This window comes from Cavia porcellus, unplaced genomic scaffold (assembly GCF_034190915.1).
Source record: "Cavia porcellus strain 051 isolate PalLab524CR breed Dunkin Hartley unplaced genomic scaffold, mCavPor4.1 scaffold_20, whole genome shotgun sequence".
Taxonomy (NCBI): Eukaryota; Metazoa; Chordata; class Mammalia; order Rodentia; family Caviidae; genus Cavia; species Cavia porcellus.
This window is the reverse complement of record NW_026947503.1, coordinates 55,293,204-55,365,292: the sequence shown is the minus strand read 5'-3', so window position 1 is coordinate 55,365,292 and position 72,089 is coordinate 55,293,204.

Below are 72,089 nucleotides of genomic sequence, written 5' to 3'. Positions count from 1 at the left end.
ATATTTTTCTTGAGTGTACTGCTATAAAACAAGTGTAGCCTATCTCTCTTAAAAAGTGCTCAAATAATTCATTGGGAGGCAGGTCAGAGAAGACCTGAGTTTCTACCCAGAAGTACCAAAACCCTACGCAGTGTAAACAGCCATATTCCAATCAGAAAAATGGCCAATCAGAAGCCACGAACAAACCTCTAATGGGATTTCCCACAGGTATAAATTTTTGCCTTGCCTCCAACTGACACTGTCAAAGCCTTTCTTTTGCCCATTGCAAACAGTCCTGAACTGCTTCAATTCTAGAACTACCTGACTTGGGAATCATGGCTTGAGCAAACTAAATTTTTAATATGCCTTAGTTTGTCTTTTAAATGGAAAAAAAGGAAGAAAGTTCAGAGGTGTACGTTACTGCTCTATTATTCTGGGTTCCTATAAAGGAAAACTTCAGTTCAAAGAGCAGAGGGTGGCTTTGTGCTAGATTCAGTGTGTGGAGTCTACGGCACAGAACAGAACACGTACCATGGTCATGATAATTAACATCAATTCTGCAAGCGCTTAAATCACAGAGGGGGGTGAGCTTTTCACTCAACAGCCTGAATTATTCATGATAGGATAAGCAATTTGTTTCTACTGTGCTGGATATTAATTAAATTGATTCCAACTCTTTGAAGTTTGATACCATTGATGAGCTACTGTATTGTCTTCTAATATTAGCTTCTTTGTACATATTTGATTTCTGTATAGGTATAAAGATGTTCATTTCCTGATCTTTCTTCATGATAATGAACAATTTTACAATGAAATATGCCTTCAGGGAGTGGAAAACAGCAAGGACAAAAATAATGGAAGAGTAGTTGTTTTTCTTGGAGCACTACTCTGCCATAAAGAAGGATAAGCTTTAGTCATTCGTAGGAGAATGGATGCACTTTAAGGTCACAATGTTAAATGAAATAAATCAGACACAAGAGTTTAAATATTGCATGATTTCTCTTAGGTCAGAAATCCAAAACATACTTAAAGAGCTAATAGGAAGTAGGGAAGTAGAACTTGAGTTTTTCTTATGGGATTAAGAGAAGGAAAGGGAGGAGGGGACAGACAGGAATGAAATGAGTATTGAGACGTGTTATGTAAATGTACCAACACCTCACAAGCAACGTAATCAGTAAGTAATTCAAAAATGGGTAATAAACCATAAAAACTGACAAAAGAAGATCTAATAATGACCTGTGATCTGCACCATCCCATCTGAGAAGCACAGCTAGAAAGAATAAAAGTGTAGTGTAACTATAGTCATTCTGTGCTAAACACCACAATATCACCTCTAAACAGGAGCAGTGTGTTCCCTGAGACCATCCTTCTGAGTCAGCACATGACATACAGACAGACACAGGGTCACCTCGGCTAATGTCCCTTGCATTAGAATGTGGCTCATGCTTCTGCAACCTGTGGCAACTGTTTAAACTACTTGGTGCTAGAAGAGGAAGCAGGGAATCATGGAATCTAGTTCCACTTCTGACACTGTTTGTTAACCCGATATATTGCATCCTGTCTCTTAATCCTGGGATTCCCCACCTGTGAGGTGCTAAGACTCCTGCCTATCCTCCCCATCTCTTGGGGACCATTGTAAGGATTAAAAGAGATCACAGAGGGAAGCACACATTAGATTCCTATTCCAAACATCTGATGTCTTCACAGTGAATATTAGTCAGCAAATAGCGATGTCAGGAGGAAATTAGAAATCATCTACAGCAGGGTGCTGATTTGACCAGCGGATCCTCAGAGAGCCCAAATCCAAGGTCAAATGTAAGTCAGTTACCAAGAATCTAGGAGAACTTCAGGGCTCCTGATTCCCCAGGCTGCTCTTAGCATTCTGCCATTTATTAGTTAAGTCTTGGTTATCCTGCATTGTCATTATAACACAATTAACCTATAATATGTGGTCAGTAGCATTTCAGCATCAATACTACATAAGAATTAGAGTAAATTAGACCCATTATGTTGCTAATACTTCTTGCAATGAATAGGTGCTGTGTTTTATGTTAAAATACCAAAACTGTGGGTGCTCAGTGTGCGAGGCATCCTCAGTGAAATTCCCACTGGCAACCTTGCAGGTGCTTGCTGTGGCTTTTCCACAGTCTCTCCGCTGTCGCCCACTGAAGTCTATCCTGCTTCCCTTTGTAGTGTGGAGGCTGATCCTGGGGAGCTCGGCTTCTCCGCCTCCTTTACCAAGAGCTTTTTGGTGGTAGAAGCCCAGAGCAGATGCCAAGACCCTGGGGCCGCATCCCAAGGAGGACCTGGGTGTTTCCCTTTTTAGGGCTCACTTCTCACAGCGCTGCTTCCCCCTGGCCCCAGCCCTTGCTCCCTACCCTTCCCTGCCAGGTCTCAGTCCCCTGCCGCTGGCTCTGGGAGCCCCATCTTCTCTGGGTTACTAACAAAGCGGGAGCAGCTTCCTGGTGGTGCAGATACCTTGGAGCTTCACTTTCTTATAGTTGTTTTCAGTCGACTTTTTTTTTTTTTTTTTTTTTTTTTTTTTTTTTTTTGTCTTTTTCGTTTTTATCGGTACCAGGGATCGAACTCACGACTGCCTGCTTACAAGGCAGGTACTTATGCCGCTGAGCTAAATCCCCAGCCCCTTTCAGTCGACTTTTACAATCGCTAATTTTGGAACCACACTTCTGAGTGATATATGCTGTACTGTAGTTTACCCCTCTGCTATGCGAGTCCTGGTGATCACAGTTGCCTGGGTTACTTTGCAGGGAGTTAGGAATTCCAGGCTGCTTTTGTTGAAACCACCAACTCCTCACTGGGGCTGGAGCAGGGGTCCTGTGGGTGACCCCTTTGGTGACTGGAGGCTGCAAACTCCACCATCAGATTGTGCAAAACCTGCCATTTCCTGAACACGATTTCTAGGAAGAGCCTGAAGTTTGGTCCCACACTCACACACCACTCATGCCGTCACCTCCGATCACCTTTCCCCACGTCTCAGATCATACTACTTCCATATTCCATAAGTGTCCCCAAGCCCTGTCCTACATTTGTGTGTGGCTGTCTTGTAAACGGATCCTTTCTCTTTCGCAAAACTCATCTAAATGAGCAGCACATTCTTTCCCACTGAACTTTGTACCTCCTCAAACACCTCTGCGCTTAGCTCCTCAAGTTAAATTCCTTCCATTGAGCTACCTGGTGCTTTCCAAACAGGATACCAGCTGGTACAGGAGAGCAAGAGAGTGACTTGAAGAGCACACAGACTGTCTGACCGCCACGACTCTGCCTTCGTCTTTCAAAGCTACTGTTTCCTGCAGAGCCATAGACTAAGACTGGTCTCCACACATCCTGTTAATTTTTGTGGTTGTGTAGCCTTAGGGAAAAAAACTGATATGTAGGGACCTCAGACACGTGTATAGTTACTATAAATTACATGAAGTAGTGTTACTACTTGATGTGTTAAATACCAGTAAAACAATCATTTTTTATTTTATATTAAAAAAGAATTAGTGATACGTTTCTGTCTGCTAAAGGAAGTTCTAAACACCGAAGGAGGACGGTACACTTCAGTGTGGAGTATAATAGAAATACGTCTTTTATTCTTTATTGCTATCACATAACTTTGGCCACTTTTATCTGAAGTGTTGAGTTCTTCTTCCAGAATCAGGCCACATCTTCTCTTCCTTCAGAGAAAATAAGGCAGTGAGCGCTGGGAGAGGATGAGAAGAAAAGTGAACATGGACGCCACCCAAGTATCTTTCCTGCTAGAAACAGTAAATCATTTTAAGAATCGTTTTTTATGACAGTCTTACTGAGATATATTGCACACCATAAAATTTATTTCTTAAACTGAGTAATTTAATGCTTTTTTTAGTGTATTCACAGAGCTATGAAACCATCCCTACTAACTAATGTTAGGACATTTTTATCACCTGAAAAAAAAGCCTAAACCCAATAGTACCTGCTCTCTTTTTCCCTTGCCCAACCTTGGATGACTGTTAACTGACTCTCTATTCTCTGGATTTCACTATCCCAAATAATTCTATATAGTATGTGGTCTTTTGTGATTGCAATTTTCATTCCGCATGATGTTTTCAAAATTTACCCATAGTGCAGTTGTACAGATTAAAGCTCCACTACTTTTTATGGCCAAGTAATACTCCATTGTTTTGAGTATACCATGCTCAGTTTATCCATTCACCAGCTGATGAGCATTCGGGTTGTTTCTGCCTTTTGGCTCATAATGCTGCTGTGAACATGATGTAGTTAGTTATACATCTACACTGTCTTGTGGATCACAGTGCCTAGGGTTAGATTCACAGGACAAAAGCTAACTATGTGTTTAACATTTTGAAGAAATGCCAACCAGTTTTCTACAGTGGCTGCCACCTTTTACAGTGCCACTACCAGAGTGTCTGAGGTTCCAGTCTCATTGTAGCTTTTCCAGGGCTGTTATCTTTTGGGTTGTTGCCATCCTAATAGAGGTGAAGTTGTATCTTATTGAAGGTTTGATTTGTATTTCTACAATCAGGCAGCATCTTTCAAAAAGCTAAATTAGCCATTTGATTAACATTAATAAAATAACTTATTAATACAAATTAAACAGTTTATTTTCAGCACATGAAAGGTGGCTAATTTTATACATACTCTAAAGGATATGGTAGTATTCTGATAAAATGTAGAAAAATCACAGTGTGAAAGCTAAGCCACAGTTCCACTTTCAATGTAACCATAATTTTAGGAAACAAATTTAAAATGCAGCATCACTGATGTACTCATCCATGCTGGCCGCTGGTTTCTAACTTTAAAGGTTCTGTAGATCATTTGGTCTCCTAAAACAGGTCTACTTTTGGAACCACCAGTACTAATTTAATTAATTAAGGCAGACATTGAATTAGCATTTCCAGATCATCACTGACCTTTCCCTCAATGGACTATACTTTTGAATACAGTATTTTCTCTCTATTTTTGTCACTCATTCACTTTTTTGTTGAAATTCAACCTTATTATTGTTCATTATTGATCAGTATCAACACTTATTTTGCTCACACAACTTGTTCTTAAATAAAAAATCATTCCTAAAAGCCTCAGGAAGTGATAGGAACAGTAGGTAATAAAATCCTCATTATGTGGCTAATGGAAGCATTTATCCCCGAGCAGGGCACAGGTGACGTTTTTAGGGTCTTTGTACTGCTCTGGGTCAGAAAGAGCTGCAAATTTTTGACTAACAGATGTTTTGCTCCAAACTGAAATAGTACCAAAGCAAAGACTATTCTATTTATTAAAATATTCATTGCACAAATAAATACCAAGTATGTATCATGTGCAGGGCACAATTAAAGGACCGAAGATACAGCAATGACCCTGACCTTCGAAGCTCTGCCCTCAAGAAGCACACATTCTAATGAGGAACCTTTCACCTGCTTTTTGATGCTGTCATGTGGGGATGCAATGCCTGGTTCTGTGGCAGCCATTTTGCCTCCCTGGGGACAAAAGCCAACACACTGTGGATGACAGAGATTCAAAACAAAAAGAAACCTGTTTAAATGAGTGTGAGCGACTCAAGGCCCCAAAGCAATTCACTTTCACAGGCTAGGGCTTTTCTACCTTTAATTCTCAGAGCTTACTTTCAGAGAGCTAATATCCACAGCGGAAAGAAGAAACACCAAAAAATAAAAATAAAACTCATTCGGACTGGCCAGATCATGGCCCCAATTGCTGCCTGACACTCTTGTGAGGAGTGCAAGTGTGTAGAAGATGTATTTCTCTTAACTGGCATTTTTCTCCTGCACCTGCTTTCCAACTGGAAATACCCAGCTTCCAGAACAATATCTGGTCCCTTGGGGTCAATTCCTCTAACTGCCGATCTCCGTTCTCTTGCACAGTTCCCAGACAGCTAGCCCACGGTAGTTCTGATATAGCTAAACCTCAAACTGCTCAGAAACTCTATAAAAGCTTCCATTCCCTGGACAGTTCTTGCTCGAGTCTCTAAGTGTACCGGTGCTCTGAGGGCATCAATTGAGCAAGACCTTGGGGATCTCTAATCTGATACCTTCTTTGATGGCTCAGGGGGAAAAGATACTGAAAAACAGAATTTAAAGGGCCCACCACAGGCACAAGAATCCTAAAGACTCCCAGATTCTACTGGGTTTCCCTGTTAAATGCTCTCATAGTGCCCGGCCCTTTTCTACATGGTGTTCATTAGTGATTATTATTCAATCCTCGTTAGTGTTTATATTTGATCTTAAAGGTAAGAACCAGGATTGTTTGGCTCACCATCGTCTTCTCAGTGGAACAGCATCCATTCATTTATCGGACCATATGAATCCTAAATAAACAGCTGACCTTTTAGCCTACAGCGTGCCCTTGACCTGCAGAAGGGCAATTGTGACATTATTAAACAAGTCAATTACCTATCCACTATTTCACAACTGGGGTCCTCATGGGCACCACCTTCAGGGGCCACACACACTGGAATCTCTTTTCCAAAATGCCCACCTGTCAGCTAGTTGTGGGCTCCCTCCCTTGCCTACACCAACTTTTTCTCATGGCCCTTCAGAGCCAGTAATCCATTTCCAGCCCCCATACAGAAGATCCTTGAGATCAGATATGCCACAGTCAATAGGCCCCAACCTTATTTTGCATTTGCTCAGTTTCCAAAACTGCCTAAAAGGCAATTGACAGTGTCCACGATGTTTGGAATGGAGTATGCAAAGTACAGTGCATTCACAAGATGTGGGCTTTTCCTTCTACTTATTATGAAAAAATATTGTAAAGTATAAAGTTTGTTCCTCTATTGGATTTGCATTGGGAACTCTTGTATCACTAATGATACTGATATTCTGAGTTACAATGAACTCTTCAGCAAACAGAGAGAAGCCTTTCTCTATGACTTGGGTCAAGCAGTATTTTGTATCATTCTAAGCTCCAGAAGCACACAACTTATCACCTTCCTATTACTTCTCTAAGAAAATTTCCCTATAATAAAGATACCAAAAACTTAAAGCTGTAGTTACATCTATATAGTCAGCCACCTGCATCCAGAGTCCCACCTCTATAGCTCCAACCCACAATGGATAGAAAATACTAGGAGTAAGAAAAAAAATCACATCGCTACTGTAAATGTACAGACATCTTTCTTGTCAATAGTCCCTGAACAGTACATGGTAACAACTATTTACATAGCTCTTCCCATTATATTAGGTATTATAAAGAATCTAGAGATGACTTAATTATCCTGGAGGACGTGAGTAGGTCGTGTGTAAATATTATATCATTTGATATAAGGGGCTTGAGTATCGTATTCTTGTATGGGGCAGGGCTGGAACTAAGCTCCCTCAGATACCAAGGGACAAGGGACAAATGTACTAAAACAAAGAGGGGATCTTGCAGCCAGGGACGGTAAGACAGAAGTGCTTTATCATGACAGAATGATGATTAGCTTCAGTGCTTGTCATATGCAGCTGCTTCCAAGGCCTAGGGATGGTCCTAGGCCAGATGCTGACCCAATCACGTAAGTTTTCATGATTGTTGTAAAGGAGGGCTACCTATGTATTTTTTGTATATAAAGCTCCTCTCAATTGTATGAGCAAACAAAACTATAACTGCAGCCAAAGATGAAGTCAGAAAATTAATATTGCTCTATTTTTCATTAGTGGTCAACTGATGATGTATTTGGGTTTGATTTGGTAAATCCACCTGGATTACTTCCCCAGACACATTTTCATGAATAACCAAATCTTCCATACCTGTTCCTTACGAAGCAAAGGAGACGGCTGGGTCACACTTACGGTTCTCTCCTGAGTTTCAGTTTATTCTCTCTGGACCTGCAGCTTGTGTAGAGGATAACAATCTGCATGGATTCTCTTTTATCAGTTCAACCCAAATACATTTTTGAGTGCAAAGAGTCCATTTTCAAATAACCAAAAAAAATCATAATAATTTTTATTTGAGAACTTGTGGCTTCATAAAGAGTTGTGCTGAAATAAAATGATTGTCTCTTCTTTATAAATATTTGCAGAAATAATGGTCTCAGTTGCAAGACTGTTCAGATGCACTCTAACAGAAACATAAAACACACTCACACGCATATGTGCTCACATGCACAGATATATGAAATCTTTAGAAAAGAATATGTTTTGACTATAGGGATGGATTTTGTATGAATACAACCCTGAGGCATCTAAGAGTTTAAATAATGGTTTTTATTCTAGGGAAGAAAAAATATTTTTCCTTGATAGCACATTTTTATATTCACAGCATTGGAATTACTTTTTCTAAATTCTGCCAGTGGAGACTTATCATATGTGGGTGCATTGCTGTAACATAAAGATAAGGATTGAAATCAATTCCACTCATACACTCATGAGCTCGTAAATTGAAACTATCCTTCATAACACAAAGCATTTTACCAACCCAAGAATTTTTCTTCAAGGCGAGACCTGAAATTTCTTCTACAGAATTCTCTGTTCTTTGACTGCTCAAACCTTTTCCACAGCTTGCATTCTGTTTGTTCACAGACTATTCAAGGAAAGATACACCACACTTCCATAGCTTATTGGTTATAAAAATGTAGAAAATACCCTCTGGTTAAAAAGATTGTTTTATAAATTCTAGATTCAGATAGATATCAAAGCATTTCCCTAAAATTCACCATATTCTTCTATAGAATGAAGGGAATCATTAAAATCTACAGAAAACTCAATAAATAAGATAACTGCACATGAGGCTTTGAAGTGGGCATAACTGTGTTCAGAATTGCTTGCAGGTGGTCAGAATGTTTGCCTGGGTCCTGAAAGGCTGCCCCTTGCTCCGAATTTTTTAAGCCTTAGTCTAAATATAGGATATCACTTCTCCTTATGTATCTCTCTCTTCAGATGAGGCTGGCCTGCCCATTAGATGCTGCATAATGCCCCACACTGACCCTTCACCATGTACAACGATCGAGCGGTCTGGGTGGCTCTTAGCTGTGTGTTCCTGTGCTCAAATAAACCATGCGCTCCACAAAAGCAGGTGCATGTGTATCCCGCCCATCACGGTGCTCCTACTTCAGACCACATCCTTGAGAGTCCGTGAGTCCTTGTCTGGTGAGTGCATAAATGAATAGGCGATGGAAATGTTACATATTCTCTTCTCCAGTCTGTTGCTGTGAGATAGGGAAACGGATCAATCGAATGACATTCTTGCTGCTATTTGCTGTGAATTCCTATAGATTATGAAGTTTCAAGTGGCTTATAACGGCCTTCCACTCACCGACTTGTACCTGATGCCTTCCACTTCCTTGTTATCTTCTGGGGAGTCAGGTGGGTCAGTCTAATAGAGCCGTGAACACAAGCCGTGAACACAAACTGCGATCACTGCATTACACTAAGAGAGGGAAGGCAGGCTGGAAGGTGATGTTTAACCCTTTCTCACTGTCACCACAGACTACTCACACAGATACTCAGCACTGCAAATACCCGTCTCCCAGAAGCTCTCACCAGCTATTTAAAGAGGAAATGCAGCATTTTTTAAGACCTCTACAGAGTCTGTGGTTCACATCTAGTAATTTCCCTCACCAGCACAGACCTCTGCAACAACTTGCAAATTCAGCCACGAGCCACCGCTGCTCAGAAGGAACACGTAGCATCCACCAGCTAGTAGGATTTCACCTAGTATTCTGATTCTTGAATAATTTGGTGTTGTTTTCCTGTTTGTATCAGAATTTCCACTCTGCTTTATTGTTGTTGAGGAAGGGGCTCAATATTTCTTCCATAAAGATAATTGTTTCCATGGGATTTGGGGCTTTTCTCCCCTCCCGTGTTTTAGAGTGCCTAGGTGGCTGGAAACAGATAAAATGGAGACGCACCTCTTCATTAAAAAACTTTAACCTCTCGCTAATGATGATATTAATACCCAGCGTGCGATAAACACCTGAGACGTACTTTGTCCTAAACAACACAGCCTTAGAGAACCTTGTAGTCAATAAAATAAAATACCCCTTTCTCTTTAATTAACATATGAAATGAACACAATCTGTGACACCTAGTGTGCAGCAGCAATTAAGAGGCATTGCTTAGTTAAACCTCCTAATACCTCATTTAAATATGCAATTAAGGGATAATTGCCTTCAATCAATAAAAAATTGAAATATTTCGCAGGGGCTTCAATTATTTTTTGCTAGGCTTTCTACTTTACACTTGGCCAGTGCTAAGCCTCTGAGCTTTACTTCTTTGGTTAAAGTGACATTACCCCCTTTCTTGGTTCTGGCTTTTAAGCATGCTATTAACATTGCAAGAAGTCATAACAATGCTAAGCCTTAGAAATCATCTCTTTTGGCCTCAGCTAGAATTTCTATGCCTAGAATTTCTATGGCTCTTAAATTGCCTCTTTATGACTGGCTTAGGTGAAGTTCTTTGTTTTTACTCCAGTTCCATCTCTGTGCAAAAGAATCCCTGGGAAGGAGTATCAAGGCCTGCTCCTCTACAGTATGGGACAGTGAAATATACTTTTTGTTAGTGCATTTACTGTGGGGGACTAGCTTTGATCCCTTAGCCTCTCTTTCCCCAAAGTATACATTAAGAATATGTATATTTTCAAAATGCTATGCACATAGAAGTGGATTTGTAAGTGGAATCTTGGGGGAAACCCTGGGAAGTTCATCAAGCGAACCACGATGTGTAAGATGGGATGTGATCAATGTATATTGTGAGCATGTAGATTTAAAAACTTATTGCAGTGAAAATACATTGCCATTAATTCTCCTAAATATACTCACTTTAAACACATGCCATTGTTCTTGTCACTTTCTGAAGTAGTTCTGGAAATCTCTTTCATGATCTTTACAAGGTATAAGTGTGATCAAAAATACAGTAAATTCTGCTGCTGAGTGCCACCCATCAGAAAGGCAGGCTCATAAAATTGTCACAGTGCATCGCAATCCACCTTATTCCCCAGATCTGGTATCATACGACTTCTGGCCTTCTCCATAGTCAAGAGAAAAGGTAAATATTTTGGATCAATTCAGAACATGGAAGCAGCCAGAATAATATAACCAAAGACATGAAAGAGGATTTTGAAGAGTGCTTCAGAAAGTGGCAAGAACGACGGGAGGCAAGGAGGAGCCTTCGGAATATATCTTTTATTATAATAAATTTTTAAATTTGAACATTTGCATATTCTTCAATCACATCTCATGTGACAGCCAACACCAGCGAGGATGAAGGCTGGGTGCGTGAGCAACAAAACACAACCAACTATGTATCCATCCTGGAAATGTACAAATGGAATCACTACATTGGGAGGACAAGGCATGGTTCGAAGTAAGGAAGCTGACTAGCAAATGCAAATGTTAAACATAGAAAGTAGTAAATGTGAGAATATAAGCAATCCGCAAGGAAGGAGTGAGTGTCTCACAGACAAAGCCAAGTGAAATACTCAGTGACATCCAATGAGCTTATCTTAGCCCCTCTGCCACCTAGGAAGTAAGGAAATGCTGCAGCCTGAACTCTAAATTGGTGGTCCAGGCCATGTCTCAATTTATATTGAGTAGGTTTGACTTAAAAATACCAGTGACCTTTTGTTCTGAACATGAACATGAAAAATCACATATACTGTGACTCTAATATATGAGAAATTTGTGTTTTTTTCTTTCCAATACCAAGATTGAACCCTCATCCTTCTAACTCTGTGCCCTACCACAAGTTCTTTTCTTCTTTTTACTTTGAGACAGGATTTTCCTACATTTTCCAGACTGGCTTCAAATTTGAAATCCTCCTGACTCAGCATCTCAGATAGCTGGGATTTTAAGTGATTAACACTGTACACAATTTAAAAAAAAAAAAAAAGTATGTGGTATTCAATTTGGAAACCAAGGTAAAACTCTGTATTAGCAGGTTCAAACAACCATAGATTGAAAATATTTGGAAAAGAATTCCAGAAAGTTCCTAAAAGCAAAACTTGATTTTTCTATGCTCTGAATACTATACTGAATCCACCAGAATAAAGTCATGTGTAGATATTATATTAACTACTACAAATAAACTAGAGATGACAAGGTAAACCAGAAGATGTGGTTAAATTATATGCAAATATTATGATATTATATGGTATGCCCTTTTATATAAGAGACTTAGGCATTTTGTTACCCAAGTACGGTTCTAAAATCAATCCACTTTGGATATCAAGCGTTGAGTATACCATTCCTGACAGCCCAGAGGAAGCCCCACCTAGCTACATTTCCTGACCACTCTAAATTGTCCCTTTAAGATGTGAAGATGTAATGGGAATCTCCATTTGAGAAGACTTCATGCCGTCATCAGTTTCATCTGATTGAGATACATCTTGTTCTCAGACAACCAAGCTGCTTCAAAATTCATTCACACATTAGACAAAGCCTACTGTTACTTACTCTCTGAGTGATTCAAAACTGTGGCCATTAGCCTATGGGGCTTTCACTGGACTGGAGTAACCATCATTTCTCCCTCATCTCATGTATTCTTCATCAACAATAAGGCTGCATTTATAATCCTAAACACTGTTTTAACTGCATTACATACTCTAATTCATGTCACTATACAAATTATGGCACCAAAGGATTCTATCACTAGAAGTACCTGAAATTTAACATTTCAGATGATTTACGTGTTTAGCTGCTGTGTTTGACTGAGTCTCTAGCATCTCAGTTTCCAGAAATGTGACACACATTTCATGGAGCCATTCAGTGAATTAGATAGACTATAAACTATATCCTTTCTAGTTTCATTTTCATGGCTTCCATGACTCTCAAGGGAAATGAAATCTTGCCACAATATCGCTGCATTCTAGGAAACAATTCTCTACATTTACAAATAATCACCTATTTTCATTCATTGGTTCTTTTTCTATTCATCCAATGACATCAGTGAGTCACTACACTAATCACTGAGTATCACTATGCTAACCAAGGAAATAATGATATCACTGAATAATTTCACCCTCCTCTTCCTTATTTTTCTTCTACACTGCATTAGAGAAATGTATTGGGCTAGAAGATACGAAATTGCTATTGTTCAACTCTTTCTAATCTATAAAAAAAACAGCAATTTTTTACAGTTCAACCAAATAAACAAACAAACGTGTACAGGGCTAACTTGAGTCTTCTGAGAATGTCAGAATGTGATCCTTTCTTACCTGCTCCAGTTCATCTCACACTATGCTCTCTGCCTCCCGACTCTTCTGCTTCTTCTGGTAGAGCCATGCTCACACGGCCCTACAAACTATTTTCCTTGGAGCCAGGTGTCCAACAGATTCTTGTGCTGCTACACATCTTGCAAGATCTATGGGGCAATTTCATAGGCTTGTGTTTGGAGAGAACAACTTTCAGAGACTAAGTTATTGTCCTCTGGGCCAGCAGTCTTGCTTCTTACTTGTTATGAAACAGCAGTTTTCCCGAATTCAGCGCTGCTAAACTGCAGTGTTTACCTGTCAGGGCCCATGATATTGACCCAGTGAACTTGGGTGACCAGGGAAGCTGGTGCTGTGTTGATGTTTGTTTTGTGTACTCTGCAGTGCTTAATGAAACCCTTTGTTTCTATCCAGAAGTTTCATTTCTTCTACCAGCTTCTATGAAACAGTGTTAGGTCAATTTATCAGAGTATAAGTAGGATAAAATCAAGTCCTAGAACTAATAGTCTTAAGATTCAGGGAAAGCATTTATCATGTGAAACTCTGATTTTGTCAAGTGGTATTCACCACAGTGCTTGGTGGGCTCCCTCGTTTAATTGTAGTTAATAACATTAGTATTGATTAGAGGAGCACACAGCTACTGAGCAGTGCGCTCCATGTCAGTGGGGACCCAGCTTTTCTGTTTCCTTTGTTTTGTCACATTAGATTCGCAGCATGGTTTCTGAGAAGTAATGACCATTCACAAAACTGTTGGAACAAATTGTTGAAGAACTAGTCCCGTATTCCTGCTTTTTTTAGTAGCTCGCAAACTAAATTTGTTTTGTCGCTTCTGCTAACTTTTGGCTCATTTTTATGAAATCGGTTTTGAGGGGATAAATTGAGATTTTTTAAAATGCAAAATTATATGAATTAAAAGTAAAAGTTCCTGTTTTTCTTTGTTAGTATTGTACTTCAGAAATAGTTGCTGGTATGGTTCATGACCTTCCAGATATATTCTATGCTTTTTCAAACACTCATGCTATCCTTTTTATTTATATAAGTTAAAGCATACTATAAATGCACTAATCTATATTAACTACATATTGAGGATATATTTTTCAATACATATCTCAATTTCTTAATGGCTACATGGTATTTGTTTACTAGCTTAAAGTTACAGGCTGTATAATTTACCTGACTAAGCCTCCAAAGATGAACTTTTGACTGTTCCCAAATTTTCATATTATCAGTTATTTTGCAGTGAGTGTTTTTATATACTTTTCTGTGCTTGGTTATCAGCATACCTATCAAGGAAAACCAACAAGTAGAATTGTCTGCTCAAGTGTATATGAATTTATCTGTCTATCTTTGTAGCAATTGCCAAATTGTTCTCTCAAAATATGTAGTAATTTACATGCTGACCAAAATGTATTTTTTCCTTATCTTCTTGAATATTAATGCATTGTTATAGTTTATGTATTTTTCCAAGGAACATCTGAATCTCTAATTTCTATTTATTTGGGTATGTTTTATATATATATGTTACTACTTATATTTTCTATGAAAGTCTATTAGTTTTCTTTCTGTCATATGCTACTTGATTTTCAATAATAAAATTTACTCTTTATCATATTATTGCAAAAATTATTCCCAATATTTAATCTCTGTTTCTTGCTTATGGTACTCTTTCTATATACAAACTTTCAACTTTTTATTTAATCAAATATATCTTTCCTTTTCAACTTCTATGTTTATATAGATGTTTATTATCACTATCATTTAATTTAATTTTTATTGCATCTAGAATTTATTTTGAGATATTATATGAGTTAGGAGTCCATCTTTTTCTTGTTTTCATAACTGTACTCAATACACTTAGAAAACTACATTTCTCCTCAAACATGAACACTCATAACACTTGTGTGTTTCCTGCCCTTGCCTCATTATGAAGACAGTATTAAAGTGAGTTTTTATGGAAATATTTAGAGTTGCAATTACTTTTATGTAAGCAGCACAACAAGGAGGATTAATATTTACTGGAGAAAGTAGTATAAATCACTGCTTTCCTCACAAGCACTTTAGATGGTTTAGGTTTCCCTTACAAAACAATACTTAAAATGAGAAAGCCATTGTTCAAATTTTGGTCCTCAGTTTTTTATGCAGAAAACTCCTCACAGCTATTCAGTACTTCTAAAGTCATACAAAGTGACAGCAGGGCTCAGGAATACCAGCTGAGATTCTGAGTCTCGACTCTGGCCTTGCATTGAGCACACAGTGACTTCATGGTCCCAGATATGACCACTCAAAGAGAGAGCAAGGATGGCTGGGTGACTGGGAAAAAACAAAGATACTAGGTAGGATTATAAGAAGGGAGATTAATTCCACAGAGATGGAAGTTGGAGAAATAGCACCTGATACATGAAGGATCCTGAGAGCTGGACACCCTGGTGCTCCAACACCTTCCCTCCCTGACCTGCACTAGTAGCTACAGACTTTGTCCCAGACTCCCCATGGACCTCCCTGGACCCTTCCACTTCCAGCATCTATCACTCTTCACATAGTGCATTCATGTATTGATTGCTTATTATTAGATACCACCCTAGACTTGGTTCCTACTATTTTAGAACTTCTGTTCTGACCGGAAAGATAGATACTAAAACCATTTATTTTACCATTTATTTTTCATTGTAACAAAAAGAGAAACCACAGTGTAATGAAAGTAATCAGGGAACTGGACCCAGGCCGAGGCCAGAGAAAGCTGGATTTGAAAATATACACAGGGATTAACCAGCAGGGGTAGAAATGGGGTGCTCAGCTCACAGGGGCAGGACTGCTGCAAAGCAAACGCCAAAGACAGGAAGGAGTGTAAAGGGTATTTTTGAGAAAGGAAGAGAAGGTACGTGGATGGGAGGCCGAGAAGGAGGCAAAGGGCTGGGTGGGAGCAGAAATCCAATACTCCGCCTTAGGCTACAGAGCCTCCATTGAAAGCAGCCCCAGGAAGGAGGCTCAGCGTGACCCTGCGCACACTGCCCTGCCCGAGAGCTCCACCGAGTAGCAGAGGAAGGAGCTGCCCACTGGGCTTCCAGAACCAAAGAAGCCTGGAACACAGCAATCAGGCCTGGATTTCTACATGAAATCTCTGGATTTTGGATGTCACCGGAATTGAAAACAGAAACAAACTCTGTATCAATAAAATATAAATGTCTGCCGGCACCCAGGCTGCCACCATAGATTAGAGAAGCTACAAGGTGTTTTCTCACCTCTTAACTTCACAATTTATGTTTTATCAGTACTGTAGATAATAACCTCCCCATTGTAAGAGAAAAGCATACACCACTCTCTTCTCCTAGAATTTGTTTCAACAAATACCATTTCTGGGCAAATAGCTCAGCTCATTTCTGATAGTGTGAATTTGCATTGGTTTTTATCAAGCCTCTTTAGCTTATTAAATTGTAAAGGTCTCTCAAAAGTCAGTGAAGCATATTAGAATTCACAGGACTAAAAGTTTTAATAACTGGGAGCTAAGTAAGGACATATTTTCAAACAATGGTTGAAATACGGAGTTGCAGACACATTTATATTAGGAACACTTTTCAGGATTCATTATCTTAAGTATTTCACACAGACCTGCATATAGGTTTCATTTAATGTGTCACTCTCATCTTCTTGGGCAATTAGGTTTCTTAGAGATTTTTTTTTTTTTACTGTTATAAGAATTCTATGAAGAACATTTTTAGCAAATTTTTGGAAAATAACTTATAGACTAATACCCAAATTATTATAACAAAGTGAAAATACAGTAGAAAATACTGGGCTGGCTCATTTTGTTGTTATCATTAAATGAAGCAAGTATATAAAATATAATACGTTTGGAAAATAAAAAAGAACACAAAAATTTCTCAAATTCCAAAGTCATGTTTTATAAGAAGATAAAGCTATAGTCCTGTTTCTTTTCCTTCTAACATCATCTAACCTAAATAAATAAATATGCTGTGTTTTGGATTTCATCAAATAATAGAATGACAAACACAGTGATTTACACTAGGAAGTAGAGTTTTCTGGCTGTTTACACAGTAGTTGTTCAGAAATCATAAAACATTGAAAGTTATGAGAGTTGATGAGACTTCAGTTAACGCTGATGATGCAGTCACTTACCTGGTAACTCACTGTCTTGGAGACCAATCCGGATGGACTCCCAAGCTCACAGCACTTTCCAGTTCAGCATCCTGACCTTTCCTGATTTCCTGTCACCAGAGACGAGGCCAGCTCCAGCCCCTCCAAAAGGGCCTCCCGATTCAAGTGTTTCATATCTCTTACATTATCCACCAAGTCTTCCTTGTTGTTTGTAATGTGATTCACCGAGCTCCTAAGCAAAACAGATAGGAAACAAAACATATTTTTGATAACTACCCACTTTCCATCCTCCAATACCACATCTTATCTTCTGTAGCATCTTTTGAAATTCATGTGAAATTTGGCAGGAACAGTTAACACTGCATAAGTTTTAAACAGATATTTTTATAAACTCTAAAAGAACAAGTGCTCTGTTTTTTCAACAGGTAACTGTGCTCAAAAGAGTTTGTCATTCAAGTGAATGCTGTGTTCTCTTCAAGAAAGCAATATTGGTTGAGCCCATCAGTAGGATGTAGCGTGTCCTGCTTATACACAAAAGGCAACATTTTCTCAGTGTCTACCATGTATCTCACACCAGGCTACATACTATGTCCAAGCACGAGATGATCCTATGTAAAGAGAGTCTCTCTTTTTCTCAATGAGATATTTTCCCTTAAAATTTTGAATATATTTATAATATATTTTAGGGATGTAGATAAAGCATACATATATCTGCTAGTAGTATTTACTGTCATTGACATCCATTCATACTTACACTTGCCTGCAATCTAATACAAAGTAATGTTAATTTAGAAATGTTGTTTTTCCCGAAGTTGACGTAAATTGTACCTTTCAAATGAATGTGTGACATTAGCCACATTTCATAACTGGAACCACTTTTTGAGGCTGCTAACAGTTCTTAGCACACATCAGATTTGAGACCTTCTCAGATGCATGATTCCTAGTCCAAGGTAAAGAATTAGGTTAATCATTTTCCTCATCTCTTACACATTACATTACCCACACTGGCTTCCAGGTAAATGGTAGCTGCTCACTGTGGCAATTCCTTCCCCCACTCTTCAAGTGATGACTCACAAGCTACCTCTGTCTCCTTGCTCTAGCCATTAAGATTTTAATGAATTTCCCTTCACAGTACCTGCTTCTTAGAGAGCAGAACTATACCCAGTTTCCAGATGTTTACACCACACCAGCAGTACAATGGGTTCCCATCTCCTCACTGTCTTGGATTGGCCAAACTTTCAGCTTTGCCTTTAGGTATAAATGGAGAAATACGATCCTGCTTATATTTGTGGACGATCCTATTACTGAAACTTTATCCTACACCTCAATCTCCAATGACTAGCAATGCCACTGCTACTGTCTATTGAGTAGGTATAAATCCCTTCTGGACTGCTTATTTTGTTCCACTGGACACAATGGTTTCTGGGATATTTAGTTTTATCCATTGAATAATTTATCTTGCTCTCCCCCTACTTCAGTATTGTTTTAATTAATTAGCTTTGTAATAAGAGTCAATCAGTATCCTGTAGGATAAATCCATCAAGCCTTTTCTTTAGAACAATCTTGCTGGTTTGGACCATCATGCTTCCATATAAATATAAGAAACTCTGCTGTCATTCTCAATTTGGGAAAAAGCAACATCATTATATTTGTATGCTTTCTCCATATAAGTCTTTTGATAGATTTATTCTACTAAATATTTGAGAGATATCTATTAATAATTTTTACTAATATACTTTTTTACAAATGATGCCTTCATCTTCCAACTATAACTTTTAGGTGAACATGCAACTGATTTGTGAAAAAGTTGATTTTTAAACCATTCAAATTTTCATTTTATTTAGTCATGTTTGCAGTACATAATGATCGCATTCTTCATGTGCATAGCTCAGCTTGATTCTTTTTACTCCCCTTCTCATCCTCTCCTCTCGTCCTCCCTGCATCTCTTCTTGATCACCTTCCTATTTGTAAAGATCTATTTCCTCATTTCTTATATTTATCTTTTATTTGGCTCTTTATTTACACTTTGAGTTTCTAATGTAAGGGAAACCGTGTAACGTGTAAGATTGTGTCTGATGTATTTCACTTAAAATTACTGTCTCAAGCTGCAACCATTTTCCTAAAAATGACTCAAACAAATCCTTCGTTATGATAGAGAAATACTCCATTGTGTACACACACCACATTTCCTTTATTCTTTCAACAACTAGATGGACATACAAGCTCCTCCAAGAATTAACTTTTATGAGTTGTAATTTTTTACTCATAATTTATATAATAGTCATCCAAAAATATTCTTGAATTTCTATAACCTCTATAACAAAAGAGACTCAATGGACATTGTTAAAGTTAAGAATCTCAAGATGGGGTGATTATCCAGGATTAGATGCAGAGGCCCAATCCATCACCATCCTTTAAAACAAAGAGCCTTTTCAATGACTGTCAGAGAAACATGTCAGTATACAAGAAGGTTTTGTAGATAGAGGAAGAAGACCACTGATCAGTAAGTGTGGGCGTCTTCTAACAGCTGGAAACCAGATCCCCTTCTAGACCATCCAGAAAGGATCACAACTCTTCCAACATATTGGCCTCTTGTATTCTAACCTATGTAATTGCAAAATAATTTTTGTAATAATTTCTCAATGCCTTAAACCATCAAGTTTGTGCAAATTTGTTGCAGTGGCAATGTAAAGCTAAAAGTATTCTTACCTACTGGCTACATTTTCACTTGCTAAAGTCTCATAATATTCTTAAGTTGTAATTATGCTATTGTGGTGATTATTTCTCTTCTCACTTTGCCTTTACTCATTTTACTGTACTAACTAGGCTCTTCAAAGTTGAGTCAAGAATTCTATGGATTATTTTCAATTTTAAGGAAATTTCTCCAAAATTTGTATTAAAAACTAGGTCATTGGCCCAGAGTTTTGACTTTGTTTTTTTTTTTATTTAAAGAGAAAGAAACAAAAAAAAATGGAGAAAAAAGGGTAGAAATAATACAGAATTACAGAAAAATAAACAGTAAGAAATCACTAGTTGATAAGTTACATATTGTCATCTTAGAAATAGTTTGTTAAGGTTACAAAATTAAAGTATGTAAAGTGACTTCAAATAGTGACACTGCCAACAGTTCTGCTCAATGATCCAACAAAAACTTAGTAATATGTTTATCAGTCCTACACACTTATTTTTTATCTTAAAGAGGGTAAGATCAAACATCAAAACAGAAAAAAACAGTTAAAAAAGAAACAATTTTAAGAAACACAGATTTCAAAGCAAGTCCACTGGAAATCTTCACTGTCTATCTTATTGTCTCTAGTTTTCTTCCAAATAGTTGTCCTCTTCTTCCCACACATTGAATATATCCTGCATATTATAGAACTAATCAAATCATTACAGGATGTTGAAGGCTTTTTAGGTCTTCAAGATCTGACTTTGGGGAAGACACTAATGACTACCATAGTGTCTCTCATTCTCTTCGTAGTAGCTGTCCTTATCTTTACATATGCTGAAACTGAACTTAAGAGACTAGACTAATATCACTCTGAACAGTGAATAATAGTATTGCTAGATTTTATATGATAATGCTACAGAATTAGCATTGGGTTTCTTAGTGTCTCTTCTTCTTCAGAGTATCTGTTCATTACATCTTGCATTATATAATCTGTTACCATAAATAGTTTAAAAAATTCTTCCCATGTGTGAATTTCTACATGTATTTCTATCCTCTCTGTATTATAGGGAAAAACAGATCATAACAAGACAGCAAAACAAATTCCTAGAAAAAACATGCAATTAAAAAGACATGTAAGACCACAATATTAGGTGATCTACCATAGTTACTATGCTTTCTCTTGTTATTTTTAATAGACTTGTCCACATCATCAGGCTTACTATAGTTAAGCATAGTATTACATAGCTACTTATATAAAAATACAACTTTGAAAACATTGTATGACTTGAAAGTGGTTAATAATCAAAACTGGTATGGATATGTTTTACATCTTGTCATCTTCAGAGTAGTTGCCTCTACTTTTAGACTTGATCCTATCAAGCATACCAAATTCGAATAAAATCAGCCAAGGCAAAACCACGGTCTAACAAACCAGATTCAAATAAGATCAGTCATGGTAAGACAATATAAGTAACACAGGGTTTCAGTTTAAGTTAATAGGAAATTAAGGATAGTTACCATGGTATAACCTGTTATTTTTGGGTTAGATGTATGTGCTCTCAAATCTGATATGAGTGGACAGACCGAAACAAAATAAATTCAAACTAAACAGAGCGATAAGACTACTGTGACTTTTAAATCCTGATACACTATTAACAATGACCTCTGCCTTCCCTTTTTAGGCTATTTTTCACCTTTCCCCTTCTCAGGATGCTTTGTATGTTTTCGGTCTTACTAGCCCCTTTAGTTTTTAGATTAGGGGCCCAGCCCATTGTCTGTCTGAGTGTTGCTGAACCTTTCTAGCCCTGAGCTTGACCTTGAGCTGTACTCCTTCACTCACTAAAGTCACAGGGTTCTCCTTCCTTCCAGCTGTGTAGTTCTACACTTCCCAAAAGTCATAGCTTTCCAATCTATCTGCAGCTGCTGGATGAATTATTCCTATTTCTCTCTGGTTTCCTGTCATATACAGCTTCGCTCTCTCATCTTTGACTTTCAGTTTATTAACCCTCCTTTGTGTTGAGTGTATTTCCCATTCAGAGCATCTCGATGGAACCTGTCTCCTAATCTACTCTGCCTGCTTAATGTTAGTGTGTCAAGGCTATCTATATTAAAGATTATAGCTTACCATCTCTACCTCATGTCTGCTACTCCACTTTGCCTCTATAATTTGTCCACTTTACTCCCTCATTCCACTGTCTGCCCCATTCATTGAGGCCTCTCTGCCACTTTTGCTGGAATCCTGGTATCTCTTCCTCTCTCTCTCTGGAATGTCCTTCAGCACTCTCTGTAAGGTTGGGTTGGTGCCCATGAACTTCCATAGTTCCTCCTTGTCTTGGAAACATCTTATTTCTCCATTAAATTTGAGAGAGAGTTTTTCTGGATACATCAGTCTTGTTGCAAATTCTTTTCTTTCAGGGCTTGTATAATTTCTCCCCAGCTCTTCTCAATTTGAGAGTTTGTGTTGATAAGTCTGTTGTTACTTTGATAATTTTCCCATTGTAGATAATCTGCTTCTTTTCCCTGGCTGCTTTTAATATTCTGTTCTTTTGGTGGATTTCTGGAATCTTGATTTTTATATGTCTGGGTATAGATCTGTTTTAGTTGTAGGTGGCTGGAGTTCTGTATGCCTCATTTATCTGGATATCATTTCTTTTTCCTATGCTTGGGAAGTTTTCCTTTAATATATCTGTGAATATTCTTTGTAGTTCATTTTTGGTTACTCCTGCTTCCTTGCTCACATGGTTTATTTTTAAGTTATGTATCCTTTTGTCATCTTCTAGCCTTTGAATTGTTTCTTTCTGGTTCCTCGTTATTTTTTAAGAGGTCTTTTCTTTCATGATCATATATCATAAATCTCTCTCCAAGTATCAAAAGGCTAACTTTAGTGTCTGTCAAGGTATTTTGCCAGTTTTCAATGGAGATTTTAGTTTCCTGGTAATCTCTTTGGACCTGTTTCATGTATTCTAGGTTATGTTTAAATTCTTTATCAGAGGTTTCTCTTTCTTTTCTGAGTTCCTCTGTTCTTCCATCTGTGTTCTCTTGGGAGGGGCTTATCATTTCTTTAATTAATCTCTTTATATCTTGCTTCACTTGGGTCAGAAGTACAGTTTTAAATTCCTCTATGAGGTCATAAAGGTATTTCTTTATTTCGGCTGATGCTGTGTCTAGCATTGCATGGTTACTGTGCTGGTTCTCTTTTGTATTTACTTTTTCTGGGCTTATTTTCCCAGGTTTGGCAGCTGGAGATTTTTTTTTTTTTAATTTCTATCTCTTGTCATGTTTCTGGTTCCTTTCAGATTGGAGTGTCCTGGGGGTCCCTGGCCCTCTCCATATTGCTTAGGGTCTTTCCAAAGTGTGCTGACTGGAGTTTTTGCTGCCCTCCCCAGTTTGCTGTTATCTGAGGTACAGGCAGGGATGCAGGGATGGAGCAGGCTAGCCTCCAGCCTCTGTGACAGTCAATCCACAAGTTAGGCTGTACCTTGTGGACATCACAGAGTCGTGACAATTTTGTATCTGCTTATTGGGTCCCAACTGGAGGCGTAGTTCAGCCTCAACAGACCCTGCCAGTTCTTTCTGTGCCAGGGGAAGCTGACTGATGTCACCATGGTGCAGGGCTCTGCCCAAATCCAAGCTGTCCTCCACCAGACCTCCCTGCACCAGAGGCAACTATTTGATGTCACCACGGCACCGGGTTCTGCCCAACTCCAAGATGTCTTCCACCAGTCCTCTCTGTGTCATTGATGCCATCGCAGTACCGGGCTCTGCTCAATTCCAAGATGTCCTCCACAAGACGTTTCTGCACCAGGGGCAACTATCTGATGTCACCGTGGCGCTGGGCTCTGCCCAACTCCAAGATGTCCTCCACCAGTCCTCTCTGTGTCACTGATGCTGCCATGGCACCGGGCTCTGCCCAATTCCAAGATGCCCTCCAGCCAGTGACAGCAGCCGCAGGACCCAGTCTCACAGGGACTCAGTGCAGATCTTCCTCTTGGGTTCACTGCACAGTGCACCACATGTCTTCACTGCATTTCCAGCACCAGTGTGCATAGATCAGAAAACTGTGTGGTGTCCAGCTTTGGAGCCCAGGAGCTTCATGCAGTCTCCTCCAGCATGGCCAGGTGGCTTTGGTTGCTTCGCGGGGCCCCAGGTCTCAATTTCCAGCAGTTGCCAAGAGCCAATATAGCTTTTCTCCTTATATCCACTGCTCACTGTGCTGTGTCCTCCCATTAAGGGTCCGGAATTTGCCAATTCCCCTTATTGGCAGCCAGGGTCTCAGCATGACCTTGGATGTCTGGGCACACCTAGTACAGTACAGAGCGGGGCTCAGTGAGCACATCAAGCTTCAGCTCTCCACCCACACTTTTCCTTCCTCTTCCTAGTTGTATTTTTCCCTTTGGTTACCACCTTGGTTAATAAGAATTATGATCCATTCATCTGGCCCTCTCCACTTTGTCATATTCTAGCATCTGATCTGATTTCTCTGCAGAGACTCTGCACCCAGCCCCCTAGCAAGCTGCCATTTTTTTCTCCCAAAGTTTTGACTTTGTAGTAGAACTCTGGCCCCGTACACACAAGTTCCTGGGTCCATTTCAGCACTAGCTACATGAGTGTGTGTTAATATTCACTCTTTATGTAGTTAACAAGGCTCCTTTATTATCTTAGATTTCTAAAGTACAAACTGCTTCATTTTAATTTTAAGTGATTATTGAATTTTATTACCTTTTCAGATGACCATATGAGCCTTTCCTTTTATTCAGTTAAATAATAAATTCTGTGTATGAATTTTCTCATGCTAAACCATGCTCATTCCCAGGATAAACAGAGTTTAGTCATGTGATCTTTCTATCACTTTCTTGATTTAATTTGCTATTAGATGTAATTTGTTATTCGAATTTCCACATCCTCATTCACTAATGAAAACAGCCTACCATGTTCTTTTCTGGCATCATGCTTGGTGTGAGCCTCAAGGATTAGTTAAAGTGTATTCACTCTTTTTCCATGTGATATTTTCCACAATATTTAAATAGTCCTTTCCATTGAGACCATGGTAGAACCATGCTCTAAATTATGTGGAACTGGTACTTACCTTCAATGAAAACTTCTATCTAATGCTTTATTGATTTAATAGTAATAAAATTTCTATTTATTCTTAAGTATTTTTTTGCAGAATTTGTCCATTTTATATAAATTTTACATTTTTATTGGCATAATATTCTTAATATGTATTCTAATCTTATTGGAACTTATAGAAATTTTTTCTGAAGTTATAGAATTTATTTCTATACCATTAATTTATTTAATGACTTTTTAAATCTTATTACAGATTTTTTGATTTTCCTAATTTTTCAAGAAGCATCATGTTAATTCCAAATATTGTTTTCCAAGTATTGATTGCTTTTTTCATTTTTTAATTTTAAAGACAAAACAAAAAATATAAAAATGATACAAAATTTCAAGACAAAATAATAGGAAATTGACACTAGTTAATAGATTGCATACTATTATCTTCAAAGTACTTGTTCAGATTATAAAATTTAGGCATGAAAAAATGATCAAAAAATCAGTGAAAACACAAACTGTTTTTTTGATGGAGTAATAGAAATTAGCAGTATAGTTAACTATCTTGTATATATATAATACACATATATACATATAATCCTTTCACTTCTTTGCTTTTTCTTTTTTCCTATCCCAGTTGTTCTTTTCTTTTGAGCACTTTTCCTTTCATTTTAACAATATCTATTGTATATTTTGGATCTTCTTTACTCTAACAACATTTTCCCCACCAGGGAGACAATACAATACTTACACATTGGAGTCTGATTTATTTCAGTTGAGTATAGTCTCAAGTTGCATCCATGTACTTATAAAAACCTCAAGTTTATCCTTCTTTGTAGCTGAGTAATACTCCATTGTATTAAAATATCACATCTTTTTTAACTATTCTGTGGTTAATGGGTATTTTGGTTGTTTCCAAGATTTAGCCACTACAAACTATGCTGCCATAAAGATGGTTGCACATGTATATCATGACATGATTCTCTCAATTTTTCTGGGAAAATATCTAGAGTAATAATAACTGGAATGAATGAACCTCAATCTTAGTCTTTTAAGGAATCTATACACTGACTTCCATGGTGGTTGTATGTACCAGTGTACATTCCCACCAGCAGTGGAAAAGTGTTCCTTTTTCCCCACAACCTCCCTAGCACTTATTATTGGTTGATTTTTTGATGAGAGTCATTCTTCCTGGAGTGAGATGGAATTTCAACATTGTTTTAATTTGCATTTTTCAAACGACCAGTGCTGTTGAACATGTCTTCATGTATTTATTTATCATTGTATTTCTTCATCTAAGAAGTGTGTATTCATCTCAGATTTTTGGAATGGGCCTTTTAATCTGATAGGCCTGATGTTTTTCAATTCTTTATATGTTTTAGATATATGTCCTTTGTCTGAGGAACAGTTGGCTAAATTTTTTTTCTCATTCTGTGGATTTTCTTTCCACTCTGTTGGTGATTTCTTTTGATGTCCAAAAACTTTTTAATAAGATTCCAGTTGCTGATTCTTTGAAGTACTTCTTATGTGGTTTGCATTTTGTTCATTAATCTTTGCCTATTCCTGTGTCTTCCAGTAGGATTAGTATTTGTTTTGATATTTAAACTTTGATCCACTTTTTACTTTAGTTTAGTGTGCAGTGATAGACTTGGGTCTAGTTTTAGTCTTCAGCATGTAGAAAGCCAATTTTTCCAGCACCATTTATTTAAGAATCTATCTTTCTTCCAGTGAATATTTTAGCCCCTTTGTCAAAGATAAGGTGACTGTGTCTTTGTAGTTGTGTCACATCTTCCGATCTATTTCATTGATCCTCGAGTGTGTGGATTTTTTTTTTTTTTGCCAGTATCATGCGATTTTATCACAATAGCTTTGTAGTATAATTTCAAGTGAGGGATTGTGATGCTGCCTGTTTTGCCTTTGTTGCCCAGGATTGCCTTCATTTCCAGATGAACTTTAGAAATGTTTTCTCTAGATCTTTGAGGTATGCTAATAGTATTTTGATTGAGAATTGCATTAAATCTGTATAACAGTTTGGAAGGATGGCCATTTTCACAAAGTTGGTTCTTCCTATCCATAAACAAGGAATATCTTTCCATTTTCTGATATATTCTTTAATATCTTTTTTCAGAGTATTATAATTTTCAATGCATAGCTCTTTTACATCCTTTGTTAGATTAATTCCTAAGTATTTCATTTTTTTTGGATGCTATAGTGAAAGGTGTTATTTCCATAATTTCTCTCTCAGTGAGTCTGTTGTTTGTGTAAAAGAATGCTATTGGTTTTTGAGTGCTGACTTTGTATCCAGTTACACTGTTATATTTGCTTATTAACTCTAGTAGTCTTTTGGGGTCTTCTAGGAAGAGTATCATGTCATCTGCAAATAGTGATAATTTAACTTCTTCTTGTCCCATCCTTATTCTGTTTATTTCTCTCTCATCTAATTGCTCTGGCTAAAGTTTCCAGAACTATATTGAATAGAAATGGTGACAGTGGACAACCTTGTCTTGTTCCTGATTCCAGAGTGAAAGCTTTCAGTTTTTTTCCACTTTGTATGATGTCTGTTGTTGGTTTGTCATAGATGACTTTTATCAGATTGAGGTAGAAACCATTTATTCCAATTTTCTGTAGAATTTTTATCATGAACAAGTGTTGGACTTTATTAAAAGCTTCTTCTGTATCTATTAAAATGATCATATAATATTGTTTTAGCTTTGTTGATGTGGTGTATTACATTTATTGATTTGTGTATGTTGAACCATCCCTGAATTCCTGGGATGAGTCCCACTTGGTCATGGTGCATAATCTTCTTGATGATTTGATGCATTCTGTTTGATGCATTCTGTATTTTACTGAGAATTTTTACATCTATGTTCATTCAGAAGATTGGCCTGTAATTTTTTTTGGTTGGGTCTCACTCTGGTTTCGGTATCACAGTAATACTTGCCTCCAAGAATGAGTCAGGAAGAATCACTTCCCTTTCAATTTCATTAAAAAGTTTAAGGAGTACTGGTGTTAAATATTCTCTAAATTTTTTGTAGATTTCAGTTTTGAATCCCTCAGAACCTGAGCTTTTCTTTTTTGGTAAGTTTTTAATTACACTTTCAATTTCAGTAGCTAATATTGAGTTATTCAAGATTTTTATATCTTCTTGATTCAGGTTTGATAATTCATACATTTCTTCAGTGTATTCTAGCCTATGCAAGTAAATATTTTTAAAGTAGGTATTGATGACCTTCTAAATTTCCACAGAATGTATACTAGTTTCACCCTTTTCATTCCTCATTACATGAATTTGTGTTTTTATGTTCCTTTTCTTGATAAGATTTGCTAGGGGTTTATCAGTTTTGTTTATTCTTTCAAAGAACCAAGTCTTCAATTCATTAATTCTGTGTAAAAGTTGCAAAAGTTTCTGCTCCAATCTTTATAATTTCCTTGCTTCTATGAGCTTTGATCTTGACTGATTCTTCTTTTACTAAAAGAAGGTGTACCATTAGGGTGTTTGTTTTTACTTCCTTTTTCCTGATGTAGGAATTCATTGCTATATTTTTCCCTCTTAGGACCACATTCATTGCATCCCATTGGTTCCAGTATGTTTTATCTGCATTTTCATTGAACTGTAGATATCATTTATTCTTTAATTTCACCTGTGATTCATTTGTTGTTCAGGAGGGTGTTAATTCCCATGTATTTATGTCATTTTTGCAGTTTCTTTTGCCATTAATTTCCAATTTCAGTGCACTATTGTCAGACAATATGCATGAGATAATTTCAATTCCTTTGCATTTAATTAAGCATGTTCTATGGGTTAATATGCGGTCTATTTTAGAGAAGATACTATGTACAGCAGAGAACAATGTGTATTCTGATGTTGCTGGGTGGAACACTCTGTAAACATTTAGTAAGTCCATTTATTCACACTCTTGATTCAGCTCTGTCATTTATTTGCTGACTTTTTGTCTGGTTGACCAATCTCTTTGTGACAATAGGGTGTCAAGGCCCCCTATTGTAATTGTGTTACTGTATACTTGATTTTTCATGTCTCTTACTAATTTTCTCCTTACAAGTATATAGTGACTGTCTTTATCTCCTTTGATCATTTTTTGGTTTTCAGTTCACATTGTCTGAAAATATAATAGTTACCCCTGTTTATTTCTGGTTCTGTCACATAGAATACTGTTTTCCATCCTTTAAGTCTATGAGTTTCTTTTTGAGTTAGATGTATTTCTTGTACACAGAATATTATTAGATATTGTTTCTTGACCCATTCTGCCAATCTGTTTCTTTTAATTGGTGAATTAAGGCCATTTGCCTTGATGGTTACAGCTGATACATATTCATTTATCTTTTTCATGTTTTTCCGTGTTGTTAGTTCCCTGCTTTTTCTCTCTGTTTAATTTCTTGTCCTGACTGGTGATTTGTTTCTGTTGGTGTTCTTGGAATTGTGATCATTTTTATCTCCATCTAGGATACCTTTCAGTACTCTTTCTAAGGTTGGTTTGGTGGACATGAATTTCTTCAGTTGTTCTTTGTCATCAAGTATCTCATTTCTCCATGTATTTTGAGAGTTTTTCAAGGTACATCAATCTGGGTTAAAAGTTGTTTCTTTCAGGGGTTGAAATACTTTACTCCAGATATTGTGTTGAGAAGTCAGCCATCATTCTAATGGGCTTTCCTTGATAGATGATCTGTTTCTTTTCTCTAACAGCTTTTAGTATTCTGTTTCTATGCTGAATTTCTAGAATCTTGGTGGTTATAAATTTGGATGTAGATTTACTTTGGTTATGGCTGTTTAGAGTTCTATATGCCTCACTTAACTGTATTTCAGATTCTTTTCCCATGCATGGAAAATTTTCTATTATTACTTCTGCAAATAGGTGTGTGTTTTTGCCATTTATGCTGATTCTTTTGTTTTCATTGACACCTATCAATATTATATTGTTTTTCTTTGCATTTTCTTGAAGCTGTTAGTGGTCCCTTGTTATTTTTAAGAGTTCTTTCCTTTCATGATTGCTAGCTGTGATCCTGTCTTCAAGGTCTGAAAGTCCACCTTCCATTTCATTCAAGCTGTTTTGTCAGCCTTCAATGGAATTTTAATTTCCTGGATATCTCTATGAATTTGTTTCATGCATTCTATTTCTTTCCTATATTGTTCATTTAAGGTTTCTATTATTTTTCCATGCTCCTGTGCTTTTTTTAATCTATGTCTCCTCTTGCAACTCCTCTAACTGAGCAACTCCTTCATTAGGATTGTCATTTCTTTCTTCGCCTGACAGATTATTTATGATCTGATTTTCTCTATAGATTCATGCATTTGTTTCTTTATTTTACTTGCTACCTTTTCAGAAATTTCAGGCAGGTGTGTAACTTCCAATATCATTTATTTCAAAGTCTCCTGTACTTGTTCCAGATGGGCTGAGGGTTTGAGATTGCATTTTGCTTTTTTGTTTTGGTATTTTCATCTCTTGTTTAATATTTTGGTCTTTTCAATTCTGCTAGTCTCAACCATCTGTCATGTGTGTCTTAGGGTCCTACTGTGTGGCTGACTTCACCCAGTTGCTAGGCCCTATAGTGTGGGGGACAGGCCAGTTACCTGAATTTCTCCTGCAGGGCCAGTTGGGTGACTTCTATATTCTTTCTAGGCTGACTAGCCTAGAGTATTAATGTGAACCAACCCTTAGCTTGCATTGTTCCTGTAACTTTAGACTGTTTCAGGCTGCCAGACCTACCTGTCTGTGGTGTGAAACCCAGATGGGACCTAAGTGTGTCACTGGGGGTCTTTTCAGGCCAAGCTTGGTTCCTCCAAGTTCCTCCAAGAGGCCTTACTGGTGCTCTCAGCAGCCTACCCAGGGGCTGTATGGAAAAAGGGCTCACCTGCACTCTTCCAGTCCACCAAGGCTCTCTAGGTGCAGGGAGGAGTTGCTGAGGTTCTTGCCAATCCACTGAGGTCCTCTGGCAGGGGGAGGAGTCACTAAGGCCCCTGCCAGCCAACCAGATACTGTAGGTGGGGGAAAGAGTACTGATGTTTCTCTTGGCTGCTGAAGTCCTCTGGGTGTGGGGGAAGGACCTTGACTGCTTTTTACTCTAATCTTTTCTTGTCTTGGACCCACTATCAACTTTTATTAGGTTGCTTTCTTGCATTCTAATTTAATAAGTATATATACCTCATCAGTTTTTCTTGTTAGGTGTTTCTACCAAAGTCCTACTTTCACTGCATCCTACAAATTGTGATGTACTGTGTTTTCGTTATTGTACAAATCTAAGCATTATTCTTAATTCCATGATGATTTATTCTTGTACTGTTGAGTTGTCCAGTAGCGTGATTTTTAATTTCTGAACTGTAAGAATGTTTACTCATGGAGTTTACTTTTAATATAATTGCATTTTCAACAATTTATCAAGAGATAATTTAAATATTATTACATTTATCTTTTATTAGCATATAATTTGAGGAATTTTTATTATTCAATTATTTTTAAGAAATGTGTAAAACTGCTAGCCAGCATGTTTAAATGTCCACTTTTAGAGTATTTCCACCATGTTAATAAGTATCCTTCATACCTGGTTCTAATCAAACTATAATGGCATTTTGTTTAAAGAATTTCTTCTATATGATACTGATTCTTTGAAACTTATTGACAGTTGCTTTATGGTCTAAATATGAACTGCCTAACATTTGACCTTAACACATATGATTAATTAAATTTAAACAATTTAAAATTAACAACTAAGTTCCCCAATCTCATTAAGGCCCCCTCAAAGTGCTCATATGGCACATATATTGTATAGTCCAGAATGATTCTTTTTAAAAAGTGGAACTCTCTTATCATTTAAGAAGTTCTGGACAGCACTGGTTCAGATATTCTTTTAATTATATCATTTCAGTAGATATAATCTGCTGTTTATCGCATCTGTTGAATATGTTAGTTCTTTGAACATTTCATGCATAACTCTTCTAGGTCTAACAATTTCAATATTTACTATAACTGGGGGCCTGAATCTCTTGTTTATCTGTCTGACTTATGATAGGTACCCTTTAGTACATTTGTTGTTTTTTTCCCTCACAATTTACATACTTGACTTCAATGTATGGAGATTCTAGGAGCCTAAGTTAGAGAGTTTCCAAAAATGACAAATTTGGTTCTACTTCTCTGTCATATAAAGAGCACCAATAATAAAAGACCTCTTGGTCCTCCCCTCGAGTGCTGGCTTAGAATCTCAGGCTCAGTTCTTACTGGACACTGGCACAGAAAACTTCATCACTGTTGCTCCTACTCCAGCTCATGTTTAACCCTTTGGAAGAGACAGGGGAGTCTCTGTCATCTCTTACCACCCCAACAGGTATCAACAACGGTGTCCTATTGGGATCAAGTTGCTTTGCACAAGATCTTTAGAGAACCTGATTCCCTATACTGCCAAAATTTGGCTATCGACCCTCTATGAGTAGAGCATACTGGTATTGATTCAATTTATTTAGGACTACGGCTTCTGTAAGCAGTATTTCTTTTCAAAAATATAATAAAGAATTTTGCAAAACACTTTGCAGAGATTTGAACACAAGGTAATTCTTTTATGGAAAACAAACATCTTGTACATTATTCAGATTATAGGAGAACTTTTTAAAACTAAGCCTAGTGCAATTGCAGTACCTTGAACTTTGAGGCCATATAGTCCCTAACATCTGTGTCCATACCATGACTCAATAACTGTATGTTTTCTGTAGTAATTTAATCTGTGTCTCAGTTTCTTCATATGTACAAATGAAAATAGTAAGCTATGTGTATTATAGTTGGGACAATTAATAACAGAGAATCTGGTACCCAGAATAATTCAATCAGAAGTGATGACTCTTGTGGTGAACATGATAATAAGTAACGAAGCACCAAGGTAGGCATTCTTATCTCCATTTGGTAAATAAGAAAACATAGTCCTGAAGAAGATCCATTCCGATAATGACAATGTAGTGAGTTTATAGGAGCGTTATACTTTCCAAAGTTGTGAGTGATGGTAGTTCTATGCTGCTAGAATAGATGCTCCAAGACTCTGGAAAGCCTAGGAGCCACTTCAGGAGTTATGAACAAAGCTTGAGTGTGTGATCTGAAGTGTCCCCACATAGCTCCTCATGATGCAAGACAGAGCTGGGAGAGAAGAAGGAAGGAGATGTACAGCAGACTTGTGGGAAGCTCCTCTTTCTTCACTCAGTTCTGGCATAGAGCTTCCTGAAATTTAAGAATGTTACACTTGAGCCTGGTCTGCAAAGTCATTAGGAAGGAGGACTTGTCAAAGTAAGTGGTTAGCACATATTTTATTTAGTGCATTGTTCAATATTTACAGTTATGGTGTGTGGGCTTCTATTTGCTCTCTTGCTTGGGCCCCACAAATAGAACCGGCAATATTGTCTATGAAAGATACTGAGCTCTCCCGTGCAAAGAGAGAAGCCATCTGCCCCTGGCTATGGGTTACTCTTGAGTTGTGTAAGAGAACAATAAGGAGATGGTAGCTTGCATTCACTTCGCTTCATGCCATGACGGAAGTACAGGCATTCTAAATTTAGACAAGGGTTCAAAGTTCTGTCTTGTCATTACAATTTTGCCTGCATGCCTTCCTTCCCCATCACTCACTTAAGTCTAATATACAGGGTAGAGTCAGGAATGCTGTAAGATTCGAGGACCTATAGTTCCACAAGCTCTGCCTTGCTGCATAGCTTATCAATGGATTTGGGTTTACAAGCTGAGCAGGTACACAGGTGACTCTTCCTTCCCTGCAAAGAAGAGCTCTGACACCAGTGGAAGCCTAGTGACTGCTTCCTGGGCATTAATCACTACCCATATCTCTTTCCTGAAACCGTTTGTTGCTTGATTAGATAGATCTCTTACCTGGCCACAAAAAGAAATTGACCAGAATTTTTTAAACCTAATTTTGAATCCCATCTCTAGAGATTCTTATTCAGTATTATTTCTGTGGTGAAGTTATGAAGTTGTTTTGGGGATTTCACTATTTTATAAGTAATTGATGGTGTGCCAAAGTGATGTGGTGTGTGTGTGTATGTGTGTGTGTGTGTGTGTGTGTGTGTGTGTGTGTTCATCAGTTTACCAGTCAATCTGACATAGCCAGCACTGAGATTCCTAAATTCCAGTTTGCTGTTTCTTCCTATGTATACATCCCTAGTTCTCCAGGTAGAGATTAAGCTGTTGGGGGCAGAGATTATGTTGTTCCCATGTGTGTAACCTCCTCAGTCCCTGGCAGCAGGCACTGTGTCCAGTACAAGCCCCCTCCAAGACACTGAATGAAACCTGGGTCTCACAAGGCAAAAACAGAAGAAACTGAGCATCGCCCAATTATACGCCATTCACGATGTCCCCTGTGGTCACTATTTGCTCTTCTGTTCTGCACACTCCAGCAGTGTGGTACAGAAAGCCTTCAAACCCCGCTGATATTGGGGCCTTCCATATTTCACAGCATATTGGCAGCTTCAAGCTCAACCTCTCCAACAGTTCTTTGTTTTGTTTGCCTATTGAGCTGAGTTTAAATCCAAATTCAAATGTGAATCATTAAATGGGGGATTTTTCTTAAAACCAATGATTTGTCTTTGGACCACTGGCAGTCCAGGCCTCCGCTTGAGCCACATTAATTTCAGAAAGAGTTTTTAGGGACAGAGGAAAGCCAGCTGAGACTGCCAGCTTTTAACTCTTGCTCAGGGGGCTTAAAGAGGTAGTCCGGAGGTTCCTGCAGCCATGTCCTTCTTTAAAGTCAATGAAAGAGAGCAAAAAAGTGAAAACCCTATTGTAGGAAAAATACCATCTAGGAGATCTCACTTTCTGCATGTGTAGCTTTGCTGTTCCCTGGGTGTGTGGGAGACAATTTCCCCACCTGACTCTGATGTAGGGGAATGATTTGAGACATTTACTTAGGTGAGAACCTTTTGTTAACCAGGAAATTGGTCCTTTTGTCTCCCTGTTTTTTATACATAAGTATGCTTCACTTTTGCTATTTTTTTCTTAAATGGTACTTTTACATACACCTTATTGATGTTTTATTCATGTGGACAAACTACTTCCATTATGTGAATGTACAATAGCTGGAAGTCAATGGGAATCAAGCAGCTAAAGCTCAATGCAATGCTTTAAAAATTGCAGGACTGATAATAACAACTTATGAAGCTTCTGGTGTTGAGGTAGAGTCGACCAAACTTGAGACTTCCGTGTAGAATACACATATTCAACTTCAAACTCTCACAGAGGACACCACTCTAGGTCTATGAAGAGGCTGAACATATGATTTACTCAAGATGAGAGCATAGAATTTTCACTTTCCATTTACGCCCTGTAAAATCAGAATAAGCAAATCAAACTGACCATATGGGCGCCAAGAATACCTATCGTGTACATGGCATTGCTGGACATGTGGCTGATAAGACAGGACTTTTCTCCTCAAAGCAACCCCTGTGGAACAGCCAATCATTTTATTCCCCCCAAGAATGCTCAGGGAGAGAAGATAGTGGAGACAAATTACCAGAGTAGAAAATCTTCATTTACAACATGGGCATTAAGTCATAGTCTTGCAATGTTATTCTCAACCATTTAGGAAGGAAAAACATGGAAAGTTCATACAAAAATATTAAAAAAAGACACGTGTGGGGTGGAAGTGTACTGTAGCCTGTAAGAAATAAAGGACTAAGATGTTTAAAGATCATGGAAGCAAATTAGGTGTGTTACATAGACACTTGTCTGCACGCAATTTAGCTGATTGTAGTGTGCTCACATTAGCACCAATAAATTACGGTCCTTATTTTGAAAAATTATAATGGCTATTACATTTAAAAGCTCAGGTTCATATCCTGAAGTACACCCCAGCCAAACACCTTTCATCTCAACTGTGAGTTAGGTCTCTGCCTGGTCCTGAGTTCTATATGAAGAAGCTCTTCGTACAGAAACTGAAGGCTCTTCATACCTGAAACTTAAATAGATCCAACATCGTGGATCCCTTCATTCTTCTGAATACAAGCAGACAAATTTACACTCATTGATTTGGTTACTTTCATGAAGCTACATTGATTTTTCACTTGTTTTGTCTTCTTTATGTATGTTTACGTGTTTTTCATGTGCATGAAGCATTCATACATCAAGAGTCAGGTTGTTAGAATTTCAAGAGTAGAAACATGTTCTGCTTCTTTTAAATCTCTCCCACAGTACTAAGCGCTGTTAGTTGACCAGATGAGAGATTAAAGTTAAAAAATAAAGAATTAAAAGGATTAATTATAGAGGTAGTGAAAATGGGTGATTTAGACTTTTCACTTCTGCACATTAAATCTGACAATTCACAAATAGTCATCAGATATTTTGCATTAATTTGTTCCAGAAGTAAAGAAAGAGAAGCAGAAGGAAGGTAGGAAGAAAGAAAGGAAGGAAGGAAGGGAGGAAAGAAAGAAGAAAGGAAACAGAGAAAGAGGAATCCCAGGCCAAAACAAAACAGAACAAAAACACTTAAGCTCCTACTATGATCTTGTACAAAAATTGCCAGATTCCATATTTATTTCTGGGACAGCTACAGTTTTCAATAGAAATTTCTAAACTCTAATCCATGTAGCTGTAAAGGCTGTGGTTGCTGGCTTTAAGTACCTAGAAAAAAATCTTCATAACCCCTGATAAGATATACCTGCCAGACTATTTCAGCCTACAGTGATGACTATTTAAAACTGGAGCACCATGTCCAAAGCTCTTTTCAGAGAGCAGTATGTCTAGCACTGAAACATGCACCTGCAAGCATGTTCCTCAGAGGCCTCCTCTTGAAATCCTATTCTGTCTTCCTCATTTTCTATTCCTAGTTGGTCATCTGTCTTCACCCTGTGTGCCCTGACAGGCTGATGGCTGGATAGGATCCCCTTCATACATATAAGTAGTGAGTGGAATGATAGACTAGATTGGTGGGTGAACAGACGGATGGATGGATAGATAGATAAATAGATAGATAGATAGATAGATAGATAGATAGATAGATAGACGGATGGACGGACAGACAGATAGACAAAGATAGATGATAGATAAATGATACAATGTGTATGGTTTAGTTCCCCATCAGTATGTAGCTACTTTGAAAATTTTCTGTCTCCAGCAGCTGTTGGCATTCCATTAGCTCTCTCTGATTCTTTCCAGGTGTTTTAATCTTTCTACAGATGACTGCTGTCCTGACCTTGCTGAGCAAGCACATGACCTGAGGCTTAGCTGTACAAGTTTGCTCGCGTTGGCATCTTTCCAATTTCTTGGATTCTTATTCAAGTAGTAAGACCATTGTTCAAACAACAAATTATCTATTCCCAGGAAAAATTGTTGACCAGATGAGAGATTAAAGTTAAAAAATAAAGAATTAAAAGGATTAATTATAGAGGTAGTGAAAATGGGTGATTTGCTTATTCTGATTTTACAGGGCGTAAATGGAAAGTGAAAATTCTATGCTCTCATCTTGAGTAAATCATATGTTCAGCCTCTTCATAGAACTAGAGTGGTGTCCTCTGTGAGAGTTTGAAGTTGAATATGTGTATTCTACACGGAAGTCTCAACTTCCTTTGGAAAAATAACTTCCTCATTAAGTAACTGCAGTGTTCAGGGTTGAGAGCTGTTTTATTGATATTGTTACATTTTAATGTTTTATTTTAAAAAGTAACTTGAAGGGGACAGGTTCTCTAGCTAGATATTTAGATAGTAAAAAATGAGGCAAATAAAAGAAACCCACAAGCTCAGAGCTTACAGTGGGAGATCACGTCCATGCAATAGCATTTTATATAAAACTGTTACTTCTTATCCTTGTTCCGACATAGTGTTCAACAAATCCTTTCTTTCTGAGGTCTAAAATGCCTTATGGTATTATATTCTTCCCATTCTCTCCTTCTGATCACCAGGATTTTGCCTTCTAAGATAAAAGATAAAAGAGGTTACTGGATCACAGCTTTCCTCCTCATTCCTTCCTTTGACCATTCCTTCTTAATTCCAACCATTTATCTCCTCTCTTCTTCAGTCACCACACACATCACCACACCCTCAACTTCATAACCAAGATCTGTGACTTTGGCCTGCTCTTAATCCCATCACTTCTTTCCTCCCTCAATGCATTTCTAAAGAAATTTCTCAAAGATGAGAGTCCTCCTTCTTAATGTCTAGTGCTCACCCTATTAGACAAATTTATAGCTTGCATAGTGGATCAACCTGTGCTTCTTGAAATGTGTTCCTCACTTAGTCTCCATCATCCAGGGAGGGTACCCTTCCTTCCTAGTTTCCCCATCTCGGACTTTAATTGCTCTTGCCCTGCCATCCCCCATAGTTCTCTCCACTGTCCTCTTCAGACTTTCTGAGCTACTCCACAGTGATCTCAAATCATGTTTCTCACCTCCTTTCCTATTGCAGACATGCATTCTCAGCTCTTCACAGGCAACCCCTACCTCAAAATCCAACCCATCATGGTACCTAGCATGTAATTAGTGCTTAATAAATACCAACTAAATTGAATCTAGGATGTACACTACGCTAAATACATTAAATACCTATTAGGTACATAAGCATGCACTAGGAACCACGGCAGGCACAAAAAATAAAAACATGCCTCTTTGTGAGCTGCAGAGGGATTGGCTGTGTGCGACTAACCACAGAATGAGATCACGTGCACTAGACTTACCTGGAGAGTCCCTAAAAGGGTAAATTCTTGAGGAAGAATAAGGGAAAATGGGATAAAATTGTACTCTTACACTCATGTTAACTCTGCAAAGAGCTGTATGTAAAAGCTCAACCCTCCAATGTATACAGAGGACCTTAAGGAAGTTTCCAAATAATTGTTAAAGAAGAAATTAAGATAAGCAATAGAGAAGACAACCATAGTCCATAGGCCAAATCCATCCAGCTGACTGTCTGTATAAAGAGGCTTATCAGAACATTCATTTACACGTTCCCCATGGTTGTTTTGTGCTACAATAGCAAAACAGCTATGACCGAGATCATGTGAACACAAACTCCAAAATATTTACCATCTGCTCATTTAAGAAAACTGTCCCAACCCCTTCTGTACAGTTTGACAGTTGCAATCTACAATATTATAAATGCAACCTGTAGTTCTTTAAAAGAAACTATTTCTAAATCCTAGATCTAAGCATTGGAATTTCTAGGTGGAGCCATTGGAACTCAAAACTTCTGACCAGTGCCACAGCTGGTCCTTAGGCATGAGTAAATTTGAGAAGCTATCAGAACTCTTACATACTTAATCTTCACAATCTTGCAACTTTGGGTTTACATCTCAGCCCTATTATTTCTGATTTTATTACTTTTTTGTACCTCTCTGAGCTTCAGTTTTCTTATTAAAAGTGGAGAAAACCAGTGTACCTTCCTCTCTTGAGTTGTCGAGAGGATTCAATGATCAGGACCAGCATTTTATTGCCATCATCACTGATTCTTCCTTCCTTTTCTGTTTTTCTTCATTTCTCATCACCTCTCATCTGATATACCTGCTTACAAAATTTTGGGTGCAATTGTGTTTGAAAATGACCAGCTAGTTTACCTTTACTTCACCAATCTTGAGTTCTATCTTCTCTCTCTTTTTTTGGTTTAAGAATATTCAGCAGATAAAACTTTAAATGATTTACAGCATGTTTTATTTAAGGAATACAAAGTACTATACAAACAGTGAGGATGATGGAGGAGATGGAGAAGGTAAATTGACTTGCCCCAAACCACACAGCGAATCCGCAAGTAGATGTACAATGCCTGACCCTCAGCCCAACACCTGAACTCATATACGAACACCCTTTCCAAATAAGTCTCATTATCATTTATTCATTACCCACTTGCAGATAGGATACAACAAACCTATCAGCCAAAAACCTTTTATGGGAACACAAAACGCTCCCAAACCCTTTCTCCCCACCCCTTCCCAGCACCACCTGCCAAAGAACCCTGGGTCATTCTGCCCCTGTCATTCTCGGAGCACTTCAGGGGGCTCCAGCTGCCTCTCAATCAGATTTCAGTTTCACATCACAGGCTTTAAATTCCACTTGTCTCTTCCATTTCATGGCCAGAATCCCACACTTCATTCATTTGTATCTCACTTTGCGGTATCCACCCCAGACAAGGAAACCTATGCAAAGTCCAGGCATTCCTCTCAGATCTTAAGGTCCATTAAAAGGAGAAAAACACCCTGAGTAAGAGAGTTGAAAGTCTTACCCATATTCTCTTCTAAGCAGATCACATTGAGGAAATCATGTCCCATTCCAGGAAGGACATTCTAACAGGAGTTTGGAAAAACAGGTGGCCATTCAAAGGAGAGGCCCCCAATTTGGTAAGGGGATAAAGAGTCCTGTGAGCTTGCAACATGATAGCGTCATTCATACACTGGAAGAACTGTCACACGGAGGAAAGGCTGGGTAGCTCCAGGGGTTAGAGACCCAATATCGTGCAATGGACTGGTATGTGGGGAAGCAGACTCCTCCTCCATTCAGTCAAGCTGCCCCAGAGTGGAGTATACTATTTGGAGATGTGTGTGATCTCAGTGGGAATGAGGTAATATGTATTTGTGACCTGGTATGAGGAGGTGATCATAAGGTGTAAATAAGTCAAGAGCATAGGCTTTGGCTCCATTTTGCACGGGTTTGAATTCTATTCCATCTTCATACACAGTGTGGCTCAAATCTCTCTGCCTTGGTTTGTAATAATACCAAGCTCGTTGTGTTACAACGAGGGATTAAATGAACTAAGAAACATATGTACAAGACTTAGAAGTTGACTTGTATGAGCATTACATTTGTTTTAAGTATTTTATGATTTTCATCATCTGGTACTTCTAGGAACCACTCCTTTTATCCTCCATATGTATTGAAGCATCTGTTTTTTTTCCTACAGAACACAGAGCAGCAGCTGGCAGTTTAGCTTTTCAAAAGTGTAGCACCCTCCTTCTCCATACTGAGGCATGAACAGAAAGTCAGGGGACTCCTAGAGCAGGCTGGGCTCCTAGAACCTACAGAGAAAGGTAAAAGAGAGTTCCTGGCTCTCTTCTTCTCATGGCTTCTTGCCCTGGCTGACATTTCAGGGAAACAGCTTCTAGAAACACAGGAGCTACGAATCGGCCAAATGGAAGAAAGCAAATTACAAGGGCAAGACATTGGATTCACTTCTAATTTGTACCAAGCACACAGATAGCACTCCAAAGCAATATTACAGCCACAGTGAAAGCCAGCATGGACTTGTGGACAAGGAGCTCAAAGAAATTAGACAGAGCCCTGAGGAAATCAGACCATAGATAAAAAGGAATTTCAGTGAATTATTAAACAATATTCAGTAATGTGACCGTCACTCATCTATTGTAGTCCACTGGGTGATCACTCTCTTCGGTAAATTCTTTCTCCAGTGCTCAGGTCTACTCATGTGTTTCCCCACCTCCCCCTTTGTTAAAACCTCCTGGGTCTCCCTACTGCTTAAAGTACCAAGACCCACTCTCTCAGGAGAGATTTCCAAGCGTACCACATGATGTTCTGATATGCATACACAAGGGGAAATGACTACTATGCAAAATTAACATTTTTCAACTTCTTTTTTTTTTCATGTGTGATAAGAGCAGCTAGAATCTATTTTCCTAGCTAATATTCAGTGCTCAATACACTGGTGGTGACATTCTGTCCTTTGGGTCCCTAGACTACCTACCTGAAAATTTGCCTGCTTTGATTCACCATTTTTCCCCTCTGGAAACCAGTTTTACTCTCCATTTACCTGATACTCATTTTCAATTCTGCATATAAGATTGAACAATATTTTTCTTCTTATATCTGGCTTATTTACTTAGCATAATGGTCTCCAGTTTTATCCATGTTGTTATATGTAAAACTATCTCCCTTAAGATTGAATAATAATTCATTGTATATGATCTCTCTCTCTCTCTCTCTCTCTCTCTCTCTCTCTCTCTCTCTCTCTCTCATAGCTCTGGCTCTAGCTCATAGCTATCTCTATCTCGTTCTCAAGTATGTGTGCTGAGGATTGAACTGAGCGCTTCACACCTGCTAAGCATGCATCCCACTGCTGACTTATACCCACCTGGGTCCTAAATGTAATTTCATTATCCATCTATCTATCAATGGACACTCAAGCTGATTTCATGTCTTTGCTATTGTGATTGATGCTGCTATGAACATGAGAGCCTCGAAGTCTCTGAGATGCTTGTTGCATTTACTTTGGGTAGCTATTTCTGGGTAATCTAGCAGAACTTTAAAAGTTCTATCTAATTTCTTATGCTCTGGACTTTATAGCCATATAGAATTTCTACCATTTCCAGAAAAAAAAAATACCATGATCTTTATACCCTGGCCTTCACTCTTCTTTCATTGGTTACAAACCCCACGCATTCAATTACTCAGCCTTCCCTGATCCTAAACAGGCTGTCATCCCTTTCTCCATGATCATTCTCCAACCCCTCAGTACTTAGGTATTATAATTATTTTCCTTGCCAGTCTCCTCCACTAGCCAAATAACCCTATCAACAGAAATTTTGGCTTATTTTGCTGTGTATTCTCAGGATTTTAAACCACTTATAATGGACAGGATGTGTTCAGTATTTTTGTTGAATTACTAAAGAAATCAAGGAAGGAAGGGAGGGAGGCAGGGAGGCGGAAAGGAAGAGGATCTAAACAGGCCAGGATTCTATTAGCACAGCTGAATCCCTAAATCAATTTCAGAATCTATAGGTTCTCTTCAGTGATCTCAGTCTAAGCTATGCCTGGCATCCACACATATCTTTAATGATATTTTACCAAGAGACAGGTATCTGACCTCCTTCAATGGTGAGATCTTCCCTCTAATCCTCTTGCAATAATCCTACCTCTGTAATTTTTTCTGCCTCTGTGGACACAGTTATTTTTGCTGGTGGCTTAGTGGTTTCTGCCCGTTGTTTATATTTATTTGTGTTTCTTCTGTCTTCTTCATTGCCCCGTAAGTCTCTATCTATAAGCCTTGACTTCCTTTGTAACTCACCCCAGTGTACACCATATACACGGCTGAATGACTGCCATATTAGTGAATAATGTTTGATAATTTCATTGAAATTCCCTTTTCCCCATGGTCTGATTTCTTTAGGGTTTAGCCTAACTTCTTTCAGCTGCTAGCCCACAGGCCCATGTTGATTTCCATTATAACTGAATTAATACTTTTGAATGCTATCCATGTGCTAGGTGCTATTTAGAACTAAATAAAATGTCTTGCCCTAGTGATTTGTTTTCTTTCAACTTGGCAGATTTGTGACCCCTGTGTTTCTAGGAGCTGAAATTGTCAAGACTCCTTTAATGCACCTCTTTGTTCCGGCCATAGCACGCCTGGTGGCTTTGAGAATAGCTGTCGTTTGGAGAATAGCATTTGTAGACACAACGGCTGCTGAAAAGGGAAACTCCACACATGGACTATTTCACTGGGAACAAGGCAGTAAAAGAGCCACTATTGTTCTCCATCAAAGGAAATAAGCGAAGTCTAGTGTATTAATTTGATTCTGAACACGATGCAGCATTCTGATCTAAATCTGGACATGACTGTATCTGTATTGTCCATGTCAGAGTAGTTCTGGTCCCAATCAGTGTCCACGATGCCCCCCTACACGGCACCCAGTATAGAAAATATCTGATATCTAGCCCCTGCTTTAGTGAATTTCCAAGATGGCTTTGAGCAAACAGCACTAGCCACAGCATGAAACACCTCGGGTCCTTGTTACCCTCTGGAGTGTCGTCAGCTCAAGCAATCTCAGCACTGTGAAAAACTGACAGCTAAAATCCAAAAGAACCACAAGCTTAGGATTCTTCTTTGAAACTTGCTGTTTAGCAGGAGTCGGAGACTGAGAGGGTACATTTGTTCCCCTCCGGCTGGTAACATAGCTCTTGCATGCACATGTGTGTGTCTGTGATCTTTCTATTGCCAGTCGGGCATTAAGATGTTTGCCACTTGTGTGACACTGAAGCTTAGGGCTCAAATGAATGTGCCAAATCCTTCCTCATGGGGCATACTAGAAGTTGAAATGCAGCTCTCTATCTCCCTTTCTAGAGCAAGTATATATCTATTTTACAATTCTAGAGCTGTTCATCCCAAAAACTGACCAAGATCCAGGGAAAAAAAACACGCTTTGCTTAAAAAATAGGAGTGGCAAGGACATCAGGCTCTCACTACATTCAAGTTGTTTGCCATCCTCCTCGTGAAAAAAGTCTTGGTAGAAAATATCATTGTGGAGTCCAAGAAAGTAAACACAAAACAAAAAATCATTTAGAAACTCAAATTCAAACAGGTTCAAAAAGAAAAAAAAGAAAGAAAAAAGGAAGATAGAAAAAAAGGAAGGAAGGGAGAAAAGGAAGGAAGGCAGAAAGAAAGAAAGAAAGAAAGAAAGAAAGAAAGAAAGAAAGAAAGAAAGAAAAGAAAGAAAGAAAGAAAGAAAGAAAGAAAGAAAGAAAGAAAGAAAGAAAGAAAATTTTAAAGGGAAAGAAATTTTGGGACAGTATATGTTAAAAGAAATTCCAAAAACTGTCATTTATAAATCTTTTGAAAATTAATCCCAAAGGAAATAAAAGGGGAAAGGGAGGAATTTGTTGACTGGGGAAAAAAAAGGAGAAACCAAAGCAATTGAAAAACAAATGAAAATGAAAGACAATTTAGGAGATCTTCCAAGGGTAAAAAACAAATCAAAGAATCTCCACATTTTCGTTAATTTGAAGCAAAAATGTCTCATATCTTTCAATTTGTATTTATTTGATCACTAGGTAAAATCAAACATTTTTCCTTGTGTATTTTCTAATCAGTTGACTTTGTCTCTTGCAAACTGTTTTATGAATCACAAATGCTCGATTTTCTATGTATTTTCTTATCAATTTGCTTCAGTTTTGTGTATGTGATAAAGATTCCTGTATTGTCTGTGCCTGGGAAATCTCCACTTACTGGCACAGTTATAAACCATATTCATATATAATCTTATTACCTATTTACTTATAAATGTGTATGTACATAATTACTTGACTCGAATCCACTTTACATATGCATCATAAATAAAGAATAGATGTTCCAAGACTATTAGAGAAGAACACAGTGATGGGGAGAGGAAAGTAATGAGTGGGCAGGTAAGATATTAGTGTAATATATGCAATCAATATGTCACAATGAAACCCATTTTCTGTATAATTGGTATGCACTACCCCTCAAAAGGAAACAGCTGTTCTGGTAACTAAGATTTCAGAGAAGTTAGCGGTGGATGACTGTAGGAAGTATACAGTAAACCTATACATGACAGTGCACCAGAGTGGTAGTCAGCATGCGAGGATTAGCAAATGTCCTCAGCACAATGAGTAGCTGTATGACATGACAAAATGCAGCTGGAGAGGGCGAGTACAGTATCAGTAAAAGCCACTGGTGCCTTGGGTTTGGGAGGGATTCACAATATCCAGACATGGCAGAAGGTCTGAGCGCCACTGCTTTGTCCTGAATTCCCATTGTTAGTTCAGAAGGAAACATTGAATTCAGGAACCCCTGAAATCCCCTTGTTATGGTCAGTGCTGAGGCACATTCTTAAATCCTACTTCATCCATCGTGTTATTTATTTAGCCCTACTGCGGTCCCGGCTGGATTTGGCACTCCGGATACAGTGGTGGGGAAGGTGGTCAATGTCTCCGCCCTGGTAGAGCTTGCTACCTTGTAAGAGTGAGACACAGTAAACCAATAAACAGTAAATGACTCGTGCAAATGATGGTGATAGGAAGCAGAGTTCAGTGATAAAAGTGACCTGCACAAATATACGCTCCTGTACACACACATAACAAAAAACCCCAGAAAACAAGATGTAAGGGGAAAAACTAGGACAGTCATATGCTTTTTCCTGGAGAACTAGGTGAGAGAAAGTCCAAGCGCTTCCCAAGCATCCAGAAAATTCATCTTTACTTCATTGAAGATATCCAAGGAAAAATAAGATAAAACAGGAATATATTAAACATGTCTGTGGTGTATTTACAAAAAAGATCGTCTTTTAAAAAGAGGAAAGTTAAAATATTTCTCCTCCAATAGTTTTGTAATAGAGGAGATTATTTTTTATCTGAGATTAGTTTCCCAGATGTTAAGAGAAAGACCAGTCATTGTTAAAATGTCTTCCATCCCAGGGTCTATTGTCTATTTTCTTTAAATTTTACCTATTACTCTCCTTCTCTTTCCCTGCTCTCTCTCTCTCTCTCTCTCTCTATATATATATATATATAGCAAGGGATAAGCAGTCCCTCAACAGGAAAAACCTTGTTAGACCATCATGCGGTGGGGGTCTCTATTCTAACCTCACTGGGTCTACAAATCTGGATTTCAACTTCCAGTTGCTTCTATTCAGACATTCTGCTTTAACACTTTTTCAAAAGATTCTTTTAACTTGGAATCCTATTGAGACAATTAGCAATTAGCCAAAATGTAATGCCGCCACACTGTGAATAAACAATAACTAAGGTGTGTGTCTCTTCACCTGGTTATGACTTACATGTGTGGATTGTTAAACACGGGAACAGCAAATAGATGATTCTGGGACTTCCCCAACCCATCCTGTCACAGTAGTATAATAATTCACACCAACCTTCCTGTCCTCTAAGGGACATTTGTGCAGTGACAAGTACATGAACGGAGAAAAGAGGCACACAGCCAGTTCCATTTTAAAGATGAGAAAACTGAAATCATAAGGTGGCTTAGCTGAGTATTCTGGAGCTGTTCAAAGTGAGGAGCAGATTTCGGATGTAATTCTCAGAGTTCTGGCCTCTAAACAAAGCTGATGAATGAATGCCCACTTCCAGTTGGCATGGACAATCGCCAGGGCTGAGAGGGTAGAAATCTGCTTTCAAAATTCTAAAGCAACAACCCTTTCAAAATACAGTTACGGCACACTAATTAATGTGTTCTGATGTCCCTCCACATCAGTCACCTCCAGAGTCTGAGACCATTAGTGCCACTTAGCTGGGCTTGGCAGTCCTCACCCTGAGAAAGGAGCCATCGTGGTCTTTCCGACAAGCCAAGGCACAGACATGCGTCTGCAGACTTGAAAGGGACCCTCCTGTGAAATGCGTTGAACACTCTGTTTTATTAAATAGTCTTGAGCATTCTTTCTCCACCCATCTCTTCCTTCCCAGCCACATCTATCCAATTCTTTCTTTTCTTAAATCAAGAGCACTTTCCAAAGCTGCTCCCCATTCCAAATTTTATAATTTTAAATGTGTTATCTGCTGTAATTCAATAGATAACTCATTCCTATTTCCAACATTTAATGTATTTTCTCTCTTTTTTTCCTGAAAGCAATATACGTGTGTAATTAATAAACAATTTAGTATGTTGAGGAACCTAGGAACTTGGCAAATGTTCTGGGGATATGAAATCTCAAGAAAAGCAGCACATTATAAGAAATAGTAAGTAATTACTTATGTAAGCTTTCTTTTTAAATTCTAAGAACATTAACTACTAATTACCAACTAATTACCAGTACTTCAGCAGGTGTTTGCACTTAACTGTGGGCTAAAGCCCCTGTGAAAAACAAACCCCTTGCAGCCTCTCAGGGCTGGAGCTGAGTCCCTCTGGACCCCAGCGCACCATGGGTTTGACAGAGCTGGTCAAATGCCAAGGCCTTTGCCACTTGGCTGCTTAAGGTGCAAAGCCGATTTGTGTTTGCAGGCTTTCCCCTCTTCCCCCTAAATGCAGCTATTAGCAGTGAATGAGATGGCCTGGCTCCAATGGCAGCATCCAGGTATCCAGTCATCAGCATCCAGCATCCAGGTATACAGTCAGTGAGGATGAAGAGGGCTTCACCAGCAGTGCACCCATGCATCCATCTCATTTGGGCACATGTGAAGCAGCCCTCTGTGTCCGACCAGCAAAGCACACCATCTGCCCTCTCCCCACATTTCCTTTCCAGCATATGCGCTTCTCTCCTCGCTTTCCAGGCCCCTTGTGTCTATGAAAATCATCTCCAAGAGCCTTTCCAGCTGGGAAAGTGTGAAGCCCTGTGATTCTCCACTTCTCAAAGTTCTAGGAGTTGAAACAATGGGGCATTCACTGAAGACCCAAGACTGGGTTGGTTTTAGAAGTCCCCACCTGGAGGGTGCCATTTCTCAGTCACAAACTGGGTATTTTAAGAGTTAACAGCTCCTTCTTCAGGACACCTCAGTCCCACTGGTATGGCCCTAGCTCATGGAGACAGGTTGCAGAAACCAAAAAAGGTGAGGTCTAAGAGCATGCTCTCACCTAGAGTCTACCAGAGACCTCAGCTCTGCCTGGATTACATCCTAAAGCAGTCCCTGTCTCACATTTGAGTTTCTTTGTGAGTGTCCTGCAACTGTCACATGAATGACCTCAGCTAGTGGCTTAAAATAATAGGCATTTATTCATTCCTGGTTCTGGAGGCCAGATGTTCGAAATCCAGGTGTCAGCAGGGTATGTTCCCTTCAGAGGCACCAGGAAAAATTCTGTTCTTTGTCTTCTCTTCTGCCTGTCAAGTATCCCCAAAATATTCCTTATAGAACAGTTGCCACTAGATTGGGGGTCCACATACATACTCTACAATGATCTCAGATCCAGATCATTAATTACATGTGCAAAAGACACTTTGCCCAAATATTATCATTATCCCAGATTCCAGAGATCTAAATGTAGACAGTTCTATTGGGTGCTACCATTTAACATGCTATGGTTCTCTATTCTTTCATCTGTTAATTTCAATGTCTTAGACACTAATTTAGGGAAGCAATGATTCCCTGGACAAGATAGATTAGATCCTTGCCCTCACAGAGCTTATGTGTTACCATAGCAGCCCATTCCCATTTATTTTGTCTATTCGTATCAGATACACACATTGCCTTTGAATCTATGCTATGCCATTGATATTCAAAGCACATAACTCCTAGGAAAATCTAGTTAAATCATAGCATGTGTGCAGGTTGGGGAAACAAGAGACATGCATGAAAAGTTTCTTTTCAAATTTTCAGGAGAACAAGAAAAAGGCATAGATGTGCAAATTTTATAAATTCATTTTACAATATAATTGAAATGCCAGAAGACTGAAGAATTCAATGTTGATGAAGAAATGGGTATTAGTACAATATAGAACAGTTCTGTCTTTTTCAGCTGGCCTCTTTTATATGTCACAGTTTGTCACATTCTGTTGCATTTCAACTGACTAATTACCCCAGTTTATTAAAACTGAATATGGATTCACGTATTTTCCTTTCTCAGCAATCAAGTGTTCCTGTTATCAAAAACTGTGACCTGATGTATCTCTCAGTTCTGGGGGGGTTTCCAGTGAGGAAATGAGTACGAGGAAAAGTGGGATCAACATTGATGAAAACACGTGTTGGACAATGTCCGTGTGCAACAATACACACTACCCAGAGATGAGGAAAACAAATAAGCCGTGCACCTGTGACTGGGAATGTGGGCACCACAATAGCCAGGAAGAAGTGGGAAGTATTGGACTCCAACAAATGGACACGGTACCTCTAATGGAGAGGTAATGACCAGAGCTAATCTGAGGAAGGGACCATAAATTAGTTATGTGCTGCATGTCTGAGGGCTGCCTCAACTGCAAATTGCACACTTAAAGTTTGTTGGGTCTTTGTGGGGCAGCAGGATGGCTCCTGGTGGCGATGCTGCCGTGGGCACGTTGGGAGGGAGTGCTTGGGGCAGGCGATTGCTTTGTTTTTAACCTCGATCTCTACCAGAGTGCAGTGCACTTTCAGGTGTGATGAAAGGAGTCTTGTGAGATAAAATCAAAGTTGGTCTCCTATGAGAAAGCAAATGTTGTCATTCTGCAGTTTTGTTCATGTGATTACAGGTTTTTAAACGAGCCGTGGTCAGAAAAGTGGATTCTTGAAACAACTAATTAGCACTTTGATCTCCAGCACAGTTACAGCAGCCATTTGGATATCATTTGGCTTGTACCAAATAACATGCTGGGAGGAGCACAGATAGCCACTTATCACTTCGAAAGGATTACCCAGCCTTTTAAACTGTACACCTTCTGACAGCAACAGGGTCATTTCTTGGCCAGGCAGAGGATGTGACACATGGGTCATCAGAATTCCTCAGCAAAACATTTTCAGCTTTCATTCACTGCCCAAGGTGTTCAATGTCTGTATAAAATAACAACAAACAATACCTGGGAAGTTATGTAGATATGGGGAACTGGCAGAGAACATCTAAAGCTCTGGAACTTGCACAAACACCCGGTCACAGAGGAAAATGCCACTTACCCTCAGCTCTAGTTACAAATACAAGCACCCAAGACTCAGGAAAGGGAAAGAGGCTTGTTTTTTCCTTAGCTGACCCTGATTGTTTTGTAAGAAAGGTGTCAGTGTATGCTTCCCCCTGGTTAATCATGCTATCTTGCTCCAAGCAGAATGTGTCTATATTTCAGAGTGTCAGGGGAAAGGCTCACCAAACCCAGGTGCAATCTCGTCATGAGTGGGATATGAATAAATGATCCTCTGTACTCACAGCCTTGAGGGACCCTCAGAATGACTCCTCTTCCTCCTCCTTTAGGAGCTTTTACTTCATGGGTGCTATGTAATCAATATGAACCAAAGATTTTAAATTAAGAAATTTGCTCACAATAATCTGGACTTTCATTACTTTTTAAAAAAAATCTGAAGAGCTAGCCCCCTGAGCTCAAATTCCCACAGAGCCACTATCATAGTCATATGGCACCCCCCCTTCCAGATGTGACTAGTACGCTTAGCTGCTGCCACCCTCCGCCCTGTACATCAGCAGTGAACGTTCCCTGCCTGACCCCGTACTTGGAAGTTCTCAGCCTGCAGAGATCCAGTAGTCTTCAGAGGCCTCACACAACCCCGTTTACCGATGCCTTTTAAGGTACACATGAGCTCAACTCTCCTGGCCAAGTGCTTTAACTCCAGCTTGGCCACAGTGAAGCCCAGCAAGCTGTCCCTCCTGTGCTCCCCTAAAGCAGCCAGCCCACATGAGTGCCATTAGAGATCCTCTCACTCTCAAACCCCACTGCCCAAATAATGCAACTGAACAGAACAAGAACAGGAGTGGAACCTCCTGTTCTTCCTCCAAGAACAGGAGTGGAACCATCACTATGATCGCCTTAAATACTACATACATGCCAACAAACAGCCCCTGAAGGACCTGGGTGCCCTGAGGAACCCCAAAACACTGGTTTATGTCTTCATATTAGCTCTTTGTTATTTTATATTTTCTGTTCTTTTAAGTAGGTTATTCCTTGAAAAATGTGTCTCATGCTTACATTCATGATATTCTATACTGGATATAAAGTTTATAGAGTACATGACTATTGGCTTATTCTCTGCCTCATGTTGAAACAGTGGTGACTCCTGAGAGACAAACTGGTCATCCTCTTCACAATAGAAGCTGTTACTATCAGTGCCCAGAGAAGGATCCTACGAGCTTCCTAGCCAGGAAGGGCACACCACATTGGTCATTTGCAGCCAGAGCAGGCTCTGGGCCTGACTTTCACACTGAGGCCCAATACCACCCAGTCAGAGTAAAATAATGGCAGTGAAGTGAATGTACCACTGTGCTGGTGACGTGCTGTTTCCTGATCTGATGGTTGCCTCAGTAGATTGCTCAATTTGCGAAAATTCACTGAGCTCGACATTTATGATTTGTGCAATTTTCTGTAAATATGTCTTATACAATAAAAAGTGGAGAAGAAAAGAAAGGAGAAGCTATTGGATATGAACCTTTACTCAGTGTTTGCTGGATGGAGACACATCTGTCCCAGCCTAGGCTTCTCCTTGTTCAGGGCAGGGACTGGGTTTATTCACATGGGTTCCATTGTTGTCTAATACAGGGTCTGGCATACAGTAAGGGGGCAGTATGTTCTTAGAGAATAAGTGAACTTGGCCTTGGCTCAGCTCAGTACAGTGAAAATTAGCTTCCTTCTCCACACATCTCATTAGACCCTAAGCATCCTTTTAACAGTTCCCAACAGCTGGTTCTCCTTAATGCTGGTCTCCCTTCCGAGGAATAGCCCGATGAGTTCCTTCATAGAGCTTTGTCCTGGACACAAGAAGCCTTGGCCAGACCAGGAATAGGACCATGGGAATACACACAGCTGCTTCTTAGGGGAAGTAGTTATGGAAACAAGTTGCTACAGCTATGCATGGGTCTATATCTAGCATTCGACCTATGGATAAAGCACCACCAGAACAGCTCTTGAACCTATGTAGAAAGATCCAGGAAATGTTGACCAAATTTTTGACATGAGACAGGTAGGGGATCACCAAGTGATAATCCATAAGTTTCTGTCAATCACCATTTATGCTGTAATAATTTCCCTACCAAAAATCCTTTTTTCCACTTTTCCAGAGTAAAAGGGTGGATTAGTCAGATTTCCCTTTGCTGAATACAATACACAACACCCATGATAAAAGGAGAAAAGTTTTAATTTAGCTCACAATTTCAGAGGATTCAGTCCATGGTCACCTGGATCCAAAGAAGAAACATCATGGTACAAAGGTTTGGTGGAGCAAAGATGTTCAGTTCATAGCAGCCAGGAAACAGAGCAGGATTAACAGTGCCAGAGAGGAAAGGGCAAGGGCCCATACACAGCACACATGGTCTTGCCTCCATGACACACCTAGAAAGGTGCCCCACCAGTCCCCTTGGCTCCCAATCCAATTGAACATGATTCAAGTATGATTTGCCCCAGATCTAGCTCAGAACTGAATCACAATCATTTGAAAATATTTTGGCCTTCCTTAAACTTTCTAACTTTTGATGAGTGAACATACACAACAAAATTATATTACTTTTTGTCATTTATGAGAAGGCATAATTTCAAACAGCTTGGTATGCCACTATTCTTCTCAGCCTTGCAACAGGCAGGAATGCAAAGCAACAGATGCTTTAATTTCAGCCATGCTAGAAACCATGCTGGACTTCTGGTGTACAGAACATCAGGGTAAAAGACTGGTGTTTATTTGTTTGATGATCCTTGGGATTAAACCCAGGGCCTTAAAGAGACAATATAGAAACCATTGTTCATTTTTCTGTTAACTGGTTCTAAATATCCTACAATGCTTTCATCCACTTGAATGGTTTTACACTGACTTGATATGTTTGAAGCTCTAGTATATGAAGTTATATTCAAATATTTCAAGGAAAAAGACACTATGGTAACTACTATTAAGTCGGGTTATTTGGTGGTGAAGCACTAGGTTGCTGAAACTGTCATGCTTTGACCTGTATTGTTATGTTGTTAAGCCCTCTTTTATCTCAACCTCTCCCTTATTCATTAAAATTTTTTTTTTCTTTTTTAAACTAAGGGGAAAAAATAAAAAAAAAACTAGCAGGATATATTATAGTAACCTTTTTGATTTTCTATTAACTTGATTTGAAGTCCTGTAATACTCCCACTATCTTGTTTTGACTGATTAGACTCTGTTCTGCTCTGTATGATAGTATTAAGTATCAGAGTATAGGCAACTACTTTGCAGGCAATAAGACTCACTTGATGCCCATTCTGGTTTGACTATTATCCTCTTTTGAAGTTCTGTAAGGTTTACAATGTTTAGGTTTTACTGGACTTGTTCTCTACTGTTTTGTTCAACTTTATAATACCTAATGAGATGGACAATTCTTCTTAAGGAAGCAAGAGGCATTATGGTAACCATTGTTGACAACCTTGTACTCTGTTTTTACATCATGTGCTATGTCTATCCTTGGTTTTGACTGACAGTTTTGTTTTATCCTGTTTGATTTTATTATCTTACAAAAAAATTAATAAGATCTATGGGAGCAATAAAACCCAAAATGTGTAAATTTTGTTGTAATAAAGAGAGGGAAAAAAAAGTGCCCAAAAGGATACAACAGCAAGTGTGTTTAGGTGTGTTAAATAGATGACCATATTAATATTTTTGATTGGATCATTGAACACAACTGTTTGCAGTCTCACTATTTGAATGTTCATTTTGTATGCTTTGATCCTGTGACCTGAATCACCGTTTCAAAGATGATAGCGTGTAATCTATTAACTGGTGATATCTTACTGGTTTTTTTTTTTTTTTCTTTTTGTAGCTCTGTATTACTTGTACCCTTACACTGTTTTGTTTTGTTCTGTTTTTTTCTCTTTTTCCTTTTAAATAAAAATAAGTAAATAAACCCAGGGCCTTAGCACTAAGCTACATCCCCAGCCCTTGCTTCCTTTCTTCCCTCCCTCCTTCCTCCCTTTGCTTCTTTCCTATTTTAAGACAAGGTCTTGCTAAGTCGCTAAGTTATCCAGATTGGGTTCAAGCTTGCAGTCCTCCAGCCTCAGTCTCCCAGAGTCCTGGGATTATAGGAGTGCGCCATCATGGCCATCTGTTAAATCTGCATTGCTTTAAACTGCTAAACTGGTGGTAACTTGTTACAGAAACCATAGAAAACTAATACTAGAGGGAAGTCTCATGTCCAGCTGGCATCGAGGGTACCTGTTATGGATGCAGCTCCGAGGCTGATTCCCTCTGGCTCTGCCACTTTGCCTCCAAGTGACCTTAACTGAACCCTGCCCGATCCGATTTTAAAGTTCTGTAGCTGTAAAGAGATCTGACCATACCTCCTTGTTATCTGGGATCATACGATCACACCAGATCGGGCCTAGAAAATCACCAAGCAAAATGCCAGGGATTTAATGGGGCTCTGTAAATGTTCAGAAGGAAAATAAAACCACTACATCTTTTTGCTGATTAAAACATTTCAACTGGCTCATAGAATTTTTCACGCCTGTTTTTTTAAAAGCCACTCTCAATCTGGTTCCAGGTGAGATTTTTTTCTTTTTCTTCCTATCCATAGTTGTTTTTCTGCTGCTCAGCAGGAGGCAAAGGAAGACAGGAACTTTACGTTATGGAAAAGTAGAGGAAGGGAAGATGAGTCCCAAGAGGTCTTTCATTCTCCAAAACTCAACCCCTAACCGGGTTGTGATGGGGTTTCCAGTGCCATGTTATTTTTTCAGAAACTGAACCCAGAGACCTTGTATTGAATTACACCTCTAAATCCTTTTTAATATTTGTTTGTTTTTGTTTTGAGACAAGTTGTCTCTAAATTACTAAGTTAACCAGACCATATTTGAACTTGTGATCCTCCTGCCTCAACCTCCCAAAGTGTTGGAACTACAGAGATGCACCACCTTGCCTGTCTTGGCTCATTCTCATCAGCAAACACCACGTGACAGAATCTTCCATCTTTAAAAACCTGTCTTCCCTCCCATTTCCTTTCTTCCAAAACGAGCTTCTGCCTCCAGCTCCTCCCTCCCACTGGTTTCTCCACCCACCTCATTGGTGCCTGTTCCTGCCTCTTGTCTTGTCCCTTTCTGCCTCCCAGATCTGCCCTCGCGGTATGACGGGTGCTGCACAGCCCACAGTAGTTTTGAGGTCCTCTCCTGTTTGTGACAACAGAGTCCAGAGTGCTTCTTCTTTGTTAATCTCTCCTTTGAAAAGCTGCCTGCTTGCTCAACCTCAACAAGCCAGGGCACCCCAAGGCTTAGCCCTGAGGGGTGACTTCCTTCACTCCTGTGGCAATACAACAGCTGATTTCCCAATTTATCTTCAGTTTTGCCTTTGATGTTGACGTCCAGACATCACCTGGACATCTGCAGCCATGAGCAAAGCTAACACGGCCAGTTCTTGAACCCCACCCCTAATTTGTTTCTTGTCCATGAATTCCCAACCCCAGTACTTGTCCTGATCACTCATCGGTTGCTCAAGTCAAAAATTTAAAAGTAATTGCTGTTTTACTTTTTCAGAACACCGTCAGCAAGTTCCTTTGGTCTAATTCCAGAATTTGTTTCCTCTCTGTCCACCCCCAAGCCACAGCCCAGCCAGCCTCCTTTTTCCCTACAGCTGCACCCTGCGACAGCCCCAGACAGGTTCCCAGACTCCCTCTTGCCCTATCTCAATCCTACTACTTTTTTATATAAAGAAGATAGGCATGTCCTTTTAAAAATCTGTTAGTTCATTTGATTCTCTCTAACCTTCCCAGTGGCTTCACCTTGCCTTTAAAATTAAACGTAAAACTTTTTACTGGGCTATAACTGACTCTAGGCCATCCTAACCCTGCCCAACCTTTCATTCTGGCAGGGGTCTCCTCAGGCCTGCAGGCTTCCTCCTGTTCCTTTATCTCTCCAAGATCAGCTTTGATTTAGGGACAGAGCGCATGTGATCCCTCCATCTGGAACTCTTCACCTAGATGACACTTTGCACCTGGATTCCTTTCATCACCCCTCAGTGCAAATGTCTACTCTACCAGATTCCCCCATACCCCTCACATAACTTTTATTCCACAGCACTTGTCACCTCCTGTGACTTACTCATTTCTTGAATCATCTACTGGATTATAAAAATGTGAGACCAAGAAAAGTGATCGGTTATACTCAATTCAGTGACCAGCAGAATGTGACCAAAGGGTTCCCAAGGTCGAGTTATAGAAAGACTCAGCATCATCCTTGGTCCGCTTACAGTTCTGAGCCACTCCCTTGCTGACAAATCCTGGCTCGGTGGTGACACAGGAGGTCTAGGACACTGTCAGCCTAGTGCTGCCTTCCAGCCATCCACACCAAAGCCCTCGGCACAATAGGTGGGTAAGGCCAGTGTCTTTGCCACCTCATGTCCTTCAGTGCGACCCAACCAAAGGAATCACAGCCCAACCTTCACAGCAAAATCATGAAGTATAATAAATTGCCACTAAATGTTAGAGTCATGTGTTATGCAGCAATTAATATCCAGAATAACAGTGCAGACCATGGCTCATTTATTTGGGTGTGTAAGTCACAGGAAATCGGCTCATCTGCCACCTTTTATAGCAAAGTCACAAAGAAGTTAAATCTCTTTCCCCCTAGTGTACACATCCCAGAGAGACCAGGGAAGTAGAAACAATGTACCTCTTCAACCCCAGAATCAGAGAGCAGATACCCGCTAGTGATCCCCAACCCAGGGTGAACGTTAAAGACCCAAAGGCAATGAACCCGATCAGCCTGTGCCAAACTCAGGGAACACCCCGGATTCACAGCCTCTGTTCTCCCACTCCCACATGTGTGCAACTCGCATGCCACAGCTACCCTTCCATAGGCGGGGTGAGTTCTTTGATGAACAGCATCCTGTGCTCCACGAGCTTTGAAAGTAGCCTTGGTTGGGTCTCCCTTTCATGACCACACTGCAGGATTCCCTCCTTGTGACCAGTACCCAGCACTGAGTAACCTTGTACCTACTCAGCTCTCTGCTGCTCTGATGCTGCCCACCCCTGAGCAGGCGTGCAGGGCTGTGTGTGGAGTCAGTAGCCGACTGGATCACAGGGAGACCATGAAGCAGGTTATCAGTCCAGCTTGAGGCTTCCACTTGAAACTGTTGCATGAACAGCCGTTTTCCCCACACGTCGTACTCTTTAAATAGCACTGCTTTATTTCGGGAAAGTGTTCATATCTAATCTGACATTGGTACATTGGCAATGTCTGGAGCTGTAGATGGCCTGGTTCTCTTTGAAAGTCCCCCAGGCATGAACTTTACTTGGTTCGGTATTCATTAAGCAATTAAGTGGGTGCTTTGTGGGGGGTGCTATAGACACAAAAACAACCCAGACAATGTGTGCACTCTTGAAGAGTCCACAGTCTGGTGGAAAGAATAATCACAGGGTGTGCCTGCCTCCTGGAAGTCCAAGTTCCTAAGAGGACAGAGACAGCACAATGACAGATGCTGAGCTGGGGTTCCAGATGACCAGCCCCAGGGTGAACTCTGCTGCTCACTGTGAGTTCCCACCGCGTCTACATCTCTGCCTCCAGTGCACAGCGATGGTCTCCTTGGTCATATTTTGTCAGAGGTCCCTTTGAGAGCAGTATAAGAAGCTGTCTGCAAAGGCCATTTTAGAAGTCTAACTCTGTGGATGTGAGTGAGAGCCCAGTGACCAAGCAGACGGCTAATTTAAACCTGGAAATTCCAACTCAGCATTAACCCTTCTGGTCTCCCCATAGCCATTGAGCACCTCCTTTGATTTACTTCATAACACATGCCCCTGTCATTTTGTACTTCCATTCTCCATGTCACCTCTCCCTCCTTCACTACTGTTGGCTACCAAAAAAATATATATATATATATGTGTGTGTGTGTGTGTGTGTGTGTGTGTGTGTGTATTGTAAGATGCTCAGATGTGGCCAGGCCCCTGCTGAGCACATACATATGCATGAGAGGTAGTGCTCTTGCCCCTTGGAGAGCTGATGTCACAACTCTAGGGAAATGGCTAAGTAACCATGACAACATGGCTCCATGTTGCCTCTCGCTCCGGAGGACTCCGGGACGGCCAGCCCTCAACACAGACAGGATGGTGACATTCCCTCGCCAAGGAGCGCCAAGTGTCCACGGATGGCAGCCGGCCAGTAGTGACAGAGGGCCATCCACGCTCCCTTCCATCTGGCCTCCCCTCGCCCACTCTGGTGACTGGTGAGCAGCCTGTGATTTATCAAGCGGAGGACCCCACTTGGGAGTGATGGACGAATCAGGGACAGCAAAGGAAGCCGGGAAATAAGCCCACAGCCTTGAGGATTGGGGGTCAGAGATGTGAGCTTTGTCAATTTCTTGCCCATCTTAACCAGGTGGTACTGACCCTAGGGTAGCTATTCAGGAAGATTTTAATATTTTAAAATCATTAACTACATCCAGCAAACTCCACAACCTGGGCCAAGGTAGAAAGAGGACATGGTCTAGAAAAAGAAAGCAACCAACATATTGTAAGTACAGGGATGTGAGTTTTTCTTTCAAATCACCTTTATGTCAATAATAATAATTTAGTCACCATGTTACTTCTAAAGAGAATTTTCTCAGATAAACTTCCCTCACCACTATATTTTCTAGATTTTTTTTTTGAAGTGTAAGTATGTGTTTAGAGCTCCCATGATGTCCTGCTGAGATTTTGGAGCTATTTGATTCCATTTCCTCAGCCCCTCCCGCTGCCAAAAAGTAATAATACAGTGCAAACTCAGCATGTATACATTGTGCCAGTCAATTCCAGTAACATTTCCACTATTAAAAAATAATAATTTAATGGGGCCTCCGTGTACGAATGTTACCCTATTGTTCAGAGCTATAATTTCAATAGCAGTTTTTTTTTTCAAGAAAAAAAGAAATCAAACTCCCTTGCTAACAGGATGTATATGGAGGGCTTTATTCTAAATGTCAGGCTCAAACAATTCAGAAATGTGTGACAGAAAGAAAGCAAACCACTTCTGCACAACAATAAACAATCGAATGAATGGTAACCAGTAGCAGGGCTCAGGGTGTGGCCCTGACACTCTGCGGCTGGGACTGCTTTGTCATGGCCCCCAGTGGCACGGAGGACCTCTCTCCGTCCTGTCACACCGTGTTCTAACTTCTCTCCTGAGAGCCACATGTCCAAGCCGGCGAGCCCAAAGTGATGGGCAGACAGCGCTGCCAAAGAGCCTCAGTCACCCTTACAAGTCTCCCCTTCGCCTCTGCAGGCACTGGCCGTCCCATCCTCACCATCCGCCACATGGCCATCTGATCCCTGCCACTCGTCGGCCATCCGGGACAGCGATGATCCGATGCCTGGCCACAGGCCAAAGCAGCCTCTTTGGGCCCCACACTCACAAATGTCAGGACAGTGAAGCTCTTTCCAGCACCTCGTAAGCAGGGGGATTTACAGACACACTCGTGAGTGCAAGGACAATTCACAAACATGGTAAGGACAGAGCTGCCGCATGGGCACATACTAGAAAGGCCACTTTGATCCTATTACCAAAATAACAGACAAACTCTGCTCCCCAGGGCAGTGTGCTAACCTGGGAGACAGCAGACAGCATCAGCTGTCCTGGACATTGTGCTTAGAACCCGAGCACACTGTGACAGCTGTGTGTAAGCAATGGAAATCCACAATTAGCCAAACGGTGAGCCTGAGAGCCATTTACTTCTTGCCTGTTGAGATCCTGCCCAAAGACGGTTTTCCTGATGAGACTGCTGCTGCTGAGTTAGCATGCCACGTTGACTGCCCACATGCTGGGAAGGTTAGCCAGATTTTCCATTCTAAGTCACAGGACTTTTTGACACAGGTAGGACCCTAGGGTCCTGACCCAAATGCCGAACCCTCAGCAATTCTGGATGCTTTACGTCGGTCAAGATTCTTAATTGCAAATGAAATAAGTTGGCTCTCACTGATCACAATAAAGACTCCGGCAGGCTGACTTTCCTCCTCACCCAGGTTGCCTGTCTCAGTCTATAATTACAGTACTCAGGCTGTTAGAGTCTTCCTCTTCTGTTTTCCCACAAGTGTCCCTCTACCTGGCCCATAGAAAGTACTTGTGCATTCTCTACCCTGAAAAATTTTGTCGAAACAGGCATTGCAAACAGCCACATCTCCTTGGCTTACACATTCACAGATACTAAGCTCTTCCCTCATTCTTTATTTTCTTGCATGGCCCCCAAGTTCTAGAACGAATGTGGCCCCAAAACAGATCATGCTATTCCTTACTCACAAGGCTGATGGAGGGGAAATATCTTCAGCCTCACATCCTGCTGAGGCTGGTTCCTGCAACAGATCAAGGGCCCTCAAACTCTCTCACTCACTACTCTGTGTTCCTCTGTACCCACTGTGCTGATAAGAATTGGAAGAACTGTATAGCTAGTTTTTGGTTATCTCATTTTTATCTTCATTTTACAGGGACAGCTGTCGTCTAACTCATATTGACACTTGATAAATATTTTCATAGCGTATCTCCCAAAATATCCTTTTACTCATGGAGGCAAATGAAATAATTATCTTTTCCATCACTAACTGCACCTTCCATGGGTTATAAAATGTAGCATAGCCAGGGATATAGCTCAGTGGCACAGCATCTGCCTGGCAGGCACAAGGTCCTAAGTTCAATCCCTGGTCTCAAAAAAATTAAATAAACAAAAATAAAATGTAGCATATAATAAGCAAAATAAGTCAGACTCCGAAAGACAGGCATTCTCTAAAATGTCCAATTAAAAAGATTATATGAAAATAGGAAACTATTATTAGACGAGATAAAGGGGATCAGAGGAAAGAGTAAGGGGGTATAAGGAAGGATAAGAGAAGTTACAGAAAACAGAGTCATTAATTATCTCACTAAGAGATCATGATGTTGACATGGATTTATTGAGGTGAAAAGGTGTCTACAGCACTCCATTAAAATGAAACAGCAGGTTATAAAGAAGTGTATATGGCATTGACAGCTTTTTTTATTTTCAAAAATGTATTAAAGTATAGATATATCAAGAATTTATCTAGGGTGGTGTTCACTTAACTGTTTAACCCATCTTTGAGAATAAGGTGTTTGCCATATTTTTCTATTTACTTAAGAATATTTTCTGACTTGTGCTACTATAAAATGTTTCTAAGGAGAGAAATTGAGGAATTGCTGTAAGTATGTGAATAGATGGAAATGTTAATTAGCTTAATTGTAATAATTCACACCATCTATCTATCTCAAAATATCACGTCATCAAAATATCAACTTATATATATACAATTTTGTCAATTATACTCAATAATGAATTAAATGTAGCATGTTATTTCATCTCCTCTCATGTAGGATTAATTGCTACAAGGGTTGTCCTCTTGTTGTTAACAAAAGAAATTCAAGCAAAATATATAAAATTATTGTTTTCAGCCATTGAGCAGAAAGAAAGACAAACTGGGATCCATGAGGAAGGGAAAGATATTGTCAAGATGAGCTTATGAAGTTACACTTGGGATCAAGGAACAGGAACTCAAAGCCTTGAGTTCTCACTGTGTTGATGGAACATTGACCAGCGTTCAGGAAGCCAAAACACCTAGAATTTTCAGGACAAAAATGGCAGGCAGAGTTCCAGAAATATGTGCAGGAGGCTGCCTGAAGTTTTGGTTAAATTGCTTATATGTAAGTCAGTAGCTCATGAGGCTGGGAAAGAATACAGTATCTAAGGAAAGAACAATTGTTGACTTGCTATGCAATGAACAAATCCAAAACTTTACATAGAAACTGGAATTTACTGAGTCCATTACAGAAAGTTCTTTACCTTGGAAAAGGAGCTAAATTCATCTTTTAATAAAGGATACTCTGGATTTGCCTAATCAAATTTGAAGATGAATTTTTAAAATACAACTTATTCCAAATAAATTTCCTGTACATCACAAATACATTATTCTTTAAAGAATAAAATAAGATAGCAAAGAGAAGCTTAAAATATACAATGTCTAATACTGAATAAAAGTAACTAGATATATAAGAAGCAAGGAAAAGTGACCTAACTTCATAAGAAAAATAATTCAATAGAAATGGTCCTTGAAATGACAGAATTACTCAGTTAATTAAAAGGAATTAGAACAATTGTTCTAAAAACATTCTATATATTCAAATCAATAAAATAAAAACATGAATGAATTAGAGGAAAAAGAAAAATATAAAAGACCCATTTAGAACTTTCAAATGTGAAAGACATAATATATGAAATGAAATGAATATATTGGAATGAATTGGAAGAAGATTCTTGAGGATTCCAGTAGAAACTACAGTAAACCCATGACTTACAAATAAACATTTGTAAATTAGATTCATTCATAGTCCCACAAAATGAGCTTTAGGTAATATATGTAACACACTTGTAAATTTTATACAGTACATCTGTGAAAGTTCACAACTCTAATGTTCCTAAGTGGGAGCGGAGGAGAAAACAGACTGCAAAAATCTACAGTATCATCTGAGCTACAAGTAACTAGAATGTCAAAAGGAAAAGGGAGAATGATTTTTAAAAGTTTGAGAAGATAAGAAATAATGAAACAAAATTTCCAAATATGATGAGTAATTATAACTTTAGAAATACAGTTAAGTGCCATAGATCTCAAGTAGAATATCACACCCATCAACATCATAATCAAATAACTGTAAACCAATAACAAAGAGAAGATTCTTTAAAAACTTAAGCCAAAGAAAGACAACGCAGAATGGAGATGAAAATTAAAGTAAACGTTTCATCAGAATCTACAAACCAGAAGATAATTTTTATTTTTTTTATTTTAAAGAGAACAGAAATATCTTTAAGAGCTAAGAGGAAATGCTGTCAACTTTCCATTTGATATTCATTGAAGATATCTTGCAAAATGAAGAATTTGTCAGATAAATAAAAGCTGAAAGAAGTTAACAGTAAAGCTAAATTCCATAAAATGTGTTTGAAGCAGATTTTCTGGCAGAAGAATATTTAAACTACACTGAAATTTGAGATGAAGGGTCTATAAAATAATAGCTTCATGGGAAAAATAAAAGATATTATAAAAGACAATTTTCTATACAGCATAGGGGGTTCAGTAACGGGTACCAAAATACGGTCAGAGAAGAGAAGGTAGTTCCTATGTTAAACAGCACAACAAGGTAACTACAATCTAAGATAATTAGTTATAGATTTCAAAATAACTGGAGGAGAAGAGTTTGACAGTTCCCAACACACAGAAATGACATGATTTGAGGAAATGAAAATGACAGCTACTCTGATTTGTTCATGACATGTTGTATACATATTTCAAATTGTGATAATGTTCCTCCATACATAGATGAAAATATACTGTCAATTAAAATAAAAATTTAGAATTATACTTTCAACTCTCTTTAAAATATAAGTGACTTTTTCAGAAAAAAATTATAACCATATATTATGGAGATTGCAAAATGTATAGAATTAGCAAAAGGATGAGTGGGATAAACCAAAATATACTGCTGTGGAGTTCTCACACTCCACCCAAAGTGCTTGCACATTATATGAATGTTGACTGTGATAAATCAAAGATGTATATTGTAATTTCTACAGCAGCCTCTTAAAGAAGGACAAAGAGATACAGCCAGTATGCCAATTATGGAGAGGAAATGGCATAATAAAAAGTATTTAAGAAAAATGGAACTTTTTCAAGCACAATCAATTGGCCTTGGAGGGTTGAAAGGTTCAACTGCCCCTCTGTATCCACTGCTCCACACTGGTCATGTTGACCAATCTCAAACTGAAAATATTCAGAAAAAGAAACCCAACTCTACTGAACATATATAGACATTGCAATCATTATTCCCTAAGCAATATAGTATAGCAATTATTTACATTCTCATTTATCTTGTGTTCTAGGCATCATAAGTAATCAAGAGGTAACTTACAATATGGGGATGATGTACATATGCTGCACACAAGCTCTGCACCATTTTGTAAGAGGGACTTGAACAGCTTTAGATTTTGGTATCCATAGAAGGAGGGGTTCTGAACCTCTTCCTTGTGGATTTTGAAGGACGGTTCATTGTGTTACTTTAAACCCTACACTATGTATTCCACTGAAAGACTGGGCTTTCCATACTAAATTTTCAATATTCTACAGTCAATTTAGCCATATTTTAAGAGTACAATTGATGTTAATAAAAATAATGCAATTCCTGAAAGAGTAATGCATAAGCTCACTCCCACAACAGCATACAGATGTTTGACGCAACCTAGATGGCCCGGTGACAAGTTGTTTTTTTGTGCCCATAAGGTCCAAGGTTTGAAGAGAAGGCTAGATCACCAGCAGAGGGAAGTCAGGCTGACAGATCTAACAATCACCATGCTTTTTTGTAAGACAAACAAGGCTGCCTCGGCTTCATTCACTGCTGGCCACTATCACCAAGCAGAGCACTGAACACTCGTTAGGCGCTCAATATTTGTGGCAAGAAGAATGAGACAGAGAGGTAGGAGTGACAGAGGGATCAGTAGTGGAGAGAGAAGGGAAGGCGTCTTCAGAGGAATATGTCAGCGCCCATCAGAAATTTACATGTTCCTACTATTTCTTACACATAACAATAATAACAGAATCCAGAAACTAGAACTCAGAGAAATAAATGTCTTAAATGAATGTGGTACTTAGGGAAAAAGACCAAAGTGCTAATCTTAAATAATCTTAATGTATCCCTCTCAGAGGCCTTAAACGATTTTCCTTGGCTAACAAGTCATACTTATGCCACGAAGCGGCCATTTGGTCTGACTATGTAGCTCGCAAGCTAACATCTGACAATTGTCCTGAAGATAATCAGGAGAGTATAACACACAAATTCTGAATGTGGTAAAAAAAAATTTTTTTTTTGTCTTTTTCGGTACCAGGGATCAAACTCACGACTGCCTGTTTGCAAGGCAGGCGCTTATGCCACTGAGCTAAATCCCCAGCCCCTTGAATGTGGTAATTACAATACAGGTCCTAATCCACATCAGAGGCCATTCCTCAGGCAGAAGATTCAATTTAGAAGTCTATTGCCACCTAGATTCATCTGCTAATAAATCGCCAGAGAGATGCATTTATATTGAGGGCAAAATACTTTGCCGAATGGTTCCTCTAAAGATCCTTGCAAATAAAATGGTTTATTGGCAGCATCTTTGTTTAAATGACAATAAAAGCATCACCTAACATGAAGGTAAAAGTAAGCAGGACAACTGACATACACACCAATTTCTCACTAAGAGATGGGGCCTCTAAAGGAGATGACAGTCCCACTACACACGTACATCACAATCTCACTGCATGTAAAAACCATGAGGTTTATAACATGTGACCATACAGTGACTCAGCACCCAGAGTTCCCCTAAAAGAAAAGATGAAATGAACAAACAAAAACTATTACACCCATTTTAAGACAACATTAGCCAATCATAAGCGATTTTATTCCACCAACCTTACCCATAGATTCTGCCAGCCTGGGGCTCAGCTATCCCTAACATGACATCCGCCCAACTTGGCACTGGCCCTGACAAACACTTTATCTCTCCAACAGTAACTTCTGTGTTGTTCTTCTAGTTTCAGAAAAAACCTCCCACTCCCTTTTTGCACATGCACCAAGCCTTCTCCAATCTCAAGACTCCACAAAGCGCTCCACCCCAGGTCCCCAGTAAATCTTGTGTTTCCTGTTTTGCACATAGATGCTCCTTCAGATCAGCTGTTCATATGTTCATTTTGCCCACCTCCCAAACTCCTCCCCGCCGCCAGGCCTGATAAATTACTTCCACTTCTTTGTTTTCACCTGAGGGTGCTTATGTCTCTTCTGTAGCCCTCCCATGCCAGCAATAAAGGCTTCTTTTCTCCTTCCTTTGTCTATCACGTCAAAATCTTATCACTTATTATTATGGTTAATGTACACATAAATACAAATGTAAATATAAATAACAGTGTCCATCCTACTTTCTATGAAAACAAATGTATTGAACACTGACATAAATATAAGGGGAGAAAATTTTTATATGATTTCTTAGCTTTATTGTTCTCTCTTCTTTCTCCTCCTCCTCCATCTTCTCTCTCTCTCTCTCTCTCTCTCTCTCTCTCTCTCTCTCTCCTTTTTCCAACATGGGCTATTTTTCTGGCTCCTCCCTGCACAGTTAATCTTTCAACTACTATTTTCACTAATTAACTTTTAAGATATCTATATTATCTATATTTTTCTCAAGCAATATGTCTGACCCACTGGAATAGATAGAGACCCTTATATAGAAAAGTGGGGGAAGAAGGGAAGTTCCACTCGGTGGGACATGTTTATTTGTCTTTAACAAAAAGGAAAAGGCTTTTCTGTAGCAAGCACTTTTGGCATGGGAGCCCTAAATGTAAATTTACAATGGCGACCTAAGCTCACCTCAGGAACACTGTTAGCTGACAACCACCTTGAGAGTGAAAAACAAAATCCCAGCCCAGCTCCCTTTGGCTGATCTAAGCTCCTTTTGTTGTCATTTAATGCCACAGATTTGATTTCATTTGATGAGACTTCTAAGACCATTTGGAAACCTAAGCATGTAATACCAGCCCTGATCATTCCTTTTCTACAGATATTCAAAGGTTTCCTGGTTTATAAATAAAAAGTTGAATCAGATGTGAGGGCAATAAAAGTACTTTGTTTTCCTACTTCATAGTTTATAACTAAAAAGTAATCTTCCAAAGGAGGAACAGAGCGGGAATGAACGGAAAACACAGAGAAACAGGTTTGGACTGAGCATAGGAATCAGTCTCAAGGATTAGAGCCATTGTCAATGGAGAGAGACCACCCTGACCTGCCATGGGTAAGCGGGGTTGGCAGAGCCTTGGTAGAAACCCAGAGGGGTCTATGCCGCAAAGACTCGGCTTTCTGGTTGCAACAGACAGCATTTCAATAACCGAGTGTCTGGGGGTACAAAGATATGTGGAAGGACACAGGATCTATGCTAAAAAGACATCCTGATAGAGTTCAGTGAGAAATGAACGTATCAAAGGAAAAGCCTAACCCGGGGTCGCTCCTCTTTCTTTGTCTTCTCTGACATTCTATTCGGACTTGGTCTGGTGATGCTGGGATGTACTGCGATCACTGTGACTTCATGTTTTGATAAAATTTTCATGATAAAAAGCTCCTCTACTGAAAGTAACAGCACATAGCAGGGTTTGTTGTTCTGTTGTCAGGGAAAAAAAAAACCCTGCACTGTGATTTCTGCTACTGGGGAAATTGCTCCAATTCAAACTGAATTTTAAGTCTTTAAACACTTTCCACCAAGCAAACACCTGGAGGCCAGCAGCTGCAGAGCCCTGCCTGTGGGCATAGCCTGCGAGAGGACAGGACCCCTGTGTGTGTGTGTAGCTGAGGGGGAGGGTCTGCATCTGGCCTCACTCCCCACCGTGGAGTGTCCCCTCTCCCACAAATCGCTGGTACTCCGGCCAGCTACTGGCAGCTGTCCAGGCACCTTTCCTCAGCAGCGCCATCCACCACGGCATGACAGTGATTCCCAAACAGTTCATTCTGCGTCTACTGACATGCACCTTGCCAAGTCACCACCATCTCTCACCTGGACGGGACTGCTGCAAAAACTTGCAGTGTGTGCTCTCCCTACACCCACGGCTACCCTCCAGGGAGGAATAGGTATCTCAGACCAGGGTGACAGAACCAGGTGCTGCAGCACGTACATCTGGGTGTTGTCTGTGGCCCCAGCTAGAATGAAAGTTCCACGTAGCCTGGGACTTTGCATTTTTTTGTCCCTTTCTATGTCACGAGCATGTGGGACAGTGGCAGGGCTCTATGCACATCCAGTAAACAGTTATGGCGCTCTGGGGAACTCTCTACTTGCTGTTGCATTTGCCAAGGAAGAATGAAAATGGGAGGCTCTGTTTTTCTGGGTTTTGTTGTTATTTGATTGTTTTGTGGTGGTAGATATTGAACCCCAGGCATTAACACTGAGCTCATTCCCAGCCCCTTTTTTATTTTTTATTTTAAGACATGTCCCATCAAGTTGCTAGGTTGCCCAGGCTGGGCTTGAACTTGCATTTCTTCTTCCTCAACCTTCCTCAGAGCTAGGATTACAAGTGTGCACCATCATACCTGGCTCAGATTCTGTGTTTTACAACCACTACTGAGAACACGAACTTTGAAGGACTGGGTACCTCCCACACATACTACATTTAACTGAAAATTGTTCCTGACTAGCAATAGCAAACACAGGGCCCTGTTTAAACCAATTTCATTCAGACTGATGAATTTTATCTTGTGCTAAATAGGATAATTTTTCTTAATGAACATAACCAAGTAGAAATGCTCCACCACCTCGGCTTTTACCCCCTTGACAAACAATTCCTAAATGTCTTCATTGGGATGTTTTCTTATGTGAACAAATAAATGCATGCAAATGAATGAAAGAATGAAGATAGACCCTCCATTGGTGGCCAGAGGCATTGGGAGGCTTAGACAATTATTAACTGCTTTGTAGGAGCACAGCCAATGCTCAATCCTACCCGAAGCAGCTCTCCTAAGGACCGATCCCTAGAAAGCACTGCGTTTGGAAGAATATCTGCGGCCTTCTGGTGAATGATGGTAGGTGGGGTTTAAAATAACGAAACATTCATCAGCTGCCACGTACAGACCTACAGGGTCTAGCATGACTGGCGGGGAAGCTGCCGTTACTGAGAGAGAGAACACAGTACATGGCCCGTGGCTCCATCACTTTGTGAAGATCATTGCACATTGTTAAGTCTCAGTTTCTTCTGCTATAAAATAACATCTGCCTCACTTGGTGTTGTGACAATTAGATAAAACATGTAAGGGGCAATCAAAATATATGATGAATGTTTAAGTTTAAAAAATGTATTACAGTAAAAGACACATTGGCATTAACACCCCCCATCGTCCACTTCCAACACACTTATCCCACTGTTCCTGTCATTTTCTGGAACATTTCGAGAAATATTCTTCTGTGTGTCTTTATGAGACGTGATCAAAAATACAGTGAAGGCTGCTTCCAAGGGCCCTCCATCAGAACAGCAAACTCCTCAAACAACTACATGTCTATTCTCCAGCCTGGCACCCATGTGGCCTCTGGCTCTTCCCCAAAGTCAAACTGACCATGAAAGATGAACATTTTGAATGGTTTCAGGATATCAAGCAGCCATAACAGCACAATTAAAGACATTCATGAAAGGTTTCCAAACTGGCTTCAGAGAATGGCAAGAACAATAGTATGAATATGTTTGAAGTTCTGTGAAAATATTGGGGAACGGAGTTAATGTTAATGCATCTTTTACTGTAATAATTTTAAAACAATTTTTGACTTTCACAATATTTTTTGATCTTGCTGCACAATGTACACAGGGCACCAGGCACCACGTCTGAATAAGAGTTCGATGTAAGTTAATACTATTCACAAATGGGAGTTACTGTTTCCACGTGTTAGACCAAGAGCTTCGTTTCCCACCCAAGGAGAGCTGAGGACATGTGGTTCTGGTGTTACTGTTACTTTCTAGCACAATGACTGAACACAGAAACAATTATCCCACAGATTCTGAGAGAGAAGTCTGAGCAGAGGTCCTGGGCTCTGTGTACTCTGCGCAAGGCTACAATGAGGGTTTCAGGCAGGGATGGGTCTTGTCGTGGCCTGGGGTCCCCTTCTCTGTCTATGTGACTGCTCCTGATTCAGTTTCTGGTGGCCAGAAAACTCCTGGCATCGTACATCCTCAGGGCCAGAAGGAAAGACTTCTGACTTCCCCATCTCTGATTTCTACATTTAAAGGGCCTGGTGGATTAGGCCAGGCTGCCCAGAATAATCTCTCTGTTAGCATAAAGTTGACTGAAGAAGAAACTTAATGGCACTTGATGAATTCCTTTGTCCCATCACTTTGCCACCTTCAGTTCATTAGAAGCAAGTGACAGGCTCCACCCACTTTCAAGGGCCTGGGTCACGGGGTAGCATAGAGGAATATACTTTGCATGCAGGTGTGCTCATGTACACACACACACACACACACACACACACACACACACACACACATTCAACATTACTGGTGCCCATGGATCTATCCATTGCTAGCAGACCTGTAGAGATGATGGAGGGAAGCTAGTGAGCTCTGCTCAACCCAAGAAAACAGACCTGAAGCACCTGGCCATGGCAGTTGGTCAATAAAAGCCACCAGAGAGAAATCAAAACTCCTCAGAGGCTTGTTTAGAGTCTTATCTCTCCTTGTCTTACTGAGAAGAGAGTTGTGAGTTGTGTGTGTGCCTTGTGTCTATACTGTCTCCCAATTCATCAGAGTCAACTGGCCAAGAGTCACATGGCCATGGCCTTGTGAGCATGACTCAGTGTGGACCACAGAGGAAGAATTTACTATGGAAGGAATGTACCCAAAAACACAGAGAGAGGAAGAGGGAGAGGGAAAGAGACAGACAGAGACAGAGACAGAGGCAGACAGAGACAGACTCATCAGCCCAGCTGTCTACCTACACTGAAGGACTCCATGCTGGTTTCCTCGGGGTGGCTTCCTAGGGGTAGCAATACCTGTGTGGGAACCACCACTTCCTCCTTCAGGGTCACTAAGACAATGCCCACAGCAGCTTCTTTCATGCATGGTGCCAGAAGTGGCAGCTGTCCCCAGGCAAATGAGGTCACCACCCAGTCAGGCAACACTAGAATGCCTTCCGGGTGGATGACACACTGTGGCCTCAGGATTCCAGGAGAACAGCTGGAGTTGGTGCCACTCCTCGCCCTGCTGGCTGAGGCAGAACACATGGATGGTGTCTGAAAGGCAGCTAGAGAGCTTCTCTACAATGCTGGGGGCAGAGAGCGCACCCCGAGCCTCTGGGGCCAGCCGTAACAGGGCAGTGTGGGCATGGTCTGACATTTGAACCCTGCCCTGAGGCTTCTCCATGAGGCAGGAGGAGTCTGTCCACAGCTGGCTATCCCAGTGTCTGATCTTTTCCAAATCACTCGCTTTTTTTCACTTTCCCTTTCATTTCGTTTTTTTTCTTCCTTCCTTCCTTTGCTCTTCCTGCATGATTAATCCCTTTCTCTGATTCACCTCAAATTTGTTACATCTCAGTTTCACTTGTGTTTTTTTGCAGCCTTCTTTCCTGATTTCTCCTTTTGCTCGCTCTGTCTGTCTGTCTGCTTGAATTCTTTCCAGCAAATGCAGTGTAGATCATCCATCCACTGGATGCAGGTCTTTTGAATGCCCCTGTTGGAACTTTTTCTTTTTAAGGAGGCAAAGTGTTGCTAAATTGCCAAGTCTGGGCTTGAACTTGTGATCCTCTTGCCTCAACCTCCCAGAGTGCTGGGATTATAGGCGTGAGTCACCATCCTAGATTGAAATTCTTTAAATCAGTGAACAGTTTACATGTAACACTCTGCCTTTGTTACTGTGACAACTCATTTTCATTGAATAGATACTATGCTGGATAAATCCTACCACAGAAGCAAGCAATGCAACAGTCAGCATGGAAATATCTTTGTGGAAAAAGAAACCTCTTGCAAATGAGACAGAAATCCATATCTCTTCAGTAGTGGCTTGGGCAGCGGCACCGACAACCCTTCCCGCACTGAGGAAAGGGGAGCCCTCTATACCTGCACCCCTCTTTCTCCCCGCATGGTCCTTTGGTGTCTTCCTAGAAAGCAGCTAGTGCTATAGCAGATTCTAGTTTCATGCTGGGCTGCACCGACTCAAAAATGATTTTCTGCATCATAACAGGAACACTTACAAATATCTCCTGGATGACACAGAAAATCTGAACACTTCAGCCATTCTGTCAATGTCTGAGGAAGAAATATGCCTGACCCAGCTCCAGCTGAAGAGCAACTTGCTGAAACATCACCTAAAGCAGGAGGTTCCAATTCATTGGAACTCAACTT